Raw genomic sequence first — 72,089 nt, forward strand, 5'->3', positions numbered from 1 at the left:
TAGCAGAAGGAATGCAGGCAGATGAGCCTCTGTTTCACTGGGAGATCATAAAGTGCTCACTGAATTGAGCCACAAAAGCAGAGCAATTGGGGGGGATTGAGATATGGCGCTCTGATGAAGAAGAGTTTTGAGCCAATTAGCACCTCAGTGCTAATCTACAGTATCAGGATGCCTTTACACACCAGACATTCTGTGTCATAAAGAGAGGAGGAAAACATGTCTTCTAGCTCTCGTACAAAGATAACATTTGAATTGAATGACCAGATGATTACAGATGTACAATTAATGATTGTTTTTGTATTCCCAATGAACAGATATGTGTTAAATAGTGGTGATAAATATATTTTATCAGATTACACTTTCACACTAAACTAATTAATTAATTGATATTTTCAGATTTATAAGGTATTGAACAATAAGATATTTCTAATATTATAACAGACAATGTTACTATCCTTAATCATTACCAGGTAAAACAGATGTTTTGATATTGATTACAGTTGATGCTCTGAATAAAGAACAGATGTTTTGAGTTTTTCCTTTTCAGGTTGTTATACAATAAAATGTTTGATTCTTCAGATTGTTAAACATTTTGAGAATTGTTTAGCTTTCCCTTCAGATTTTGAAATGACATAATGATTGATAGTTGAAGTAATGTAATTAATTAAATATCATGCCTTACTCTTGAATAAAGCGTAATGAAGTAAACGTAAAGTAATGTTAAAGATTGAGGACACTGTAACTTTACAGATTACAGATTGATCGATTCATCACTGTGAATTTATACCTTAACTAGGAACCTTAGCTGGATCTCTCATGATTCTGATTTATACCTCAATTGGATTTATTATAAATCCTAATTGTGTTTTAATAAGTAATTGCCTTAAAGTAAATCTTTGAGATGTAAGATGATTTAGAATTTGTGTTTGATGAATGAGATTAACTGAGTGATAAATGATAAAATATCTTATTTTTGAAACATATATTTTGCCATAATATTGTTGTATTTCATGTGTTTATTATTGTACCTTTTGACAAAAGATGCCAAGCACTGAAGAGAGATGATTTTTATTATGATTGACTGTGTTCAATCATGGTGATTGAAATGTTTTTCAATCTTGTTCTATTTTTAATGTAATGAATGTATCTGAGCCCACCCAACTCTGAGGACGCCTATTGATTTTAAGTATTGACTGAAATATTCTTAGACTAATGTTAATTGGTTATCAATAGATTGATAAAAAGAGTGAATCTGTAAGAGAATAATTTCATCTGATCTGTTTATAGAGTTTCTTATTGTTTTATAGAATCTGTGATACTGCAAACATCTGCTTGTAGTCAGTCAAAGACCCCTGTGTAGGTTGAGGCTTGTCTGGATCTCTTTGAGACAAGTAGACTATTGTCTCACATCTGCTACTAATTCGGTATACGCGGGCTTTCTGGGAGCCCGCCTTTCCTCGTGTTGGTTAGATGTTTTGTGTCTTTTGGGGCAGAGATTACCTTGGTGGAGCACAAGGACAGTGTGAAACTAGGATGATCTCCCCGGCCGTATGTAATTGTCTGTCTCTCAATAAATATCAGTGGATTGACAGGTGAATCCAGTTTCCCTCATTTGATGATGCGCTCAACATTGCTGCAAAGAAGTTTTTACTTCACAATGTCAAGAGTTGGATGTCAACGCCACTCAACGCAAACAAGTGTGACAAGCAAACATTCACTCATCTTTTCAAATATTCAGTTACAAAGCTAGTAGCAAGCTAAGTTAACATTACATAGCTGATGCTGAGCTAAACATGTTTGCTAACCGTCCATATGCGTTAATGTGACTGACCTCTCCGGGTGAGTTTTCAAGTGCCTGATGACATTTGACGTTGTTGCACCAGCATCCTTGATTTTAATATTGCAGACTTTGCAGTGTGCGCTCCTTTTGTTGGTGCCGCCGGCGTTTTGTTCGAAGTTTTTATAGTTGAACCTAATTACAAGCGGTACAGCTGCAGGTGTCCCGCCGGTCGCCATGGTGTTACCATGATGTTACCATGATGTTAATGTTAAAGGTGGGGTAGGTAAGTTTGAGAAACCGGCTCGAGATACACTTTTTGTTATATTCCATGGAATGCTCATAACATCCCGATAGCCGGCCCGGCTAAAATAACTTTAATACGCCAAAAATAGAAAACACAATGATTGTTCACGAGTCCCAAAACACGAGTCCAAGTCGAGTCCGAAGTCTTTTGAGCAGGAGTCCAAGTCAAGTCTGAAGTCTCTGTGTGTGCGACTTAAGTGCGACTTGAGTCCGAGTCACAAACTCGAGTCCCCATCTCTGCTACATTCCAGTGCAATGGCATGTCCAGCACTTAGCTTTGAAATAAGTTTTCCATCACAAAGCTTTTTGGCACACTCATTCAACCTTTTGTTAAGAAACATTGTCATGACTTGTCTGAATTCAGATACTGGAGCTTCTTTTTCACAGAGAAAGCACTTAGGGTTTGTTCACACCGGATGCGATGCGATCTTGGGGCGCATCGCGATTAAATGTAAAGTCAATGCAAAGTCAATGCAAAGACACGGCGCAACGTAAATTTGCTCCAGATGGCGAGCATGACGGGGCGCACGCATGACGCGGCGTACGCATGACGCGGCGGCTGACGCATGGCGCGGTTGAGGCATGGCGTGGCTGACGCATGGCGCGGCTGGCACATGGCGCGGCTGACGCATGGCGCGGCTGACGCATGGCGCGGCTGACGCATGGCGCAGCGCACAAATGACGCGATTGAAGGGGTCTGTGGCAATTGCGAGAGTTCAATTTGTTCAACTTCAGCACCAAATTCGCGTGATGTGTTCCTGCGTAAGCCAATCAGCGGTAAGTATCTCAGCCTGCCGTCACCGATGTTGAATCAGAAAAAACATCAGCCGTTAGCACACAAAGCTCACAGTTCCTCATATCTATCAAGAAACTGGAGAAAAGTTTAACATGTCAAACAACAGACTGTCTATGGCAGGGGTGCCCAACCTTTTTTGAACCGGGAGCTACTTTTAAAGTTGCCAATCTGCCGAGATCTACCAGTCCAAATAGAGAGGCGTAGCCATTACTGACAGCCTACTACCAGGTAAATACACACTTCTACTTGTATAAAACTGACCTTTGTACGATGAATACTTCATAAAATACTGCAGATCCTTTATCTTACCTCTTTCTAATCTACACACATACAAGTATTTAACTGAAGTTACACAACAGTGTTGTTGATACAGAGTTGGTGTTTATTCACACGTCACACTACAGTGGGTAATGTTTTCAAGAAACATTGAACAGTGCTGCCACATATGACACAGGAAAAAAAGAAAAGACACTGAACCCTTTCTTTGCCATGATATAAAAACAGTGTTGCTACAAAAGTATAAATTAGGCTTACTAATAAGACAACTCAGATCTGAAGCTACACAGGAATCTGCTGCCAACGTGCAATAAAAAAGACAAAATTAATAGAATCAAACCCTTTTTTGTTGCATTTTAGTGGAGTATAAAAAGAAATGCCTTTAAAATAGGATGCAAGCAACACTAGTTTCTTAACCTGAATTGATAATAGACTATAATCAATTTAAGTTTGCATTCTTATACTATTGTGTACAATAATTATAAGTTCAAACAAACTAAAACTTACAGCTGATTAATAACGTTATTATATCAAAAACCTGTTGAAATGCTGTTATTTGTACTGTCCCCCAAAAGCGCGTCAGCAGCCTCCAGGAATGCTTCTTTCACAACTTCGCCGTCTTTGAAAGACTTCATGTGTTTCGCAAGAACGTGACTGACACGATAAGATGCTCTGGTAGCAGCCTTGCTCTTGTTGTTGGGCCTGGTGGAAATGGACTGCTGTGCATTTAGCTGTCCTTTCAGGCCCCTCCCCTTTTGGGAGCGTAGGGCAGAATTAGGAGGGAATTCCGTCTCGTAGCGTTTGTGCACTGTTTTGAAATGCCGCTCCTAAATGACCCTTCTTCGATAAAGCCACGCTCGCATTGCAGATGAGACAGATGGACTTTGAATTGGAATAGATACAAAAATAATCATCCTCCCACTCGGAGTGAAAATTATATATTTTGGGCTTTTTTTGCTTCTGCCATAATTGCGGTCTTGTGTGTGTGTGGACTGTCACTCCTGTTGACACCTGGTTGACACCATAGCCCAGGGGTACTCAAATACAAATGTTAAAGGTCCAAACCATTTTTTTCAAGAAGACAAAGGTCCGTTTATTACGGTCATTCAAACTTTTAAACAATTGCAACAAGATTCTTAACACGAGGTTGCAAAAACAAAAATAATCTGTATGCCGCAGTTTTCATTGTTATTGTGTCTGTGCTTGACCCCTCAGAGTCGCAGTGTAAGAGCTGCACAGTTATGAATAAAGGCAGCTGCACCCTCTTTCATTCAGCATTCCCCATTATTGCTTTATAAATGTCTTGCCCCCTTGTGTGTCCACTGAGGTTCGTCAGGCCCAACACATCTTCAACAAACTCCCCCTTTGCCTCATCATAAAAACTCACAAACACCAGCAACTGAGCATTGTCAGTGGTGTCAGTGGACTCACCCACAGCTAAGGAAATGCACTGTGCATTTTTTATTCCATCACAACGCTGATTAATCAAATCACCAGCCAGCATTTATGTTCTTCTGGTTGCTGTGGAATCTGAGAGGGGGATTTGCTTGATTTGACCTGTTATTTCCTCTTTTTGTTTGCCTTCAAACATGGTCTCCATCACTTCAGTCATGCATTATTTTATACTTCAGTTATTATCCAGTGGAAAGTCCTTACCTACTGGCCTAGTTAAATCAAAGTGGTTACTTTTTTTTGGCTGGGCAGTGGGCAGTGTAGTTTGTTTTACACACCGTCTTATTTGACTTTCTCAGGACCTAAAACTGAAGACAAAGAAAAACAAATATTTACACACGTAAGGTCATCATCTTAACAGTTTTGTATGTTCATCCGTGAGCAGAGCATCACGTTGACATGTCTATTACAGCTGAATGCGGCGATTACCATCTAGCAACACTGATTAAGATCAACAGCTTTAGTGCGTTTTGATTCAATGCTGAGTACAGCTAAACTTGACAGTCTCTTCTCTGTCAGTGTAGACCGCAAAATACCTCATTCCTTCAGTACTTGGGTCCGAATGCTTCTCGTTTTGCACCGTCCCGTTCAAATTAAATCGCCGTCAATCATATTTCCACGCTTGTGCCAGAGCCGGGGGAGGGGTTACAAGACGTGCGTCTTGTGCTGCATTCACTTGCACTCGGACATTAGAGACTTTCTCTCATAAATGTCCGATGAGCCACAACTTTTCTTTCAAAACAAAGCTGCCAACTGGGGTGGCAAGGCCTATTTTTAGGGTGGCAGTTGCCACCCCATACCACCCCGGTAGGTGAAACTATAGGCTAGTAGCTACAGTACATATGCAACTAGATGAGCTGTTAACTCTCGCTCTGACTTTTTTTTTTTTTTTAACTCTCGCTCTGACTCAGACAGGTTGAAAGAGACGACACACGCATTTTTCCCACCTGCATTCCGCGAAGACCTGTGACCTGTTAGACCTGTTACTGTGCCTCTGATTCGCAGACTGTTGGTGGGGGGGGAAAAACGCTGACGGGATGCTGAATGCGATTGGACCAATGACAGACACACACAGACAGTGCAACAGTCGGACCTATGAGTCGGACATGCAGGGCGCTGTTTGCAGTGGACATAGCGGAGAATTTTGACTCGTTGTGTTGTGGCGATGTCTCGCAGATAACACAGATAATACAGATACATATGAAAAGTATAATTTGCTCAGAGTCCAGAGACAGTTGTGGTTCGGTCCGGATCCGGACCAGAGTCCGGACTTTGAGGATGCCTGCCGTAGGTTGACACGGACAACGTCAGCGAACTAGTGCACAGCCCACTGCCCACCAGCCACGCCCGACACATGTTTTATCCTATGTATTACCTGCTGCTGTTTTATGCCTTTTATTCTACATTTTATAGTTGTAGGCTACTTTGAATTATGTCCTGTGTACTGTACTGTAAAGAACTTTGTACATCCGTGTTGAGAAGGGTGCTATATAAATAAAGTGTTACTTACTTACTTACTTACTTACATGGGGTCACGCCGGCCAATCACAAAGCTTGGATGCGTTCAAGTGCATTATTCTGGCAAAGGAAGGACATAATTAAACAGAATATTGTTGTTCTATTTTTAGACACATCTCGCGATCGACTGGTTGGGCACCCCTGGTCTATGGCATGGTGAATACAGTCGCTGCTTTATTTCTGTCATGACGTTGTTGTGAGTGTGGATGGAGCAGCTACATTGTTAGCTTCAGAAAACACACATTTTAAAAGTGTTTTGCCTGCCGTCTTGTCTGCACATTTGTCAAAGCATTAACTCATATATTTTACAAACCGGTATCATTATGTTGCTATTTCAGCATCATTTTGAAACGTTAAAACGTTAAAATATGTTCATCCGTGTTATCATTGGTATCTATCAACGACAACACGGATAGTAACGACATGGAGATAAGCCCAGCTCCCTTGCCAGCGCGTCTTGTTTGACGGACTTGAGTAAACACAGCTGACAGCCGCTGTGTGTACGCAGCATTAGACTCTTGACCTTCATGGCTGGTTCTTCGCAGCTTAGTTTGGCCTCCTGCTTTCTCAATACTCTGTGCATCAACTCTTCTCTTTCTCGCCCTTTCAAGTTTGGTGTTATTGAACTGAAGGCGACAGCTCTGGTATTACTTGGCCTTGTTCCTTCTCAGTGTTTCCTCTATTCCACCACCCTCATCCAGTCTTGCCAGATCCAGAACAATGGGTAGGTAGGTCAATCAGGGCTGTTAAAACAGAGGAACATTGGTTGCAATCATTTTGTAGGCATCATATTCATGAGTATGATTTGTGTTGATTTGAGATCTTCATTTTCTTTTTTTTGGCATAAACAACATTTCTTCCAGTCAGTTTAACATTGAGATGAAACTGGAACTGAATTTACGGTCTTGTCAGAGTGCCAATTAAAGGGATAGTGGAAATCCGCGAATTTTGGGTTTAACTTATGTATTTGTATTAAAAATAAGCATAATAAACAATTTTTTTTAATTTCATGCGCCTAGTTTCATTTTATTTTCAATTTTACTGCGCCCTCTCAATGAAACGAAATACTTCGGGAATCGTCGGGAATCTTCGGGTGATGACGAGAGCAGAGGAAGACAGGCACAGACAATGGCGGACATTCAATAGCATTTGCATGTGAATAGCCGACCTTTATTATGGTGAATAGATGTGTTTTGTATGGCTGTAGTGCGACAGCAAATGCAGAGAATGGCGTATCGACGCATGCGTTTCCAAGAAACCCAGCCATTCGCCGTCAGTGGGTGAAATTTGTTCAGAAATTTTCACTATAGGTAATACTATAAGACGGCAATACTTTATACCGAGTATATTGCCATAAATATGATGATTGATTATCAGTAAAAAATTATACGTGACACAACGACATTGGATTAACCTTGAGATGCGTTTTTATTCCGTTGAACACAACTTTTGATCACAAATCAAAAAAGGTAAGACGTAATTATTGTAATATTTTTGGAACCGGATGTTGTTTACTTTCTCTTTTCTGGCTGATAGCTCCAGGAATTCGAGGTCTTACAGTGATGACATTACACCTGTGGAGTCTCAGCTTTAAATCGTATATCTTGTTTGTGCAGTTAAGATAGTAATAAGGGCATTTCCACCGTGTGTTGTGTGTAAAAAAGCGTTAGCATTAGTTAGCATTGTTTCGCTCAATGCTAATTCAAAGGCTTGGTATTACTCTTGTGTTTTTTCTAGCTAACAATTGTTCTTATTGTCAGTTAGCGGAGTTTCTTACCTTTAAAAGGGTATGAAACATTAATAGTTTCATAAATGTTAAGAAGCCCTGAGACATGTGAGAGAAAAAAAACTGTGGGAGGGGTCCACTGGGGGACCTTCGGGCTTAACTGGTTAACAATGATTAATATTTGTAAAGGCTACAGGTGATCTTAAGATGCGTGAGCTATGCTTAGGGACCTACCAGTCAAGATTATTTGTGCGTAGGGGTGCATCATCTGGCGCCTGGTCTTGGTCATCCTCGCCATTGCCCATGCCGTGAACCATCACCTCGGGCTCGGGCTCGAACAAATAAGGACGTAATGGTCCATCGTCTGGCTCAATATTCTCACCATCGTCGCTTACTGAACCGGATTCAGATTCAGTTCCTAAAACGACATTTTCGTAGGAAAGCCGAGAGGATGTTTCTGACTCGCTATCATCACTGGATACCTCGTACAATCCTTCTTCTTTGTCTGGTATATTTGCCCTTCCACGTTCATTCTGCATAGACGCCATAGTTTGTTATCGTATCGTCTTCCTGAGTTTTCGTCACTTCCGGTTTGGCTGAGTCGAACATTTTGTTTCTAAAAAACTTCGGGGAAGCTGCAATAAAGTACTTCTAACATGCGTAAGGCAATTATTATATTTTTTTAATCAGGTGTGATTGTTTTGGTACGTAATTATGCTTTTATATAAGTTAAAACGAAACTATTTGAGGTTCCATTTCCACTATCCCTTTAAGTCCTGTGTGATTTTTGCAAGCCTCTGAGTCCGGCCTAGGGGAGCCTGGGCCAGCAGCAGACTCCTCTCTCTATTAGAAAAGAGGCAGAAAACGTTAGCTTTATATTGAGCACCACAAGTCACTCCAAAACAAAAGCAAAACTCAAAACTATGCTCATTACAGCATCAGGCAACAGCATTTTCAAATATGTAAAAGTGTTCTAAGATACAATACACATTTACATTGAGGAACCATTGAATTTAGGACTCATATTATTCATAGCTAACTCCATTGCCTAGTCAAAAGTACTGTGTGTGCGCCTTTTCCAAGATATTTAAATCAAATGTAACATATACCATATGCATAAACACTTCATATTTCTCACAGTCAATTAACATAACACAATAAGCACACATTTATCTAATTAGCATTTCCATTGTACTGTGTTACCTTAAAGGGGACCTATCATGCAAAATGCACTTTTTGATGTCTTTTATACATAAATATGTGTCCCCTGTGTGTCAGGGAACTCACGCATCGTCAGAAAACGGAGCTGATCCAGATTTGCGGCGATTTGACGTCATATTGGCAATGCGGACCCACAGCACTATCAGAAACTTTGCTATCAGAAACAATGCCTGACTGTTTTGGACGTAATATGGTCGATGTTTACATTAGCATCGCTAACACTCAGAGCTAACCTGTACTGGAGAGAGCATGTGTGTGAAGAAGCAGGAAATAAAAAGGAACTCACCTTGTGGTATAACCGGTGTCAGTACCAGATATGTTTGGGCTACCAGATATGTTCGGGTGTATTTCCGTCGCATCCGTCATCCGTCATATTCGTCATATTTTACGGCAACTCAAGAGGGCCATCACGGTCAAATTCCGAACATTTAAACATAGCCGACACTTCATTCTTTACTTTGTCCGTTATTATATGTAGAAGATTATACTTTTTCTCCGTCATGTTGTTTCCTTAGCAACAACTTCAAACAGGCATAGCCTACACTTCATTCTTTACTTTGTCCGTTATTATATGTAGAAGATATTAATATTTTCTCCGTCATGTTGTTTCCATAGCAACATCTTCAAACAATAACAACTAACCGCTAGCCGCAAAGCTAGCTTCACAGCCACTGCTCCGTTTTCGGAGACTTTGCACACGTTTTTCACAAACATTTTCACACGCTAGGAGTACTTCCATTCACTTCGTCTTGATCTATAGATGTGATTTGATGTGTCGTGTGTCCCCCAACTCCTCTCCAAAGTTCAGATATATAATAAAATACTCAGGGGAGTTTCCTGAATTTTCATGCCCAAAGCCAAGCACTAAGCCCTGGGTAAATTAAGAGGCTGATCTCGGACACTTTTGTCCACTTTCCCTGGTGGTCGAAACTCAAGCCAGACATCCCTGGAATCATCTCAGAGAGTAGATGATCAGTGGGGCCTTGTTTTTACTGAATGATGTGTTTTTTTATGATGAATTCAAATATGGGCTTATTTTTAGGATTTTCGGAGACTTTGCACACGTTTTCACAAACATTTTCACGCTAGGAGTATGGGAGTACTTCCATTCGCTTCGCCTTGATCTGTAGATGTGATTTGATGTGTCGTGTGTCTCCCAACTCCTCTCCAAAGTTCAGATACTATATACAAATACTAAAAGGTAAATAAAACATTAAACATAATGACAAAATAACAACCTGAAATATATGTATTCTATCTACATATTTCGTAATTATCTAATCTAGTGGCCTGATAAAAGTGTTGGCTAAAGTAACGCAGAATATATATATTTTTTAATTGTAAATAATTAGAAACATTATTTATGTGCACAAGTAAATGGGACCACACCATAGCGCCCCACACATAACAAGTTGTCCCGAGTTCCTCCGGCTGCAGTTCCGCAGACGGCCGGTGTGTGGCAGCAGAGCGCTGGGAGCAGAGGGAGGTGAGTATATGACAGATATGACGGAAGACGGATGCGACGGAAATACACCCGAACATATCTGGTAGCCCGAACATATCTGGTACTGACACCGGCAAGAGAGAAAGCCTTTGAGCTCCATACTGTTTCAGAAATAATCCTTGATAATCCATGATATGGCGTTTCATCACCGCAGTATCTGCCGGTAGAATCTCCCGCATGAGCAGGCATAAGCTCCGCCCCTTTTCTTTTTTTTAGCAGTTTGAAACAGGAAGTGAAATAGAGGGATATGAGGCATGGCTAGAATGGCTGATCTGTTTGGTATTTTGAGCAAAACACTTCATAGACATGTTTTTATATATATATATATATATATATATATATATATATATATATATATATATATTATATCTGAGACCTATGCTATTGCCTAAAAATAACATGATAGGTGACCTTTAACATAAGCATCCTATCCGCTAACCGCTGGCGGCTAGCTGCTAGAATGACATTGCAGTTTTCAATCTACAGTACATACATAACTGAAAATAACCGCCCATCCTAAACAATGCACTCTATCACAATATGTTCGTAACACTGTTATTCATTATACTGGGCTACAATTGTGAGATTTTAAGGACCTTAAACCTACCTGTTTAAGAACACGAAGAGGCAGTAGATGTTTCTTTGTGTTGAGCTTGTGTTTATTCTGCAGCGCCTGCCTTTATAGAGTTTTTGGTTCCACCCGAGCGCTATCGCCCTCTAGTGATCAGTCTGCATATCGCACAATATAGTTACAATGAAATTGGTATTTTAATTATTTGTTAAGACTCATATAAATTGGTCTGACATTTTATATTTTCAAAATGGCAAAAAAATAAAAATGAAACAGCAAGTCAGTTTCAACATTTTCTGAGAGAATTCAAATATGTATTTTTCATTTTTGCATGTGCCCACTGAAAAAGGTGCATTTCATTGTATACACCCCTTGAAAATGTCATTCGGCAAAACAAGGCTATTTTCCATATGATATTAAAATCAATGACAATGACACAGTCACAGATAGTGAAAAATGTAATTATTGATCTATAAGGAATCTATATCCAGGTATAACATTTTCGCACCAAAACTACAAATATTAAATATTTTGTCTTTTAAGGCAATAGCTTTTCATCCGTCAACATTTTTTTCCTACATTATTCCAGTACAGGTAAAAATGCTTTCAAATCATATGAAACCTCTTATTATAATTAAATTCCCTTAATTAATTTCATTGTTTATGTCAAGTAACACACTATTTTATATATTTGTTGTAAAATTCATTGTTTTACTGTATGACGTCTTTCGTTGTACTGAATGACATACTGCAACTGCAATATGCCATTGCACATAGATCAAATAACTGGATGTAGTCCTACATTTAAAAAAGGATACCAAATACTTTATAATTGAACTTTACATTTATTGACATCAAAAAAAAGACTCAGTCTCATAACATGTTTCAGATGTCCACACACTGCCCGTTCGTCATGTCGGAGGGAGTCGGAATTGGTGGCATAGGCTTGAGATGTACTTCACATTTTCTCTTAAAAGTTGCTTTCTTAACTCTTCTATTTCCTCCCTCAGTTTCCGTGGATGGTTTTCACAGTTTTTTTTCTTGCTTCCACGTGAAGCCTTATCAGGTGTTGAGGATGTGAGTGGTCCCTCCCAAGGTGAGGATGGCTGAGCAGAAACAGATGGCGGAAGTGAGGATGGCTGAGATGGTTCAGGAGGGGTAACTTGTGGAGGCTCCTCAAAAGGGTCCTCAGACAGAGGTGTGAGGTTCATCACAGCTTCCACCTGCCTCTTTCTTTCCCTTCGTCTTTCTGATTGAGCCTCCACTGTTCCCTCTTCTTTTCAGCAGCAGATGCTGTCAGTTCTGTGACGGACGGATGATCATGCTGTCCAGCTTGCGTCCTCTGTTTATACCTACAAAGTATTTATGAATTAATTAATTTAGTCATGTATTTATTTATTAGATATTCATTTGTTTATTCTTTTTAATGAAGATTTAAGCGAAGTTAACATGCCAAATGCACTTTGTAGTGGTACTGTACTGTAGATATGGAAAACAAATTCAGGCTTATAGATAGTGATGCTCCGATCGCCAATTTTGGGGCCGATCGGCAGAATCAGTATCGGCCGATCCGATCGAGTGGGCGGGGCCTATGGGATCTTCCATTTAAAGTGATGTTTAAAACTCAGTTAATGGGGCTCATTCACTGGCGCTTCCACAAACAACAACCAACATAATTATTACATTCAAATGAAGTACATTATTCAAATGTACATTAACTTTGAATAATAACCATAGACTGTATATATAAATATAATAATAACACGGGAGACCACGGGAGAAATTAGCAGAAGCGCTCTCTCTCCCTCTCTCTCTCTCCTGACAGCCTGTCAGTATCTCATGCAGCTCACTGATCCAGTAATGAGTGACCTGACAGTGAAGAATACATATATTTATAATTAGTTTAGGTTGTTCCAGAGGTAGATAAAATAGCTAAGTGTGTTAGGTTTAACTTGAAGTGTGTGTCACCGGTCAGTCACCGTGGGCGGAGATCCGGGAGAGCTGGTATTAAATTGTCGTTGTTGCGTTCCACCACGGGGGATTTCTGCTTCACACACGTTGCATACCGCTATTTTAATGTCTGTTTCGGACACCTTGAAATATTGCCAGACTGGTGAAGCCATTTTGTCTGCTTGTTTTGCCGCGCACAGAGAAAAGTGTCATGTATTTTATGTCATAATTTTACGTCATGCGATCGGCTCTCGCGATCGGCATGTTTAGAGAGCACGGATCGATCGGTAGAGAGTGAGTATCGGCCGATCTCGATCGGTGACCGATCGATTGGATCATCCCTACTTATAGACAATGCATCCTACACTGTTTACTGTCATTACTGCTCTCATACACCTTCACAGTTATAGCTGTCCCTTCTCTTTGCTAGTCTCTCCTCCCTAGCAGCAGGATCTGTCCTTATCCTTGCACGGAAGCGTGCACCCCTCTCCTTGTTGGACACAGGCATCTGTTAAAATGTTTTATTTTAATAATAATACAACATTTTAATTAAATATTAAATAAATGCAGTTATACAAACTCAATAGCATGTTAAAACAATCAATAAAGAAAGAAAGAAATCAGTTAAATCCACTGTGTTATTCGGGATAAGAGATGTCATCCAGACAAACGGTTTTACTGAATGACAAATTATGTTTTGCTGAATGACAAATTTCATAGAAATTCATTCCTAACAGGCAGTTACTTGGTCGCCTATTAGCAACAATGACCTTGACCTCAATTTGTTAACTTCAAATTTAATGTTTTTAAAAATTAAAAACGTTATAAACACTTTTTGACGTTTCACCGAATGACACTCTAATCTGTGACACATGGTACCACACATGGAAAGGTGTAATTATCTCAAACTTAGGTGCAAAATGTAAACTTACCTTCAACTTGGGCGGTCTTCAGGGGTCCTCTGAGTGATGTCATCACATGTGGCCTGAATAAAGTCATGTGACTATAGTTCAAAATGGCCTCTGATCTTTGTTTTACCGAATTACATTCAGGAAAATGTTTCTTTGCGGAACAAAGTTTTTTAGATATTTCTTTATGTTTTTAAAGGTGCATCTTATCAAAACTTTAACAAGTTTATCAAGAGACTTGAAAAAATATGCCGCATAGAATAGTTCATGATTTTTAATTATTTTAATTATTTTACAAACAATTATCTTCATTGACTTTAAGTGAGAACCGTTTTACCGAATGACATCTTACCACTTTAATACTAGAAAAATCACCCAATTTAGTATTATTTACACTATTTACGAATAGTGGTCAAGAAAGTGATGTGAGATTAATGCTTTCATACAATATTTAACCATTTTTATACAACAATATAAAATTAACTGCTTGTGGAAACAGATATCTAGGCGTCACGTCACTGACCCAATAAAATATGAGAGGGGGAAACTTTGTCGACTCGGTTGCTAAGCTTTAATAATAATGCCATTTTTGTTTTTAATCCAGTTTCTACATGGTCCAGAAAGTGTGATTTGACCCCAAAATCATTTATATAGGGCAAGTGAAAGAGATTTTATAGCAAATAAATGATAAGCCATCAGTGGCTGCCCTCTTGAAAAATTGTGGAAAACACAGGGGCAGCAAGTGGACATAGTAGGCTTGTTTGAGACGCGTTGCGGCTCGCCTCGAAAGTAGACGAGAATAGCCGTGAGAGGTCTCAAAAAGCTCGCCTGAAGTTGGACAGCTCGGAGTCGGCTTCGTCGTCTTCTTCTTCTTCTCTCGGATTTTTGGCGGATTGCAAACAACTTTAAGGTGCATACCGCCACCTCCGGAGTCGGCTTGACTCGGTTTGCATTTATAAAGAATGCACACGTGTTTAATCGTTAATGTCAGATATGTACTAAGTAAATGCATTTGTTCCTGCTCAAGATTAGATTCAACTTTATTGTTATTGCACAGATTACAGGTACTGAGACAACGAAATGCAGTTTAGCTAGTTCTAACTAACTCATTATGCTGCTGTCAAATCCGTGTTTCAGTGCTGTACGATACCAGTCACCTCTGTGGAAACATTGGTATAACTGCCTTTTTTAATTTATCTTTGAGTGTTGTATGTTTTTGTAATAATGGACCAAGAGTCTCTTTAAATAAAGATGATTAACCAGGTGCAACAAGCAGTAAAGTGAAAAGTAATGTACACAATAGACAGAATAAAATATAGAATTAATTGAATGATGAATAAACAGTGAGGGGTATGAATACACTAGATATCAGCCTGTGAGCAGTATGAACAGTGTGTATGAATATGCTAAGACATATCAAGTATGAAAACGGTAAGCAGTGCAAGTATAGTATAAAATATATGGATATTAATTTCATGATGATAAACATTGTGGAACAATGATGAAAAATGGGAATGCATGTGGCGACGTAAAACTGACACAAAACAACAACAAACTTTTGCCGAGCCAATTGGAGAGTTTCATCAGCAGCACGGGGTAAAAACCACCAATGAGCGCTCAGCTCGAGATACCAGCGAGTCGTTTCCCATCAAGCATTTCGCTTCCGCAGCCCGTGGAGAGGAACTGCGCCGCCTCGCCTCGCCTCGCTCTCAAGGCTGCGGGCGTCTTTGTCCCGCGAGATTTCAACGTCTCATGTAGGCGAGCCTCCAGAGCAAGTCGGACAAAATAACTAACCATCATGCAACGCACTAGCAAGACGTTGATCGCAACTGCGCAGGTCTCGCTTGTCTCAAACAAGCCTAGTGAGACAATCAGGCACAGGAAGTAAGGCACAGGAAGTAAATCACAGGAAGTAAGACATCAAGAGAAAATACATGTCAAAATAAAACAGGAAAACAGACAGACTGTGATACATTTTCCCTTTGGCATGATTTACAAGCATTTGCCTTGAAAACATCACTAGTTACTTTTAGAATATAGCAGATTTAGAATATCAGCATTTTATCAACAAATATAAACATTTTATGACCGAATCAAATATACTGATATTATTACTATCAGCAGTATATTAAGTAATCATCTCAATGGATTGATACAGCAATTTTAATCTTGGCTTTATTAAATGTTCAGATTTCAGTTATGGAAATATATGCTAATTAGCACACATTCAATGAGCTAATGCCTTATTTGAATATTCAAACATGACATTTTATAAAACGTATTATAATATAAATAAATAATTGTGTAATTGTAAATGATCCACTGGGTTAGCTTTTTGGTGAAATGTATTCTTTAAACCTTACTATATTCACCTGTAATGTCTTCCCTCAAACATGATTAGTTGCTTTTTAAACAGTTTTAACATTAAAGAAAAGGCTTGAAGGCTTACAATACCCTCCAAGCATTTCCTTTTGGCTGCATCCCAATGCCTATAAAAATGAGCCTTCTATGGTTGGTAGGCTTGGTGAAGGTGGCTTTCTGCCTCGACCATTGCAGCACCCACCACCTGCTGCCCAGACCTCGCTGCTTTCCGTAGCGAGCTGTCCTCAGTGCCAGTGGGCTGAGGCGGTGTACTCAAACCACCCGACCGTCTTTAAACATGGAGAGCCTCTCGTTAAGCATGCTTTGTAGGTGTCTACTTTATGATGTATTATGATCATTTCTACACCAAATCAATTTGGGATTGATTTGTTTACTGCACCATGTTGTCTTTCCTTTATTTGTCACTTTATTAAAACGCAGTATACAATCATTTTGGGTAACACTTTGGATAAAAAAACAGCATGGGTATACTGAGGGGTTATTGATTACATAGAAATCGATGGCAAAGTTAACATGGAGTTTCAATCAAGATCCATTTATTTGCACAACCAAAACCCGTATAGTTTAAAAGGAACAATTCAAGTAATAATATCCACCACCAAAAGTTATATAAGATGATAAGGTATTTTTACAATTGTAACTTTTTAACGCGGCTGTCCACAAAGTATCAATTTTAAGTCAAGGGTTGGACTTTTTAAAACAAGAACATTCAGACACCAAGGATGTAAAGATCTCCTGCGTTGAGTTTGTAACTGGCTGTAGACTCTTCTTTGGTGATGCATTCATCAGTTAATAAGGGATTAAAAACCCAATCAGTTTCTGTGAGGATGGAGATACAAAGCAATTGTTACTACACTGGTCAATTAATTTACTACATGTACTGGAATTTCAGTTTCAAGGTATTTAATAATCAGAACAAAATTATATAACACTGATCCCAGGGTAGGAACAAAATAATTCTGGTTTTCATTCACTAGCTCTATGCTTAAGCGTCAATAAATATATACTGTAAGACATAACATGGGCATGCAATATCATATGAAATTCGATCATCCTGTGTGGATCAAATCAAATTGCAGGATGGTTATTTTACTGTCCCAGTGTTCAAGTTTTGTTTAGATGAGTGTCAGCATAGTACATTTGAAGCGTAAGTGTACTAAGAAACAATGAAGGTCCTGAAACAGAAAAGCTGAAATGTTCAGTCTCCAGCACCATGGTGGTTTAATCTGAGAACATCAATCACTGTTGTCTCTGATTAAAAGGTAGCTTACCTTCAGTACTGCCATGTTTTCATTTTTAAGTTAAAGCATGCAGCTCTGTATCAGGAGTAGGAGTTTCAGGGTAAAGATTCTTCTTTGGTGGAGAAGATTGCAGATCGGATGCAGGAGTGCATAACGTTTTCAGTCTCTATGGAAAGAAAAACAATTGCCAGATAATTGCCTACAAAGCATAAACTACAACATAACAGTACCCCACTGAAATCCACCAAGTTAGCTTCTGTAATGATTCTAATTTCGTTCAGTCCATTCACATATAACATACTGTATATATCGACAGAGTATCGAAGTAGACCTAAATGAAATAAACCTAAGAATAGAACACATCACCCCAGTTCTTAGATCTCTGCACTGGCTACCAATAACTTACATAATCGATTTTAAAAATTGTATTACTAACTTATAAAGCACTAATTGGTTTGGGACCCTAATATAAATCGGACATGCTGCTCTGTTACGAGCCACCCAGAGCTCTCAGATCTTTGGGGACGGGCTTACTCATTGTTCCCTGGATCAGAACCAAACATGCCGAAGCTGCATGCATTTAGTATATAAAGCTATATAAATAAACTAACCTTAACCTTACCTGTTTCAGTGTTCCCGGGGTTACAGCCATACAATAGATAATCCACAGAGGAGTCAGGAGAACTGAAGATAAAGCAAGAACCATCCCAATGGCAAAGCCCCACCAGGGGTACTCGTAGGTGTTGTTGTATTTCAGCGGGGTGAACTTGACCAGAGAGAATATCAGTGTTCCCTATGACAAAACAAGTGGAATAAAAAGAAAATCAGAGGAGCAGCTTACATTTTCATCAATGGATATATAAATATATTTTTCTTATTGTCATTCTGATATTTTTCCGGTGAATGTCTTAAAGGTCCCATGACATGGCCATTTCTACTGATCATAATTCCATTGTTGAGGTCTACTAGAATAGATTTACATTGTTCATACAGCATCTCTGTATAGTATGTGTATTCACTCTCTGTCCTAAACGGCTTGTTGGAGCTCCTGCCCCCCCCTTCCTATGAGCCTACTGTGCTCCGATTGGTCAGCTCGTCCATTCTGTTCTGATGAGTCCACCACCGTTACAGCGGAACATCAGTGTTATGTGTTACAATGGCGTTTGTTAGCAACCAGAAATAGACACCAGTAATGACAAACAGATGAGAATGCTGCGTGGGGTCATGGGTGCCGTGTTGGTGGGACGTTGTGGGGCTCGCTGCTGCGCCCTTTGAGGCTCGAGGAGCGGACAGTGTGAGCTGGATTACTGGTGTAGTTTCCTGGTTGCTGCGTGGGGTCTGCGAGACAGCGAGACACCGCGGAACTCAGCCTGAGCACACACACACACTCACAGCCTGCGGAAATCCGCGGAGCTGCGTTACGTCACTATGACCGTTACGTCACTATACTTAGGAAGAAAAAAATGGAAAAAGACAAATCTCCAACGAGGCGTTCTGGGGCAGCATAGACAGGTCTTCTCTGTGTTAGAGTTGTACTCGCTACAGGGTGTACTTTGAGGGTTTGTGACTTTGCAGACCGTTTACATGCATAAAAAGCTTCATAACACAGAAGGGGACGGGTAATAACCGGAAAAGCATGACATGGGACCTTTGAAAAATAGATAGACCAATACTCAATAAATGTACTTACAACACAGAGACATGGTGTAATGAACTTCCAACAATATTTCATAAGCGATGAGGGGTAGTAGCCAATCATTTCCTTTATATTGTCATAATAACGATCAGCACCTTGTAGTCAGGGAGTCATTCAAGAATATGATCAAACACTGGGATTCATCTACATTACGATATAAAAGGGCAAGGTCTGATGCCTGGCCACGTGCTCATAAGGAAAAGGGGGCAGAATTTCAGCACTACTAGAGTCCATTACATTCCTGAGAACAGTCTCAAGTCTTTCTTCTTTTGGTCCAAGAGGAATGAAAGCTAAGTTAATGTAAAACTATGCCATTATGAATAACAGTGATAAAATATTACAAATCATGTTAACAAAACATTGTATTGATATTTGCTCATTTTACTCATTTATCAATTTGTTTTTCATCTGCACTGCATAAGTAACCAGAGGGCTAACCAGAGGGCACTGCTAAAGCCATTAAAACATTTGAACAACTGCCTGGAGGGCAGAACATTTCCCGCCTATCTGTGAGGCCAGTCTAACATTACTTAACATATATACTGTATGTCTGTTGGACTCCTAATTTTCCTTGCTTAAAATGATCTTGTTGCTTACCATATATCCATCCCACACAGACACACTCCAAAATGGCAAAAATCATGAATGGTATTCCACTGCAAGCATAGTAATCAAACAGCAGAAATACATAAAGTCCTCCCTACAGCACATGACAGAGAAGACAGAAACAGGAACACAAAAGAGATTGTTTTGTTAAATGCACAACATATTTGGCACGGAAAGAGAGACTTAATGGTGTTGTCTTTTACTCTTAATGTCATAGGTTAAAAAAGTAGACTCTCACCTCAGTCACCATAAACAGGCCAATAACAAAGGAAACACCACAGATGATCAGCAGAAGTAGTTTACGTCGATGACCAATGAGAAAGAAGGATGGAAACATGTCTGATATGGCTGTCACCAGGCCTTCCAGACACACAAACTGTGGGTAAAAGATAAATGTAACCTTTACATTTGTTACACTGATTATAACAATTAAGTTTCTAGCCATTCTCAGGTCTTAAAGGTCTCCTATTATGCTATTTTTAGGCATATATTATGGGTCTCAGATATATAAAAACATATTAAAAACATGTCTATGATGTGTTTTGCTCAAAATACCAAACAGATCATGCATTTTAGACATCCCTCATAACCCTCTTTTTCAGCCCTGTTAGAGAAGTGCTGATTATGGGTCAGTAGCTGCTGGTTGTTGTGCATTTTGCATGATAGGAAACCTTTAAGACTTTTGGAAATGTTTTAGTCTTCATGAATATTACCTTCAACCAAGTGCATATTCTGTCCAAGCATTTACTGTAACTTAAGCCTGATTGCTTATATCTTTTATGTATTTGGATACTTAATATCTAGATATCACAAGACACAACCATTGAAAATATCTTATGGAATATTTGCACATGAAAAGCAATACAAATCAATCAAAAGTAAAAGGAAATAGAGATATACTGATGTTGTCTTTTCATGCAGGGATTTGATTATAATTAAAGTATCAGGGGGGCTTATAACCAAATGTTATACATGTATTATGTACAGTATATGTTAAATACAGCTGAATGTGAAAACTTTACCTCACTGTCCAATCCAAGAAGGATAATCATGATGAAGAAGAAGGCAGCCCAGAGTTGAGGCAAAGGCATCATGGATAAAGCCAGAGGGTAAGCAATGAATGCCAGGCCAGGACCTGCAAGTAGATAGCCAAATGTCTTAGGAATTAGTACACATTTCTATATATAGCACCTGATTTTAAGGTTGGAATTAGACCAGAACCTGCTTAGTTTGTGTCCAGTGATGATGAGTTATTCAAACTAAATCTTTTATTTCTGGCCCCATGTACACAAGCTGGTATTCAGTAGGTTGCAATATGCAATCTAACCACGAGATGACACTATCCTACACACTGGTCATAAAAAAGGTGATAATATTTCTGTGTTGTGTTTACAGCAAGTTTCTGCTGCCGCCAATGGGTCAAAATATCAGGTGCTGCAGGATTTGATTGATTAATTGATTTTATCTTGGATTATGTTTAGGAAATAAGGAATACATTTAGAGAGTAGAGGGTCCTCATAAGTACTTTACAGGAAGAATGATGTTCTTGTGAATTATAATTGAAAGAACCCTGCAGCACACATTGATGTGAGGTCCCACATGATATATGGGGACCAAAATGTAAGTGTTTCTTCTCACATGTTATTGTGAGAATTGAATTTGTTAAGTTGTGAATTATATATTTTTTCTCTTCATCTTAAAAAAACAAAACAATTTATTCATCACTTAATATTTTTCATAGGAACACAACAAAGCTAATATACACCACAATGTTTTCCAAAAACCATCCCATACCTGATTCAGCTACTGTTGAGATGTCAACACCTAATTCATGCGACATGAAGCCAAGAACAGGGAAGACTGCAAAGCCAGCAACAAAGCTTGTTAAACTGTTCAGTGCGCACAAGGCGAAAGTGTCTCTGGAAATTAAAAAGGACGATTATCTATTTTATCCTGCATGACACAAACCGTTAAATGCATATAATGTACAAACATAGGATACAATGTTATCCTTACTTGTAGCAGTTGTTATTGTATTTGTTGTAGCTTCCCATCGCTTGCAAACTGCCTACGCAAATGCAATAGGAGAATAATATCTGGCTCCCAGCATCCATCCACACCTTAAATCAGTTAAATGTGCAATGCTTTTAAATATTGATACATATGATGTTTATACTTGTATAATATACAACTATACTTTGTTATACTGTGTACTTGGTTCAGGCATCTATAATTCTACCTTTATGTCCCTCTCTTAAGCCACATGTCCACTTCCATGCAAGTCACGCCCATCTACTTCCGGTCCATGGGACCTTATTTCGGAAAAATAATGTTTTGAAGTCAATGGAGAGAGAAAACTTGTCTTTCGATCCCGTTTAAATTGTGCCACGAATTACACATATGATGTTTGTCAATCTTAAAAAACAATTTCCATGTCAAAAAAGTCACAGTTTGTCGTAAAACTGTTGAAATATAAGACTATGAAAAATACGCAACTAGAAAGACTACAAATCCCAGAGTCGCGTAAGTGATGTCACAATTGTTTTCCTCCACTAAGAGATAGCTAAGATCAGGGCCATATAGATATAATCTATCTATATGGAGCTGGCTAAGATAAGATAACTTTAACAAGATGCATGTGTGCGTAGTACCAGGTTGTTATCATACCAGCAATGGGTCTTGCTCGTTCTTTCGCTTCCCGTCTGATGAAAGGACCAGGAGTGGCTGGATCAAGTTAGCTACCTAGCTAGTAGCTAGCACGTTAGTTAGCATTACAGCCTTGTCATTTTATTATTATTATTAGCCTTAATATGAAGTAACATTAAGTAACCCACAATGTTAAACAGTAAGAGTAGTAGTCATATTTCGTGAACCCTTTGAAGAGTACTGTCACCGGTGTGATCATTCTATAATAGGCTACACAATTTAAGCCCGGGGGAGAAATGCTAACGCTAGCATCGGCGATCGCCGATCTTTTCTACTTCATGCTATCTGCACAAATGGTTGACATTAAACATTAAAAAAGACCAGGCAGTTCAGAGAGAATCAAATGAAGGCAGGCAGCTTTGCATGACATTCTTCTGGACGCGTTTCATTGTGGTGATAGTGAGGGTAGTCAATCGTTTTGTTGACAAGACAGTAGTGACGGCCATCTTGGTGACGTGTGTTGTTCTGCGAGACCAGAGATGTAGTTCATTGAGCGTTTCACACAAACAAATGTGTTACTTCACAGTTTTACGACACATTTATTTTTTTGACTTGCAAAATTATCTTTTAAATTGACAAACATCATATTTGTAATTCGTGGCACAATTCAAACGGGATCGAAAGATAATCTTTCTCTCTCCATTGACTTCAATACATAATATTTTCGAAATAAGGTCCCATGGAGGTCCACCGAAAGGGGAGGGACTTCGCCACTCTATTCCTGTTAATGTGTGATTGCTCAATTCCCCGCCTCTGGGCCCTGCGGCAAATACCCTGTTCCCTTTCGTTTTCAGCCAAGCCTTTATAACAGACAAAAACACTTCTGGTCATTAATGTATGGGTACAGCACGTAATGGTGAATACTAAGACGTCAAAGATAAAAGCATCAGCAATATTCAAAAATATTTTCTTTAACATATTTGGAGCCATCAAAGACGGAAAAACAGGATTGATCCGAGTCCTGCAGTCAATAGATACATTTTTTGTCTGGGCAAGGAAAACATATTTTTCCCGTTGCAGATGTGACCAGATGAAGGCGTTTTAAATAGTCTCTGTGTCTTTAAAATCTAAGATACATATTCCTAAATTCCTAAAAACATGATTTAAAACTTAAAATGTTTGTCATGATCCAATGGGAAAACAGCATATTTCAGAAGATCTCTGTTTTGACAACACAAGGACAGTCATTCGTTGAATACAGCATTCCAGGGTTTGGGAATCTTAGGGCAGGTACATCGGCATAATCAGTATCAAATATAATTAAAAAAAACATATTTATACATAGTGTGCCAACGGGGGAAAACTAGTATAAAGAAAACATAATTGGTACCAAAAACAACCCCTGAGGTACACCAAACTTAACAAAAGAACCATAAAATACATTGTTTTTCCCAGAAACAACGAACCTCCTATTAAAAAGCTGTGTCAAATGCTGCGCTAATGTCCAGAATTACAATGACTTGGCCATGTGATTACACAGATTGGTTGAAAAATAAAAACAATTCATGGCTGCTCTGCCCACACCTTTGTACAGTGTCTTTAAGGGACCAAACGTTTGTTGAGCTCTGGAGGGCTTTGACGTGAATTCAACTTTGCAAAGTGAATTTAAAATAAATGGCACAACTTAGTACAAAAACGGCTTGCACACTTGTATGATGACCTTCCTTTTGAACTGATCACCTACTAGTATGATTAACCAATATTTAGTTTTGGTCTAAGTTAAAGTCCATACATTTTAGTATTGCAAGTGTTAGCCAAGTAGTGTTCTGTGCAGTGTGTCACGTACACATCACTCATTAGTCACACATAAACCTCACCTGAGGATCAGTCAGACGAGTCAGATCAGGATAAAGGTAATATCGAATTCCAGTTACAGCTCCTGGCAATGTCAGCCCACGGATCAGCATCACAATCAACATCACAACTGGAAAAGTGGCTGTGACGTACACAACCTGAAAGAGGAGCACCAATACATACTGTTATTAATCGTGGTCAATAAGCCCATTAATTTTTAGGTTTTAATTATAATTTTAGGTTTAAATTACCCATTTAATAATAAGCGTATACATCTCACCTTTCCTGTCGCCTTGACTCCTTTCCAGATACAGAAGTAACAGATGATCCAGCTTAGCAGAAGGCATCCAGCCAGGTCCCAGCGGATACTGCCCATCTCTTCAATTCCTCCAGACAAACCCAAGACTCTCCTCCTGAGTGCAAGAAGAAAGTTATGTCAAGAGACATTTTAGTGACTCTAAAAACTGTTTTGCTAATGTGAGTACTTACTGCCAGAATTCTTTCACTGATGATGTTGCATTTTCATTGATGTGGCGATAAACTGAATCATTCTGTCCACAATCAATGCAGTTATCTTGAAGCGAAAGAGTAAAATGAAATAAGTTGACATTTTCAGAATTTGTAACCATGTTGATATTAAGGGTTCTCCATACAAATTGAGCATGCCTATTGTAAGTGCAGCCTTTACATGTTCATAATTTAACTGTAATGTGTATTTTCTAAGTGTACTAATTATTATTGTTGTAATGTTTCATGCGTGCAATATTTCGTCTTTTATTTTGAAGTCCAAGCTCACGTCTCGTTATGCTGTTCTCGCGTGAGTTAGAGAGCGAGAACATGAGAAGCACCCTCAGAGTAAGATGCACGGATACTTAAAGCTCCGTTAGTTTTGTATTCTTATACATATAAGTTGTGAAGAGAACTGAAGAATACTTCCCTCTGTTTACAGAGCATGCAGCCCAACGAGGTATGTTGTTGTGTTTGTATTACTTTTATGTTTATTATCTCACATGCTGTGCATTTTATTGTGTGTCTAACACAAAACTATGTTTGTCATTTATACTGTTTGTTTGTATAGTTTTCACGGTGGATTCGAGAAAGCCACTTGTGTCTGCCTGTGCTTCGAGGGAATTATACCTATGATTAAGTGATTGCCTCCATATGGCCACTTACAGTAATTCTGTACCTACATAAGGCCTTTGCACTAACATCAGTGTGATGTTTACCTGTGTTCCAGGTGTTGTTGCAGCTGGCCCAGGGGAGAACGGTGTGGAAGGAGGAGAAGAGGTAGAGGAAGGCCCAAGCCAGGATGACAATGTAATACACCACACTGTATAACAATGTAACTTGACTGCCATAGCCTAAACCTTTGAAAAAAATAGAGCTGCCATTTTAACATTTGATACACAAAAGTAATGTAACAATATACACATATTTCAAATACTTTGGCACTCTATGGAATATGTAGTTATGTTAGTAGTACCTCCAAATATGGGACATATTTTCCTCCAACATGTGATCCCACCCTGAGCCGTTAACTGGCCCAGAGATACCTCTAGAAAGAAGATGGGGATTCCACACGTGGACAGGAACACCACATAGGGGATCAGGAAAGCCCCTGAAAAGACAAATTGAGAAAAGTAATGGATTCTAGTCAGAAAAATACTATGGACACAAAATGTTACTAATTTAATACCAGTTTTCTAGTATTTTCTTATCTTACATTCTTATACAATACAATACAATACAATACAATAGTTTTAACTGTTCTTACCGCCTCCATTTTTGAAGCACAGATATGGAAATCTCCAAACATTGCCCAGACCAATAATATGTCCGGAAACAGATAAAATGTACTCCCTCTTGTTGGCCCACTGGCCTCTCTTTTCTCTGTTGGAGGTAGCAGGATTTTGATTGTTTTCATCTTTCATCAGATTCATCTCTGGATAACTTGCTGGCTCCATCAGGACAGATCTGTGGTGAGAAATTATTCGGTTTTCAGCTGTTGCATTTAATACTTAACTGTGTCTGCGTATGTTAACAGTGCATTACGTATAGAGTGCATTACAAGAAAACTGGGGAGTTCCATTTGATCTTAGAACGGCAACCTCAATTGGAATTTTTAAAAGTAAATTAAAGACCCATCTTTTTAATTTGGCTTATCATTTTTAGTAGTATCACTGTACATGTTTTATTGTTTTAATGTTTTTACATATTTTAATTATGTTCCTCATTTGTTATTGTCATTATTTGTGTCATACTCAGTAAAGCACTTTGGGCTGTGTCAAGCATGAAAGGTGCTATATAAATAAAGTTTATTATTATTATTTAAAAAAAATTGTTTATTTATGTCCAACGACTTCCAAGCACTAAAAAAATCTAAAACTCTACCATAGTGCAAATGTCCTTTTTATCTGCTGCGCAAAAGTTTGGTGACCTGCAGGTCGAATCCTAAAACTGTTGATGTCCAAATATTTCAACCAATGTAGTCCGATGTTAACAAGCACATTCTTTTTATATACCAATATTTTTGAAATACTAACTCTCTCTGTGCGCACAGACAATTTCACATGATGTATATAAATATGATAGTGTGCTCAGTAGAGTGCAGATGTATAGCTTTTTTAATCTAAATAAGTGAAGGGCTGACCAATGTTTTCACATGATGGGTTCCTTCAAGTTGGAATACATAAATATTATAAGCATTACCAAGTTTGGTCCCAGCTTTCTCACGTAATCCCAGCACAGATTATTTTGCCATGAATTGCATGGCAGTAGAAAAGGCAAAGAAAGTCTAGGAACTGGTACAAGATACATGCATTGCACCTAACAATCATCACTACCTCAGTTTAGCGGTACATTTAATTGATGACAAATAGCAACTTCACTCATTTGCTTTAGGTGTGGTGAAAACGGAGGAAAGGCATTTTTGCTGAAGCGTGAGCCGCACAGTTCCACAAGAGTGGGACATAGCGGACAAGGTCACCACTGTAGGAACAGATAGTGCTCGTAATATGACATACAAGCATATGCCCTGTGTAGCACAGATTATACAGATGGGATTTAGATCTTTCTGTGACAATGTTTTAGCTAAGGGTCTGGAAATTGTCAGACTTCATGCCAATTCAGAAAACAAAAAAAACTGAAAAACTAAGCTTGAATGTCATAATAAAAGTAAAAAAAATGATTTGTTTAAACGGTTTGTTATGCTTTTATTTATTGCAACACCACACATGTGTTACCCCCAAAATACATGTTTACCAGTTTTTGGGTTATTTGAGATTAATCATGATAATTCACAAGTTACCACTAATTGTGGTGTCAAGGGTTACTGTGAAACTTTATTTTGTAGAATGTGCAAATTCCACAGCTAGTGCTGCCCACCCCACACATTTCTTCCTCAGCGCATTCTTGTAACCTCTTGGCTTTTTCATGCCTTTTTAAAATGCTCCACATGATAAAAAAAAGGTGTTATTTGGCGTCAATGATATTTCCACATTATGAAAAGGAAAAAAAACCTGTTAGTTTACTCAGCCAATTATGTGTTCACATTAGGCTGCAGATGACTGTTAACGTGTCCCCAACCAAAACTCTCAGTCGTTAGGTTGAGTTTGCTGTTAGCTCTCCTCCAATCAACATAAAACCCTCTCACAAAACATTCCCTAAATTGACCATTTTTTTCATACGTAAGAGGATTTCTCAGAATTCTGACTTTCATCTCAGAACAATAAGAAATCACTTAGTTATTTTCCTCTACATGTGGACCTAAACCTCTTATATGTATAATGGGTGTAAAACATCACAAACACACTAAACTGCTTCTTGTTGCAACAGAGATCTTTTTCTGCACAGTTTGAGGAAAAAGAAGACAATTAACGACGTCCAGATTTTTCCCACGTATAAAACATTAATGTAGCCTTAAAGTTATAAAGCATTGCTTCCCGACAAATCGACTTAAAATCCAGCACACAAAAACTGTAAAACTAGTTCAGCAGCAGATTTGTTAACTTAAAATGAAACGTTTGTCAGAATACTCACAACACCAAATCAATGAAAGCAAATATCCACCAGTTCTGGACCAGAAAGCCTTCAGTTTTGTTTGCACATGATTTCCGAAAATGTTTTGAGCCTAGGTTGAGAGGAGGAATGACATTATGTGGGGGTTGTGCTCAGTTTGACATTCAACCGACTGGTATATCTACATTGTTATAATTAACAATCAGCAAGGCAAGGCAATTTCATGTATATAGCACCTTTCAACACAAGGCAATTCAAAGTGATTTACAAAAATTACGAAAACACATTATAAAATGGCATTAAAAAGCAAAGATAATAAAATAAACATAAAACATGAATAACACAGGTATAAACTACACAAATACAAGTTACAGTGCAGTGTAAGACACATATAGTTCAAATAAAAGCAGCAACAAAAAAAAAAAGTATTCAGCCTTGATTTAAAAGTAGTCAGAGTTGCAGTGGACCTGCAGGTTTCTGGCAGTTTGTTCCAGATATTTGGAGCATAATAACTGAATGCTGCTTTTCCATGTTTAGTTCTGACTCTGGGGACAGAAAGCTGACCAGTCCCTGAAGACCTGAGAGATCTGGATGGTTCATAATTTAGCAGTAGGTCAGAAATGTATTTCGGCCATAAACCATTCAATGCTTTATAAACCACCAGCAGTATTTTGAAATCTATTCTTTGACACACAGGAAGCCAGTGTAATGACTTCAGAACAGGAGTGATGTGATCCACTTTCTTAGTGTTAGTGAGGACTCGTGCAGCAGCGTTCTGAATAAGCTGCAGCTTTCTAATAGACTTTTAGTGAGACCTGTAAAGACACCATTACAGGTTTTACTAAAAGAGACTCAGTTTCAGAACAGTAGTTGTGTATTGTTTTCGCAACTTACTTTTCCTGTTTTGGTCGCACAGGACATGACATATATGCATCTGTAACACCTACTGGGAACCCCTTATTCCTGTTGTAAATCAAACTGACATTGTGGCTGACGCTAACTTTCGTTGATTTTTGTTTTCTCAAAATGTGTTTTTGTATCCATACTGAGCCAAAATGTTGTTTGGGCGCTTGAGTTGAGTAGTACTCACATACACCTTTCCAGCTTCATTCATATCTGCATTCTAAAGGTTTTTATTGTTGATTCCTTATCAGTCAGATTTCATAATATTTTGTTTCTCTCCGTTGTCAGTTTTATCTATTTTCATTGATACAAATGGATACCCAAAAATCCCTTGAGAAGAACCCTGGCTTTAATGTGTCGACAAAAAAAGTAAGTTTGAACCTGTGATCCAATGAAAAGACTTCTGTTTTGGAATTGGAATGAATGCAAATAGAGTGGTGCAGTGACGAGTCCTAAAACCCGGAAGTGAGTTAGCATTTTACCACTACCGGTTCCCTCGTCTCAGAGTCAATGGGATTTCTCCATAGGATTTTGGAAAATAGCTCGAAATAAGGTCTGTGTTTGACACAGATTTAAGAGATAGATCACGTTTTGTTCTACGACATTAAATACATCAGCACTGACGCCACTGTTGATTTTTGAAGAGTTTACGTGTCTGAAAAACGATGGTTGTTAACAAGTGGCTGAATAGGACTACAGAAGTTGTCGAGGACGTTGTACGTCATTACGCCAAACACGTAAAACACTCCCGCTAAGTTTGTTTGCCCTGTTCTGCTTGAAAGCAAGTACCTGCGCTCTTGCAAACTGTTAAAACAAACGTTTTAACTTGTACAATTTTGAATCTGTATTTTTGAATATCGAACTTAAGTTGGCGTGACGTTGAAGTCGTGCGACCCTGCTGTGAACGGCTGTAGTTCGTTTATAGCATAACTTTAGCATGTTGCTTCTGGTGATTAGATTTATGATTCGAAAATGATAAAAGTAGGGAAGACATGTGGATATTATCCGGCTGAACAAAACATGCATTTATCAAACAGGTTCGTTTTCCACAGACCTTATTTCGAGCTATTTTCCAAAATCCTATGGAGAAATCCCATTGCTTTTATGTCGAGGGAACCCATGCGCAGCTTACTTCCGGGTAAATACGTCATCCCTGCGCCACTCTATTAGCAAACATCTACAGATGTTGCGCTTCATTTCAGACGCCTACCCGTGCGGGTCCGTGATCGGCACGGGGTGGGCCCCTGCTGAAAAGGAAAACCCCCCGCAGGACTTGAAACGCCCCCTTGATAAATACATTTAATTATAATGAAACCAGCTGCAATGGATCATGGATCCACCAGGGGGAGCCGTGATTAAAAAGCTGCCACTGGAACTCATGTGAAATAAACAGCTGATCTACAGGTATCTGAGCGGATATTTGTTAAGATCCATATGTCACGGATAGGATCATATTCTGTGCTAAATAAGAGACATGTAATCATTTACTAAACATCACCATATTTTTATTTAACAAAATAATGTTTAATTCACGTTGGCGTAAGTACAAAACCATCGCTATGTTTTTTCATCAGGAAATGCAGCCCGGCTCAAACAAACGATTTTCAATCATCATCCTCACGATCATTTAATTTATCATATGTTCGCGAGTTGAAATGAATGCACTAAATGTAATCCACATGAGTTTACAACAACAAAATAATCGCTTTGTTTTTATATCACATCCGACCGGAGGAAAATGCAGCACGGGTCTCACTACCGATCATCCTAATCCCACGGGCAAACAATAATATGTACAGTGTTAATAGTTTACTGTATTATTAGTGTCTAATATTACTGGGGATTTCGGAATGGTACTGGATTTAGATTTATTGTATCGGCTTCATATCGCAATATATTCCCGAAGTCTGAAATGCAAAAATTTCCCACATTAGGGCAATTCACCCTACATTTAATCATTCAAACAAAATCATATTTCGTTTCTTTTTAACAACATAAATGTGGTTTAATCCACATAATTTACTGTGTTAATTGTTTACTGTAGTATTGTGCACATTACTTTTCGCTGCTTGTTGCACCCCTGGTTAGAAGCCATGCATTTCGTTGTCTCAGTACCTGCAATATGTGCAAAAACAATAAAGTTGAATCTAATCTTGAGCAGGAACAAATGTATTTAGGCTACTTAGTACATATCTGACATAAACGATTAAACACATTTGTCCATTTTTAAACCGAGTCAAGCCGAGTCCGGAGGTGGCGGCACATTAAAGTGTGCACTTGATTGTTTAACTTGAAGGTGCCTGATGACATTTAATCATTCAAACAAAATCATATTTCGTTTATTTTTAACGAAATAAATGTGGTTTAATCCACATAATTTAGGCCTACTGTGTTAATTGTTTACTGTAGTATTGTTTAACTTGAAGGTGCCTGATGTGAACATTTCCAGAAGAACTAGCTTGAATGGCCTTTGTATGTATACAGTAGGCCTACAGTATAGCCCAATCATGTACACACCTTCCTTTTTCCCGTCCAAAGTTTGAATTGGATAAAGGTAATGGTTATCGATGGTGCTTTTATACAGGGACGGCTCTAGAACAAATCGAATGGGGGGGCAATCATTTACAAAGGGGGGGCACACACTGCCGTCAACAACCAACACACAAACACCAACGCAACTTCAAAAAACATGCTGTAAAGTATATTGTTTTTCACACACATTGCAGGGGTGTAGTGCTATTGTATAGCGCACAAGGCACGACCACCAAAACAGAAACATATGGACATAGACCACCATACAAAAAGTGTGCAAATGTATTTAGTATCCTATCCATGTGAACATGTTTTAGGTGGGGGTGGACCTAACGTCCTCTAGGATGGTCTGGGGGCATGCTCCCCCGGGAAGATTATTTAAAAAATATTGAAGTTAAAAGCATCAATCTGGTGCACTTTGAGAGCAAAATGAAGAGATCTATGGATAGTCTACATCTCTCAGCATCCATATGAAACAGAACTATACACAGATTTACTTTTTCTTTATGGATATTTTACTAATCACTCCCCTTTTAAACTGTATTCTTGTGTTACTGTCCTATAGTATTTCATACCCGTTTTTTATTTATTCTCTTATTCTTTAATAACTATAATGATCATATAAAGGTGTTCCTCGCAAATACTTGTTTACATAAATGGTGACCAAACCGTTTGAGACCCACTGAGATAACCTACACTAAAGTTAACTATCGAAACACTGAGAGAGTCCTTACCTCACTGAGCTGAGGTTATACGATCCTCTCAGTCTGACAGGAGAGGACTCTCCTCCACCTTGGTGTAGAAACAGCTCTTTATATCCGTTAGCATAGCTAGCTAACCAGATCATGCTAACATTAACATTCCACGTTATCACTTGCGCACTCACAAAATGCGCTCGTGCCACACACACACACACAGAGCTGAGCTTGAATGAAACACAGAGACCCAGAAGTAGGCTACTTGTACTGTACTGTATATCATATTATTTTCGATGGCTTTACTGTATAATCAGTGTAACAGATGAACAGATCGCCACCGGGCTTTCATCTAAACACACAGCCACATAATGATAACAAAACAAAGGTCGGGGGTCATTGGTCAAGCAACACACCAATCAGAGAGCAGCAGTGAGCACAGCTCAGGCTGTGTTTTAAATGTTGTATTCTTTATTTCTGACGTATTTCACACAAAAAACCTTTAGTGGAAACGCTTTCACTTATATGTTTTTTTTAAACGGCAAAGTGGCAAGGCTTGCCCACCCTGTGTTGGGGGGGCACAGTGACTCATTTGGGGGGGGGGTATGGCCCGCGAATGACCCCCCATGACGCCGACCCTGCTTTTATAGCCTATTGTATAATAACTGTGTGATTTATATTGCTTTTGAAATGCATGGCCACCCATTTACACTGCTCTTCCCGTCAAGAATATGAATAGAATTTACCCCCTAATCCCACCAGGAGCGTCTGCGCTGCGTTGCGCTGCGGTGTTTTTTGCGATCGCGGCCACTCTAGTCAATGGGTGCTATTCCACCAGACCCGCTGCGCCGCGGCTCGAAGCGTCCCAGAAGCTCCTCGCCGCAGGGAATTTCTAAAATATAGGATGAATCCTATTTTTGACGCGGCGCAGCGCGGCGCAGGCAGGAAGTGGAACGTTCATTCAACAACTGCGAGGCTGCACCATGGATGTATAATAAGAACTGGATACAGCGTGGGAGGCGGGGCCTCATTCTTTCCTATGAGAGCTGCTCATTAGCGCATGATGATAAAATGGCCCACCTTTTGAGAGAGTGAAACGTCACAGATTACCCAGCATGCCTGAGAAGTACCCGTATGTGCGCTCATAGAGCATGCGCAACTTTAACCAAAATGCTCGTTCACATCAAGCACGTCAATTTGCGTACACGTAACAGCACCGCGCGTTCATGACAGCATGGTAATGGATTGTTGTTATCATGGATTTGATATGAACGAGGCGGCAGTTAGCAGCTAGCGGCTAGCTAGTAATGATGCTAATGTACACATCAATCGTTATGTACTTATATTACGCTGTAACAGGATCTAGTGATATCCAACAGAGCTTCATTTAGCATGAAATAATTATTGCACTGTATATATATATATTTATATAGGCCTACAGTACAATAAGCTTCTTAGTGCAATACGAAGCTACAGGGACGTTAATAATGTCGGTAATATTAACTTTATTTAATACAACATTTACGGTACAAGATTTAATCATACAGCCCATGTAGTATGATAATGAATTACAGCAAACATGTGCAATATATCCATTATTACAGCTCCGTGGGATGGCAGTAAGACGATATGGATCCGTTCTTATTGTGAAAAGATGGGTAAAGATAAACACAACTCACATTGGTTCCTCATACAGCATCTCTGTAAACTACGTGTATTCACTGAATTTCACTCTCTGCCTTTAACGGCTCGTTGTAGCTCCAATAGCTTCAGCCCCCACCCTCCCTGTGAGCACAGTGTGCTCTGATTGGTCGGGACACGTAACATGAACGTGCCGGGCGGCGCGGTCCCGTGGGCTAGATGCGCGTTCATAATGCAGAGGGAAATAACTCAGAATAACGTTATTAGCACATTATTACAACTTGAGGAACGAATGTTTTTAATAAGGGCTATACAAGTGTTCATACTGGGTAGTTTATTTAGTTTAAAAAAAATTATCCAACGAGTTACAGACCACTCTTTCCCCATGTAAGTCAATGGGAAAAAGTGTTTCCGGGCCTGGCAACCAAACGGAAGTGTAGTACCACCGTTTGGCCAGCACGAATATTTTCATCTGAGTCCGGCGCACTTCCTGGGGGCTTGGGCTGCACACACGACGCTCCGCTTCCGCAACGTTTTGAAACGCGCCTGGTGGGTTATGACGCAGGAGGAGGTCGCAGCGCAGCGCAGCGCAGCGCAGCGCAGACGCTTCCGGTGGGATCAGGGGGTTAGTTAGATCACTTTACATTTCTGCAAATTAATTTTTAATCACACACGTCTCCCCGTCCCGAAAATGATAAATAAAATACAAAGAGGAAACAATTTTCAAGTTCAGTTTTCAACGTTTTATTTAAAATAACTGACATAACAGACTGTAGGAGCCAATTAACTGTGGGTATAAAGGTAGGAACCTATGTGTGTTGGGGAGAGGTTCCGCCGGAAGGCCCATACAGTTTTTGACCACACACGGAGAGCACACACGGAGAACACGCACACAAACACAGGATTAAAAACAAAGCAAAAGGTATTGTGTAAACCATAAATATCGTGTGGTGAATGAAACAAAGAAACCAGTAAAAAAGGGAAATAAATGGATAAACGGCATTCTGCAGCACTCATCCAGATAACATGTGACTGTTAACTCGTTTTGCAAAGATAGCAGCAGAAATGCCATTGCTGCATGTGCAGGGATATTAGACTTTAAAATGCTGATGGGTCATTAATGTTGGTGTCGGCAAACAATATTATGAATCCTCTATTCAAACCACATAATATTCAGTGTCCATCGACATGAAAATAACAAAAAAGTTCATGCTGGACTCAAACCCGAGTTCCAACAGCAAAAGTCACTCCAGCCCTGCGCGTTATGAGTGCGCCACGGATCAACACGACATATCGAACCACCACACTATAATATTTTAGATTAACCTTGTTAAAAAGTTCCAGAAAAATGCAACCCGACCATCATTTATAATGTGAGCGAATGTATGTACACTTTAAGCCATATAATATACATGTTGTGGAAATATTTTCCAAGGCCCATAACTTTGACCCAGTGTATCAGTTCAAACTGTCCTGACTGAGCACAGGCACCTGTAACCTTGGCTGCTGTGCTCTCAGTGTTTTGTCTCCCTGTTCCTGCCTGTTGGCGTCAGCTGATAGAGGTGTTATCATTCTATCTTGTTATGCAGCATGTTGATGATGCTCTCTGAACTAGCTAAATACATGGGTCTGGGGTAGAGTTTTTCAGAATTGACGTGGCAACTCTACCGTGAAGTCAGAACCTCTGACTCTTGGACTTGTGATGTGAATCCTCCGGCCGTTAACTCCAAATAAACCATCATGTGTTTGACATCAAAGCTACTGCTCTTCCCGTGTCTCCTTCCTGAGTCGGTGACTCCCACTGCATAGCTACACAGAAGTTTCCTCTACAATACATATCATAATATAGTAGGGGTGCACCGAATGGGAAATTCTTGGCCGAAACCGATACCGAAAATAGGAAACAGTTGGCCGAAAACCGAATGCCGAAAGTCCGAAAATGATTAATAGAAATATATATATATATAATGTATACATTTTTTACCAATGTTGTTCAGCTACCTGATTATGGAAATAGACATGATTATGGCAAAACTTAAATAATAATCACTATTATGGGTCCATAAAACATTTATTCAGCACTTTTGAATGCATACAGTACATTTATATATGTCATGTATTATTGCTAAAAAACATTATATCGCAGTCTTAGTGTCGCCAACTCGTTTCTAATATGCAAAGACAACAAATGCGTCTATGATGTATTTTCGATCAGGCGAGATCTCTCTCCCCCGTCTGTGTGCGAGGGGGCGGGGCAGTTTACACACACGCAGCTGCTACATGCAGCGGAGCACACTGCGGAGATGGCGGAGAGAACGCGCTCCGAGGTGTGGTTAAACTGTACCCGTCTCGATGTGGAGAATACTTGTTACCATAAGTGCAATAAGAGTTTAGCATGTAAGCACGAGCAATTTGTCTAAACATTTAGCAAAAGTGCACCGCATGCAGACGGAGGAATGTACCGGGTTCGACCGTCTTTCTAGCAGCTCTAGCCCCATCCACGAGTAACGTTTCCACGTCAGGTGTTATGTATGCTAGCAGCAACACACGGAGTTAACTACATTATACAAACATGGGTTAATGATTAGAGGTAACTGAGTTATTTAGTTTGTTAAAATGTCAGCTATTCTGTTTACAGTCTGTCATCAGATTATTTAATACGATTTGTTAAAGGCTCAGGGCAATCTCGATGACAAAGGTCAATGTCCCCCCCCCCCCCCTGTGAGCCAGCCGCGAGCATGGTCGCCGCGTCTTTATTACGTCATCACAACAACACGTTAGGTTACCAACGTAAGCCTGTTCTGACATTCGGTGATATTTTTTCGGAAAAAATAGGCCCTTTCCGAAAGCCGAAAGGGCCTTTTTAACCATTTTCGGCCGATAATTTTCGGTGGCCGAATATTCGGTGCATCCCTATAATATAGTATACTGACTGAGGTCTGTATCAAGCCTCATTAAGACCCACCGAGATCAGATATCCTAGTTTATCAGCCTGCGAGCCCATATTATGTTGTGATAAGTGTTAGTTTTACATATAAGTGTGTTAAGGTTAATCTAAAATATTATAGTGTGGTGGTTCGATACGTCGTGTTGATCTGTAGCGCACTCATAACGCACAGGGCTGGAGTGACTTTTGCTGTTGGAACTCGGGTTTGAGTCCAGCATGAACTTTTTTGTTATTTTCATGTCGATGGACACTGAATATTATGTGGTTTGAATAGAGGATTCCTAATATTGTTTGCCGAGACCAACATTAATGACCCATCAGCATTTTAAAGTCTAATATCCCTGCACATGTGTAACCAATGTATAACTTCACTTGTTTATATTTCAGTAAAATCATTGTCCATACTTTATTTGTAAAACTTGTCACTGTCACTTTATTTTTTAGATGCTTTTATTTTGAAAAGTACGTTTTATTTTGGTACTCAAGGCACCGGCACATTTCTGCAGACTCGCGCTACTTTCCTCAGTTAGCTTCAGGCCCCACTGAGGAGAAGTAAGTGGAACGAGTGGTGTCATAAATGTTGTATTTTATATGTTAATAGATTGTTTAATGTTACACTTCACACAAGCCAAACCTATTTGCAGTTAATATCTATATTTTGCCGTGTGTGACTGTAGTTTATATAATGTGCAGCGCTTCAAACAGTGTTTGGGAGCTTTCTAAAGTTTAGCTATATGCTAACCTAACATGTGCGTGTTTTCTTCCACTGAAGGTGTGAAGTTAGAAAGCTGATGAAGCCATTTCCTGCTTTAATTATTATATTCTGTTTTGCACAGGTATGTGGGTATTCTTTTTGTATTTTGTAACTGTAAATTGTATTGTTTGTTATGTAAGTGTAAATTAATGGTTATATTTGTGTATATTGGTTTACAAGGAAAAACTGGTTTGCCACCATGGATAGATGTATATCTGTTAATTGTATTATTTAGAACTCTGTATACTTTCCTGAGTTAGCTTCAGGCCCCACTGAGGAGAAGTGTGAAGTTAGAAAGCTGATGAAGCCATTTCCTGCTTTAATTATTATATTCTGTTTTGCACAGAGAATAAATCCTGGTTGGCAAGAAAGAAGTCGTTCTCATTTACACAACATAACACAACGCAGAGATCACATGTGGCGTCAAACCAGACCGGTTACACATGCAGCAATGACATTTCTGCTGCTATCTTTGCAAAACGAGTTAACAGTCACATGTTATCTGGATGAGTGCTGCAGAATGCCGTTTTTATAAGGGATGTAGATGTGTGTGTCTTTCATATTAAACATGATCGCTGGTAGATAGCCACAGAAGTCGTTAGACAGTTTAATCTGGGCGGATCCCATTTTCCCATGGGCGAATCACAGTTTACCTGAGAGGAACAGTTTAACACAGCTGAAGACTTCTCCACGCTGCTTTCAAACTCTGAGTAAACAACGTACGCTTCACTGAGAGGCTGTCTGAAGGTGTACACATGTCTCAGATGGACTTGGTATCACATTAGGAACGATATTCAGTGATAAATCGGGAAACAATAGCTGGTTTTAAGGATTTATTCGAGCGATCACAGCTTAACACAGCTGAAGACTTCTCCACGCTGCTTTCAAACTGTGAGTAAAGAACATGTGCTTCACTTGGAGGCTGTCTGAAGGTGTACACAGGTCTCAGATGGACTTGGTATCACATTAAGAACGATATTCAGAAATAAGTCTGGCAACAATAGCTGTGATTTATTGGAGCTCGCAATGTTTTGAACAGACATCCCCGATCAACTCGTTTTTCTTTTTGTAGTCCTCGCTGTTCGCGTCCGGATATTGCCATCGTAAGCACAACCTCACACACTGGTACTGAATGTGCATCAAAGTGTTCCTATCCAGCCAAATATACCAAAAGATTTATGTAAACGACAGAAGAAGCGATCGAAATGTGTATTTCAGTTGAGGCCACGCCTCCACATCTGTCAACCAGTTGATCGGGGAACCAGTCAATCCGGAACACCGGGAAGCTTTTCGCCGCTTGGCACGGAACTACGTTCATCTAAGGAGGTAGGCCTATGTGTAGCGCGCTACAACCGGTTTAAATGGCCATAGGAATTAAGTTGTGTGCACACATAAGGGGCGTAATTCCAATGCATTGGTTGTGAAAGGGATGAACAATAAGCGCTTGTATTGTACTGATTGATTTGTGACAATCCGTTTGACTTTAAGACATTCAAATATGGAGCAGCGCGCTGCGGACATACCAGCAGCTGACAGAGCGTCAGATTACGCGCTGCCAGCAGCTGGCAAACTGGATAGCGTGGCCAGCTGTAGTGATGCGGAAAGCACTAAGCGGGTAGTTAAACTCTCTGCCAAAGCACTTGCGGAAAAACTTGAGAGGTTGCAAAATGGCAGAAAGGCTAAGCTAAATAAAGCTAGCAAATTAAGAACAAATATAAAAGATTTGATGTTAAGTGGTGAACATGCTAAGGTTCAAAATGCTCTTGATGGTTATATTGAATTGTGTGTTGAAGCCAGGTCTATGCATGACACTTTAATGGGTTTATTGCCACATGATGAAAGGGAAAGACATGAAACATGGTTTAAAGCCAAAATGATGTTCAATGATGAATTTATTGTCCAAATCAAGGTGTGGGTTTGTCAAACTGAAGGTACTGGTGATAATAATGATGAAATCAATCCTGATGACAGTGTTTCTAATGTTGGTAAATGTTCAAACAAAAGTGACAGCAGTACAAAGTCAAGTACAACTTCATCTGCACAAATTATAGCAGCAGCAGAAAAGGCTGCAATTGTTGCTCGCATGGCAGGTTTAACTGAGAGGCATGCACTGGAGGAACAAGAGCTACAATTAAAGCGGAGAAAGGAACAGCTTGAGTTGGAAACTGAGCTAGCTGTATCTACTGCTAGGCTAGCAGTTTTACAGGGTTCACATTCACGACGTTCCTCTCTTGCACCAACAAATGGAATGAACTCATACCTGGAAAAGGAAAAAAGGAAACTTGCATCGTTAAACATACTTAACCCCCTGGCAAAGGAGTATGATTCCACATCATGGAAAATATCCTCCAGCAAACCAACAAAGATGGACATGGAACCAAAGCAAGCTGAAAGGCAGTTTGCATTTAAAGGAGACCTATCATGCTATATTTAAATGATATAGTGTATGACCATACCTATATAAGGTATATTTATACATTTTATTTTTCAAAATACCAAACAGATCATTTTTTAGCCATGCCTCGTTTCGCTCATTTTCGCTCTTTTCCAAGCCTGTCTTTGAAAATTCTGAGCGGCAGCTGACCACGCCCCCTGCAGAAGAGGGGGGCATGAGCCGGTGAGAGTCACGTTAACATGCTTGCTGTGATTACGAGTGTGGAATAAACATGTCATCTCAGAGCAATGCATGTGTTCAAGCGTATTATCAATTTGATCCAGAGACTGACCCTGAAGCAGCGGAGGTTTTGGTGGAGGTGGAAACATCTCGGTTGCAGCAGGACGTTTCTGAATGGTTAGTTGACAAGCTGTTGTTCCTATTTATTTTACTCTGTTACGATGCGTGCTACTTATTCCGTTCATATTTTGGCTAATTAGCAAGAATGCTATGTGTACAGTTTATAACTTAGAGCTTGTAACGCAAAAACAGCGATACATATATATATTTATAAAGGGAGACATTCATATTTTCAGCATATATACAATGGCCTCATTGCGTTTATTAATAGTTTAGTCCTTTTCTTCCAACATCGTGCAACAACCGTTGGAAAGTTCAATAACTTAGGGTGATAAAAAGTATAACTCCAACAACACCTCAGTTGTCAGCAGTGTGTGTAGTTTCATGTGTTTTTAAAAGCTCAGTTATTGACTTCTTTCTACAGGTGTACATGTGCAAATTGCGCCACGATGCCTTCTGAACGGAGAATGTGTGCTGCATGGAGATACCACAGGTAACATTTTTGATAGCTTCACTAAGTTGTCTGTTTAGAGAATACATTTTTAACATGTCATTCAATATATCTTTATCACACTAGGTGTCAAGACGGATGCAGGAACTTGAGGACTCTATAACCTGTGGTGGACCATCCTGGATTGGAGCCTGTGTGCCTGAATGTGTTCTTCCTGCAGAATGCATTTAATATTTACAGAGCTGAACATGGTGGACTACAGTTGAGGCAAATAGAGCAGTGAGTGGTTTGTTTGTTTTGACTGAAAGTGTAAAACGAATGCCAATATTGTTCATGGAAATAAATACTGGTGTATATGGCTTTATGCAATCTTTCATTGTACATGTACTATTATATATATATATATTATTACACAGCAATGGCATAACACACCCATGTGTACGACAAAAAAAGTCCACACACAACCTTATGCTTTTGAAATCAGAATATTCTTTACCCATCCAAACATGAATAATCACGACACATTTGATGTCAAAATGAACGGTTCTTTGAACCCATAAAAAAAAAACGAAATGTACTTGTATTTTGTATAAATTACACTAAATATTTTTTTTAATGATTTCAGGCGTCACAGGTATCTAGCCTACAGAAGCTTTGTGAGCTGGTGCTGGGGCTTCCTTGGACGCAGGATCAGAGTGGTGATTCCGGTCTGCGTTGTCCTCAAGGAGGCAGGAGTTTCCTGATCCGCAAAATGTCGATGTTGGGTTCAGACAGCAGCCAAATTGAACCGTGTAGCATACCCGGCGATGACCTCGTCCCTGTCAGGTCGCTCATAATGGTGCAGGGTCCACAAAGACTTGGTCGAAGATGAGGTCCATCAAGTTGGCCACGTAGCCTGTGCAATGTTAAAAAAAAAGCACAACAAAAAATGTGGTTTAGATTAGTATATGCATGTAAAAAACTGAAAGTTCTTTCTAATTTTATATTTGTAAATAGTTGTATAATAAATATTTTAAACACTTACGGAATGTGGGGTCAGTCTTTACTGGTTTTGCTCTGCATTCTCCCTTCCTGGCCTTTGGGAACTGCAGTTTATACAGAGGGTTTCCAGGGGATGTAGTGGCTTGTGCACGCTCAGCGTTTTCATTGTAGTGCAGGGCTGCCAGGTACAGTCTTTCATTTCCGCCATGAGAAAAAAAAATGTAAATAATAGCAAAGGATGTACAAATTGTCACTAATTAGTAAGTATGTGAGGTGCTGGCCTGTAAAGAAGAAAACATAGTTGGAACAAAATCATCTCAATTTAGTATTCAGGATGAGAAAATACTATTTGGATAAATATCGTCTGAAATCCCAAAAGATGGGGCTTAAAACTCTCTATTTAGCAAAGCTCTTTGCTTAGCCTTTTCCAATCTGAGTTAGTTTTGAACCGTAACGTGCATGCTGTGTTTCTGACTCAATACAGATGATGTGTTGGAGAGGGGCTGAGCTCAGTAGACTGACTGTAATGAGTGCTAGCCACTAATTAGCCTGTTGCTAGGTAAGGCCTTGTCAACAACAACATACCAACGGGGCTTTAGCTCCGTTTTACTCGTGGTGTGTGTCCCCCCTCGCATACATACACACAGTGTTGTATCCTCACACACCCCCATTTATATTCATGTGCGCAAACAAGTAAACACACAAAAGCTTTTACATATAACGCTGCAAAAAACGGCATGTCTCATTAGCGTAGCGTAGCTTAGCTTACAGATCGATGATATCTGATCGTTCTTACAGACTACAATCACAAAAGCTTTTACATATAACGCTGCAAAAAAACGGCACTTACCTACAGAAGATTACGTTTGTTATTATAACTTACTCAATATGATTTTAGAGGACACAAAATACTAATAAATAGGAGAATAAATACTTGTGTTATCGGCTAGGGTGTGGCTTTACAGCCTTCACACAGATGGCCATTACGGCAGTATGTCTGAACATGTTAGCAAATGCCTGATAATTAAAATAAAAGACAAAGCAAAGACTGCGGAGCGTACAATATAAAATGTTACAAAAACATATAAACACCTAACCGATTACTATTTGGGTTTGAGGCGACATTGATACGGCAAAGCTACATGCTACATACTACAAGCTAGAGATAGCTTTATCAGGAAAAACACCGCTAAATAAAAACTTACAGCTTCAAAATTGGATGTGTCCTCACTGGCCTGCTCCCGGATGGTTGGTATTGATCCCGGCAATGCACGTGGCCGTGGCTCATTCCCCTGATAGGTGGAGAGTTGACCAATAAGCAGAGCACGTCTCTTTGTGACGTAGGAAAGTGTTGAAATCTGGATCCGTTTTTTTCAGATCCGTTTCAGCCACTTTTTTAGAGATTTGGCGAAGGAGGAAAATAGAGAGGGTTGTGTTTTCTGACACTTGGTGAGTTCCCTGGAACACCGGGGACACATATTCATGTATAAAAGACGTCCAAAGGTGCATTTTGCATGATAGGTCCCCTTTAAGGAAGATGCTTATGTACAAAATCAACATTATCTGGGAACATCACATGGGTTGATAACTGGTGAATCAACTGCATGGGAAAGTCAACAGGAAAATCACCATCAGCAAATCAATCGAATTCCACCTGAAGGTTTATTCACGATAATGCAAAAGAAAAATGAAATAACAGCTGCACTGGTTCACCAGCAACGTTTACTGTCTCTACCAGCAAGAGACATTCCTATATTTGATGGAGACCTGTTTCAGTACAAGGCTTTCATTAAAGAATTTGAACAAGGAGTGGAAAACAAAGCCAGCAAAGCCGACTGCTTGTACTATTTAGAACAGTTCACAAAAGGACAGCCACAGGAACTGGTTCGTAGCTGCCAGCACATGGCTCCAGAACGTGGCTACATTGTGGCAAAGAGTCTTTTGCAAGAACATTTTGGGAATGAGTACAAGATCGCTGCTGCTTACATAGGAAAGGCTCTAGCTTGGCCAACAATAACAAAGGCAGAAGACATTAAAGCACTACAAGCCTATGCTTTATTTCTGCGTGGATGTGCTAATGTGATGGAAGAACTTCAGTACATGCAGGAGTTGGATATGCCCTCCAATATGAAAATGGTTGTCTTCAAGTTGCCATACAAACTAAGGGAACAATGGAGAAACAAAGCTCATAACATCATGGAAGCCTCAAACAACCAGTGGCGGCGGGTCATTAGGGGCAGGTGGGGCACAGCCCCACCTAGTGTCAGAAGAAAGTATTACAAATAATGATTACAAAAAAATACTAAAAAATAAATAAAAAAACATATAAAATATATTTTAAGGTCATGTTTAATAATCTGATTCGTCTGTACATTTCTGTTTTAGTCTGTGTTCTTCTAATTAGTGTCTAGAGTGCCGTTTTGAGCTGTTTAGAGCCATGTGGGACAAAACCCGATCCTGCCCCTCCCTCTCACAGTCTAAGTGAACGGTGATTGTAAAAACTACACTGCGCATGCTCAGAGTATTTTTCTATTTAATGTGTGTGGCAAAAAAATAATGACCGTAGGGGCATAGTGCTCCCATCCCCACCATACGTCATCTCACATAATTCAGAATTGATTGGCTGTAAGTACTCACGTGTGCAGTGCTGCGAAACGTCACGTGTAGTTTGAAGAGGAGACGAGAGAGCAGCATATAGCTAACATCACCAGCGATTAAAAGAAGTAAAAAACTGAAAGAAAATGAATGAAGTTGACCATTTACTGGAGCACACATTTGAGACACTTAGTCTCGGAGAGAAACTGGAGGTAAAGCGCCTCGGTGCCCACCATCCACCGGATTTCCAAATGGTCCAGACTGCGGGCAAAGTTAAACGTGGGTTTAACGCTGAGTGGTTTGCTAAAAAGAAATGGCTAACGGCGAGCATCCAGAAGAATTCCCTCTTTTGCTTTCCTTGCCTGCTTTTTGGTGAAGATCAAGGTACTTGGTCGAGGACAGGTTACAAGGACTTAAAGCATCTTTCGGAGAGGACAATGAAGCATGAGAGCAGCAACAGTCATTTGGAAAATGCCGTAAAATTGGGATTACTTGGAAGGGTGAATGTTGCAGCTCAGATTGACAGCGCCTACAGACGCGGCATTGATTCTCATAATAGGAAGGTGGAAGAAAACAGGTACGTGCTTGGTCGGATCATCACCTGTATTAAACTGTGTGGGAAATGTGAGACAGCACTGCGGGGGCCACAACGAGTCGGCGGACTCTCTGAATCCAGGGATATTCAGGTCAATTTTCGAGACAATGTGTGAGGGCGATTCCAGGCTTCAACGGCACTACGAAGCTCAGCTTGTTTTCAAAGGGACATCAAGCACCATACAGAATGAACTCTTGGACTGCATGTATGATGTGTACAGGGAGGAAATAGCCAAGCAAGTGGACAACACATCATTTGTTGCCGTTCAGGCCGACGAGACAACCGATGTCTCCTGTAAATCGCAAATGGTGATTGTGCTGCGATACATTATGCCTGACCTCACAGTTACAGAGCGTTTTTTGGAGTTTGTGGAAGTAAAGGACAAAACTGGTGTAGGTCTCTCTAACAGCATCAAGGCTGTTCTGGAACCCCTGAAGCTGAAAGAAAAGCTAATCGCTCAGACCTATGACGGGGCGGCCGTCATGAGCGGTAACGTGCGCGGGGTACAGACGGTGATGAAGGAGACGTACCCAAACGCTCAGTTTGTTCACTGCTACGCCCACCAACTGAACCTGACCCTGCAGCAACTGTGTTCAGCAAGGATGAGCATCCTGAAGGTGTTTTTTGCAGATCTAACTGCTTTTTCCACTTTTTTCTCCGGTGCTCCAAAACGTGTTGTAGCTCTTGCAGAGGCAACACAGAGACGCATCCCACGGCCACCGGCTGTGAGATGGAACTTTAAAAGCAGAACTGTGAACGCGGTTTGGGAGACCCGAGATGCACTACTTCAGTGTATGAAGCATATACGCGCACAACCAGGATGGGATGCGGTCACCATAAGTGAGGCATACGGCCTGTCAAAGAAACTGCGGGACCGAGCATTTATGCAGCTCCTGGAGTTTTTTTCGTTGCTTATGCCAGAAGTGGATGTTCTATACAACACTGCAAAAACGAAGCATCGATGCACCTGGGATCAACAGCGCGCTCTGCCGTTTCAAGGAAAATGTTCAGAAAATGAGGCAGAAAACTGATGCATTGGCCGCCACTGCTCATGATGGAACAGACGAGCCAGGCCGACGAGTCAGCAGCACAGCGCCGGTGATGAAGGAGGCTTGTGACACAGTCATCTCACAGGTGGAACAGAGGTTCTCACAGAGTGACCATTTGATCGCTGCAAAGCTTGTTGACAGCTCATTCTTCCCACAGCATGTCCTGTCATTTCCTACACCTGAGCTTGACTGCGCCGTGAAACTGTGGCCTGCGTTGGGAAACAAGGAGAAGTTGAAGTCTGAGCTGACCACGCTCTACCGCCACAGTGAGCTTCACACTGGAAACACTGCCCTGTCTCTGTTGAAATCCATTCACGAGAACAACTTGGAGGAAACGTTTGCTGAGACTGTTATTTTGGTCAAAATAATAGTGACAACTCCGATGACGACATCCGAGTCAGAGAGGAACTTTTCCACCCTCAAAAGGATAAAGACTTTCACTCGCAACACCATGGGACAGCCGCGACTTAACGCATTGGCCATGCTTTCAATTGAAAGCCAGTTGATCCAGCAACTACAGGACTTCATCCCCAAAGTGATAGACACATTCTGTCAGAGGAAGGACCGCCGTGCCGCTTTTCTTTTCAAGTGAGCCTTCAGCTTTGGTAAGTTCATTTATGTCATATATTTTGTTGATCTTCTGTGTTTTGCCTCTGCTGGATCGATTGATATTGTGACCTCGATGATGAGTGTCTGTGTTTTCCTTATATTTACAGTCTATGGTGTTTTAATGCTAAAGCATTACGGTTGTTGTTATTGTTAAGAATTACTTTGTGATGGTGACCTTTACTCCATGTATGAAGGTGCATTACTATGACATCCCCACGCTGTTGTCAACAGTTGTTGGTCCATACGCTATAAGAACAGTGTTGGGATGGGCCATCAATGGTCCTTTACATGGAAGCAGCAATGGCAGCGATGTTGACATGGAGCTTTCTTCTGTTGTGGTGAATAGGATTTATATTTCCAAATTGGAGCTCATGCTTAGCAGTCAGTATAATCATGATTTTAATGAAAAGCCCTCAGAGGAAAAAGAGATGTCAAGGGAAGACCAACAATTTATGGAAATCATGAATACGTCTGCAACACTACAGGACAACAGGTACAGCCTGAAGTTGCCCCTTAAGACACCTGACGTCCTTCTTCCAAACAACTTTGCAGTGGCAAAGCAAAGGCTACTTAGATTGAGGAAAAGATTTGTGAGTAACCCAATGTTGCATAAGGAATATGCCAGCTTTCTGAATGGAGTGATTGAAAAGGGTTATGCTGAACAGGTACCAACACAGCAGCACTGTGGCAGTGGAAAATTATGGTACATCCCACACCACAGTGTTTACCATCCACGAAAAGGTTCTCTCCGAGTGGTGTTTGATTGTGGTGCCACATTTAAAGGAACATCATTAAACGATGTACGTTATCAAGGTCCCAATCTCACCAGTTCACTGCTTGGAGTTCTCACTCGTTTCAGGCAGGAACCTGTGGCATTCATGGGCGACATACAGGCTATGTTTCACCAGGTCAAAGTCACAGAAGAAGACCGAGATTTCCTTTGTTTTCTCTGGTGGCCAGAGGGAGACTTCACCAGAGAGATCCAGGAATACAGAATGACGGTGCATCTGTTTGGAGCTGTCTCTTCTCCCAGTTGCGCTAGCTATGCGCTAAGGAAAACTGCTGACGACAACAAGTCTGACTTTTCTGCTGAGACTGTTGAAGCAGTTAAGCGACATTTCTATGTGGATGATTGTTTGATGGGTTTGGGCTCAGAGAAGGCAGCAATACAAATGGTTGAAGATCTTAATGCTCTCTGTAAAAGAGGAGGTTTTGTGCTGGAAAAATGGATCAGCAATAGTCGGGCAGTTTTGCAGACAATCTCGGAAGAGCAGAAGGCTAAAGAGCTAAAGGACCTGGATCTGGATAGAGACAATCTTCCTCTTGAGAGAGCTTTGGGACTACTCTGGTGCGTCGAGTCAGATTCCTTTAAATTCAAGATGGAAGTGAAACAGCAGGCTCTAACCAGACGTGGCATGCTAGCCACATGCCACTTTTGCAGACGTTACAATGGAAGAGCTATGGAGCAAAAAATGGCAGATCTTCCAAAGGAGAGAATTATTCCAGATCTACCTCCATTCACCAATGTTGGAGTGGATTATTTTGGACCTGTGGAAATCAGAAGGGGCAGATCTACTTGCAAGCGTTATGGAGTGATATTTACCTGCTTAACAAGTAGAGCAGTTCACTTAGAGGTTGCACCCTCTCTTGACACTGACGCATGCATAAATGCTATAAGACGTTTCATCAGTAGAAGAGGTCAAGTTGTTCATATGAGGTCAGACAATGGAACCAACTTCATTGGAGCAGAAAGAGAACTAAGAGAGGCCCTCGCTGCATTGAGTAATGAGAAGATTCAAGGAGCTCTAATTTCAGCTGGAGTTGAATGGAGTTTTAATCCACCAGCAGGATCTCATCATGGTGGTGTTTGGGAGCGCTTGATACGCATGGTAAAGCGCGTCCTCAATTCAGTTGTGCAGCAACAGATGTTGAATGATGATGGACTCCATACAGTCATGTGTGAAATTGAAGCCATTCTTAACGATCGGCCAATCACCAAGCTGTCTGACGATCCAAATGATTTGGAGCCTCTAACACCAAATCATCTTCTTCTTTTGAAAGGGAAACCAGCTCTGCCACCTGGATTGTTTGAACCATCTGACATGTATGTGAAACGTCGCTGGAGACAAGTTCAGTACATTTCTGATCTATTTTGGAAGCGTTGGGTGCGAGAATACCTGCCGTTGCTACAAGAGAGGCAAAAGTGGATCCAAAGGAAAAGGAATATAGTCGCTGGTGATATTGTAGTCATCATGGATTCCTCAGCTCCCCGCGGTTCCTGGCCTCTTGGCAAAGTATTGGAGGTTTTTCCTGACAAAGGAGGACTGGTGCGCTCTGTCAAGTTACAGACCAAGACCAACATTATTGTGCGACCTATTACTAAACTATGTTTAGTACAGGAAGTGTAGGATGTGCATTTCTATGTATTGAAATATGATTTTTACATTTGGCTCCTTAATTGTTTTCAATTGATACCTGTACTATCAATTAGGGGCTGGTGTGTAGGAGCCAATTAACTGTGGGTATAAAGGTAGGAACCTATGTGTGTTGGGGAGAGGTTCCGCCGGAAGGCCCATACAGTTTTTGACCACACACGGAGAGCACACACGGAGAGCACACACGGAGAACACACACGGAGAACACACACGGAGAACACGCACACAAACACAGGATTAAAAACAAAGCAAAAGGTATTGTGTAAACCATAAATATCGTGTGGTGAATGAAACAAAGAAACCAGTAAAAAAGGGAAATAAATGGACTATTTCGAACTGGAAACGTTGGTTCTGACTTTTATTCGGCAGCAAACAAGGTGTGCGTCAATTACACCCACCAAGCGGATCCTCAGAGGCTTAAAGCGTTGGCTTAGCCTCTACACAGACACCATACTGTAGGCCTATCTGCTGCGGAAACCAGGATGAGCTATTTCGGGATCTGTTTTTCGGGGGCTCCTCGGTCTCTCATTTACCCGGCTCCTGATCTTATGCCACTGATCAATGTTCAGATTTGGGAACCAATTGGAAACATAGGACTCAATCATTTTCAACCTCTTGACAGGAAAAAAGGAAGGTGTAAATGGTTGAATGATGAATAAACAGTGAGGAGGGGTACAGTATGAATACACTAGATATACACAGCAGCCCAGCCTGTGAGCAGTACGAACACCAATGAGCGCTCAGCTCGAGATACCAGCGAGTCGAGAGAGAGAATGATATCTGCATTTTCTCTTTTGGTTTGATTAGGACACATCCTGGGGATTGTGTTTACAAACATTGACCAGACCGTTCACCAGCCCCCACCCCCCATGTTGCCTATGCTGTCCATGTGTTGCGAACTCTTTGTTTAAAACGAATTGGCCATCGGAATGTGTGGAGGAATTCTCCCAAGGGTCACATTCCACAGCTCTCTCTCTCTAAAAGTGAAAAACAATGAACAAGACTTAACGTATTCATCATAATTAATTATATTTATTTCGTTTGGATGTAGGATTTTTGACTTTGTTTAGAGCAGTGATCTTCTACTAGGCTATATGAACATTTTGGACCCAAAATCACAAAAAAAACGTAAAAACAGATTTTGAAAATGATATTATTTTTCATATAGGTAACACAAACATACACAACGAAACCATTTAAAAGCTGGAAATATATACATGGGATGTCACTATGATAATGTGAAAGTTTGATTGAGGTGGGATGGGATTTCATTCTGATAAGGCAAAAGTGTTATTATAAATTTAATACAAATATATATATACACATTGTACAAAAATCAGTTTTTTCTGTCTTTATCTGTGCCACGCTTCAAAGCGGTTTCTGTCAACTACGACACAGAGGGCAACATCCCAGGTTCCTCCTCCTCCATGTAAAAAAACAAGCTTAAAGCTTGACTCACGTTCAGAGTTCTCTTCATCATAGTTGAATCTTCAAAACTCTAAATCTATCTAACTATATCTAAATTCTCAATGTTTGTCTGTCACTTTACTTCAATCGCAGTCTCCCGCCGTCTCTCTTCGTCTCCCGCCGCCTGTCTTCGTATATCTTCGTCTCTCTCCATTTCCCGCCGTCAACATCCTGTTGAGCAGAATCTAGTTTCCAGTATTTTCCGTTTCGTAAAATGATAAAGTACGGCGAAGATGTTAAAATATGTGCTTCCATTATTCATACTTCTGAAATATATCTGTATTAACTTTATATCATCGTATGTCCGTGTTTATTGGGTCTTTTTGCATGAAACAAAGACTGGCATATAGTTTCAAGCCAGTACTTTCGACAGAAATACACATATACATCCTGTTGAGCAGGATCTACAGTTTCCAGTATTTTCCGTTTCGTAAAATGATCAAATATGGCGAAGATATTCAAATATGTGCTTCCATTTTTCATACTTTTGAAATGTATTAACTTTATATCATCGTATCTCCGTGTTTACTGGGTCTTTTAGCATGAAACAAAGACTGGGATATAGTTTCAAGCCAGTACTTTCGACAGAAACACACGGCAATGTTGTCCGGACTGTTGTTTTTATGCGGCACCGGCTTGAACAGGTCATGTGATCTGATCACGCCGGCGTGACGGTCGACTCCAAAGGGTTAATATTAAATACATATAAGTATTTTTACAACTTGTAATTATTGATGCATAAATGTGTTCATCCATTCAATGTGGCATCTGCTATAATGGGGTTAATGTATGATATTACTTAATAATACAATACATTATAATATGTGATATGATAATTACATTTTAGTTTTATTCATTTCTTATTTCATAGTTTCTCATTATTATTATTTTTATCGCTCATCTTATTTTTGATTTTATTAATCTGTGTGAATCTGTGCCGTCCTGTTTTTCACTCTCACCCTGTTGCTGTTTGAACTACTGAATTCCCCACGGGATTAATAAAGGTCCATCTTATCTTATCTTAATGTATAAGTTGATTTACTTCAATCTACTGTACTGTGTAAAAACACCCCAACAATATTACAAGAAATATACTGCATAAAGCAAACTATATACTTTATTTGATCTAAAATATTGATGTTTTTTCATTATAGTAGATTGTGAAAACCATACAGTAACAAATAAGTGATTAAATGCTACAGTATTCAGTAAACACAACTGCAGAGCTGCAAACATTGCAAACAGACTAAGTTCTACAACACCCAGTTGTCTTTGTGTATTTTGTGAATGAAGCGCCATCTTCACAGCAAAAACCACAGTGTACATTGTACTCTATAAGAGTACATTTAACACCAGTCTCGGGGTGTATATAGGTCCAAGAGTTTGGTGTTCTCTGAACACTGTCAAAAGTGTAAAATATAAACTCTAAATAAAGAGTTAGATTTGAACACTTTGGGAGTCAAAATATACTCAACAATGCAAAAATCAGTGTACATTGTACTCTATAAGAGTACATTTAACACCAGTTTCGGGGTGTATATAGGTCCAAGAGTTTGGTGTTCTCTGAACACTGTCAAAAGAGTAAAATATAAACTCCAAATAAAGAGTTAGATTCGAACACTTTGGGAGTCAAAATATACACTATAACTATAACTTTTTTGACACTGTTTGAGTGCTTTCCAACACGGGCAGTGTAAACCTAGAACCCTCAGAGAGTTAAAATGTACTCTTAGTCAGTCATTTAGTGTCACTGTGCAGAGCTGATTATTCAACACTGAGAGAGAGAAAATGTACTCCATGGTCATTTTTCACACTGTTTCAGTGCTGTTTAGCTGATGTACACCAAACAAACAATTTTGGGGTGAATCATTAACACTTCAGGAAATAAAGTACACATCAGATTCTTGAAAACATGCGTTTATTTAAAAAAATGTGATTTTGATGTGTTTTAAATATAACATCTAATCAGTAGCAACATCAAACAACCCACAAAATACATTGGATAGGTGAAAATGTGTGTACATTTGCTCACTAGATCTCTTTAGGCTGGGGAAACACTTTAGAGGTCATCATTCCAAAATACTGTTACAACAAATGGACAACGTGGAATACCATACACTAGTGCTAATGTGCAAAGTAAACTGACAAAAAATATTGTTTTGAAAGACTAACAATCACAGAGCAGGATGACCAACATCTAAAAGTGTACATGGCAACCAGTTTACATCAACGTTGTAGATGGTGGTCTGCAAAAATGTGTACATGCCGTTTAAGGCCTGGTCATAGGAGATCCCAAACACATGTGCTTTAAAAAGTTCATCAAAACTGACAGGGAAGACTTGGCCTTGCAGGGAAGGAGCTCACCATCCAACGCAATGTAGTACTCATGGAGCTGTTTCTTGTGGTCCCAACTGCTAGGATGTAGGGTTGCCTCCACTGGACCAGAGTACTCCTGAAGGCTGGAGATGACTGTAAGATAACAATAAACACAAATCATATTTTGATGGATGGGTCAGACACGGACAAAAACCTTTGATAGCAAATCAGATCAGCTCGGCCATTACCATGAACCGAAGTCAAATGCAACATACACATTAATGCAGCAGTAATATAAAACCTAAAAGCATCCCAAAAATAGTAAAACACTGACAGGAACAATTTCACTGCGCAATTTCACTGCTTTTACTGATACTTAAAGTACATTTAGCTGATTATACTCGCATACTTTTACTTAAGTCAGGTTTTAAGTGCAGGCCTTTTACTTCACAGGGTGGTATTTGTACTTTTACTTAACTTAAATCATATGAAACTTCCTCCACAACTGGAATTGGTCTATTGCACATGTACAGTACCAAATGTAGTGCGAAGAGTTAGACTTAACTGTTAACAGCATTATATCAGGCGGGAGCATAGACTATATATACAAAGGGCGGGAGACGAGAGCTTCAAAATCATTCAATCTACATGAGTAACGTAAATTGGCGGTAGCTAAGCTAACAGCTGCTAACGTTAACGGTCTCATTATTTCAAACGGTGTCTGCAGACTAGAGTTGATTATCGATTAAAAAAACATTTATTCAAGGCCGCTGCGGCACTTCCGTAACGTTACCACCTGTCGAATGATTGGAAAGAGGAGCGGTTTTCCCCCTGAGTCAGTGTGAATGAAGCCTAACAATTAACACGGGAGCGGCAGCTAAAATAGCAAAGAAACACATATTTCGTTGTCAAAATAACGTTAATCTGATTGACTACGGCTAACGTTACTGCTGCAATAACGTCACAAATATTCTACTTGCTAACGTTATCGTTTTTAGTTGTTTAGTTATACAAATTAAAACAAGAAGACAAATGAATATTCAGAATTATTCACTTGGTGTCTACTTACCTAGCGTTACAGTCCTGCGGAGAAATTTTGCAGTGTTCGATCCATGGATGTATAACTCTTGCATCAATCTTTAACGGTCACGGTCGCGCTTTTCCTGGAGAATATTTTCAAAAAGCCGAGGGGTCACGAGGCTGCGTTAAACCAATGAGAAGGCGCGGCCTATCTGATGACGAATCGAAACCTAAGATCGATGCAGACCGGACAGACTCAATGCAAAGATATACTCTGAGGGAGTCCATCATCCCAGAATAAACACTAAACAAGTCAACACCAACACCACACAAAGAATCAACACCAAAGAGAGGTTCTGGTGCACTCTGAGAAGTGTACTTTATGTCCATTCTACTCCAAAGTGTAACAATTTCTACTCTGGTCATCAGTACTCTGGGATTTTAACACTTTGGTATTTGCTGTGTGGTTAAATCCTGTAATTGAACAAATGGGAAAATTGGGCAACGCCCTCTAGCAATTTGGCAACACCCCCAGCCACTGGGATCCGCTGGGCTTTTGACTGGGACACACCCATGTGAGTCTGATCTGGAGTGCTACATCTGTAATTAGATAATGCCTTATTCACATTGAAATCAAGACTAAAATGGAAACTTCTGGAGCATGTAGTCAAAACACAATGAGAGAAGGGAGAGCTAGAACTTAATGGCAAACACTGAAGATTTATTTGAAGTTATGGCTGGAGAATTGATAGAAACAAAGTGACACAGTGCATACCATAAACCAGGCATCCTCAAACTACGGACTCCGGTCCGGATCCGGACCGAACCACCACTGTCTCCGGACTCTGAGCAAATGATACTTTTCATATGTATTATCTCTCTGTATTATATGTGAGACATCACCACAACGCATTCACAACGAGTCAAAATTATCCGCTATGTCCACTGCAAACAGCGCTCTGCATGTCTGACTGTTCCACTGTGTTCCACCTGTGTGTGTCAACGCTTTGGTCCAATCACATTCAGCATCCAGTCAGCGTTTTTTCCCCCCAAACAATCTGCGAATCAGAGGCACAGTAGGGCGGGTCTTCGCGGAATGCGGGTGGGAAAAATGTGTGTGTCTCTTTCAACCTGTCTAAGTCAGAGCGAGAATTAAAAAAAAAAAAGATTCAGAGCGAGAGTTAACAGCTCATCTAGTTCCATCTGTACTGTAGCTAGTAGCCTAGTTTCACCTACCGGGGTGGCAACTGACACCCTAAAAATAGGCCTTGCCACCCCAGTTGGCAGCTTTGTTTTGAAAGAAAAGTTGTGGCTCATCGGACATTTATGAGAGAAAGTCTCTAATGTCCGAGTGCAAGTGAATGCAGCACAAGATGCACGTCATGTAACCCCGGTCCTGGCGCGAGCGTGGACATACGATTGGCGGCGATTTCATTTTGAACTGGACGGCGCAAAACGAGAAGCATTCGGACCCAAGCACTGAAGGAATGAGGTATTTGCGGTCTACACTGACAGAGAAGAGACTGTCAGTTTGGCTGTACTCAGCATTGAATCAAAACGCACTAAAGCTGTTGATCTTAATACGTTTGTGAGGCGTTTTGCTGAACAAAATGGTAATCGCCGCATTCAGCTGTAATAGACATGTCAACTTGATGCTCTGCTCACGGATGAGCATACAAAACTATTAAGATGATGACCTTACGTGTGTAAATATATTTTTTTCTTTGAGGGGGTCTGCCCCCAAAAAACTGTTTTAAGTCCTGAGAAAGTCAAATAAGACGGTGTGTAAAACTACACTGCCCAGCCAACAAAAAGTAACCACTTTGATTTAACTAGGCCAGTAGGTAAGGACTTTCCACTGGATAATAACTGAGTATAAAAGAATGCATGTCTGAAGTGATGCAGACCATGTTGAAGGCAAACAAAAAGAGGAAATAACAGGTCAAATCAAGCAAATCCCCCTCTCAGATTCCACAGCAACCAGAAGAACATAAATACTGGCTGGTGATTTGATTAATCAGCTTTGTGATGGAATAAAAAATGCACAGTGCATTTCCTTAGCTGTGGGTGAGTCCACTGACACCACTGACAATGCTCAGTTGCTGGTGTTTGTGAGTTTTTATGATGAGGCAAAGGGGGAGTTTGTTGAAGATGTGTTGGGCCTGACGAACCTCAGTGGACACACAAGGGGGCAAGACATTTATAAAGCAATAATGGGAATGCTGAATGAAAGAGGGTGCAGCTGCCTTTATTCATAACTGTGCAGCTCTTACACTGCAACTCTGAGGGGTCAAGCACAGACACAATAACAATGAAAACTGCTGCATACAGATTATTTTTGTTTTTGCAACCTCATGTTAAGAATCTTGTTGCAATTGTTTAAAAGTTTGAATGACCGTAATAAACGGACCTTTGTCTTATTGAAACATTTATTTTGGACCTTTAAGATTTGTATTTGAGTACCCCTGCCATAAACCCTCTAATCCACCTCTATCAGCTGACACCAACAGGCAGGAATAAGAAGACAAAACACAGAGAGCACAGCATCCCAAGGTCGCTTGACATTTTGCCCAAACATGTAAGAAACCCCCCAGGCATTTCCTGACTAGGGTGCAGCTCAATGTTTATAGCATGAACATAAAAAGCTAGTTTTAAAGTACAGTGTTGCACATTAAACACTTTAAGTACATCTGAGCACATATTTGGATAACAATGTGAAATCTGCTGAGTGATAATACCAAAAAACAACCCAATAACAGTATGTCAAGACATTTAATTCCCTTTGTTCATGTTTGGAACGCAGGATTGATTGACAAATGAAATAAAACGAATAGTGCAATGCAAGCAGCTCTTTGATGCATGTTGTACCATTTCGCTTAAGGCAGATGCAATTTGCCTGAACCAGTCCGAATTAAAATCGTTGGCCTCTAAACTATTTAATTTTTTCTGCATCACCCATCTATCTGTCTAACAAGAGGGCTAAAAGGGATCAACACAGGAGAAAGAGATAACTCAGTGTGGAAAAGAATACGCAGATTATCTAATGTAAACGTTGCTTATTTTGAATATTTGGCAGTTCAGTCGAGGTCATCCTCCAGAGTCCAGAGCATGACTCAGCATGTGACAGAGCTCCTGCACAATAAGCAGCAAACTCAGGACTTCATTAACTCCAAGGTTCTGATCCTTTCTAAGGTTGTGGTGACTGATGTTGCGCTCTCTGTGGGTTTGCTTTTCAGATCTCTATCTTTGTGCACGCAACAGAGGTATTAATATAAAGTTTCATCACTTGAAGGTCACCTATTATGCTAAATCCACTTTTTTATGTATTTTCTACATCAACATGTGTCCCCTCTGTGTAAAAAGACTCTGAACGTTTCAGGAACAAAGATTCTCTCTCTTTTTGTCCTGATCCATTTATATAAAAACCTGTCTGAAAATGAGCTGATCAGATTTTGGCCACTTTATGATGTCATAACAATGTGTTGGCTTGTGTAACCATTAGCCAATCAGCAACCAAGGTAACCTTGATTATTACCACATCAGTCTAATATTGAATCATGATAATGGTTTAAAAAAGGAAAACTTACCAAAACAAGATTTAAAAAATACAAACATAACTTTTCTGAATCAATTAAATATATCAAGTCAGTACTGTCACAAGCTGTCAACCCTGTCACGACAGGGTCAGTCCTGTCACACAGGAAATTATAATACAGAAATGTACTTTTCTTTTCAATTTTAAGTGCAATAACTTCTGCAATTGTGGGGGGTAATATCCACATTATTAAAAATAATTGGTGCAAAAGTATTTGTTTTACAACAATATGACTTTCCTTACTGTCTACTACAGTTAACTGATAGGTTGCTAAGAATTCTTAAAATGATTAAAAAAACATTGTAGATACAATCAGGGACATGTGATCAATGGGAAAATGCTATTTGTATTTAAAAAATATATTAGGAAACCATTCTACCGTACTCACATTTGTCTGTGACAGGGCCTGACATCTTAAGGGTGACACTCATTTAAAAATGGATTTTATTCAATAATAAAAACATGCTGGGATGGGACAAAATGTGTTCCTCACAGTTTAACATGTTCTCCCCTCTTCTAATTCAACAACGTTGGACGAAATGACATTAAGAGAACGGAATTTACAATTAAAAGGCTGTTCAACGTGTGTTGCTAACTTGATCCGGTATCCTAGCTTAATCTGTTATCTGTAAACGTTCCCTAAATCTAGTAATTTAGGGATAATCCACTGACATCCTTTAATACACATGTTAATTTGAATCAGATGTACTGATAATATCCGCAATATAAATCTTTAAACTTCTTCTTACCTTTAAAAGTCCGTCACGAACGGTCTATTATGATGCAACTCTACAGCTCTGCTAGCCTTGGCGCTAACTTCCGGGGAACGATTGAGAGGCTCCACGATCCGCCATTGCTGTAAAAAAGTGGTCCATTGGAGTGAACGGAGATGACGTAACTCTCAGTCTATATGGCGCTGTCATCTCCGTTCACTCCAATGGACCACTTTTTTCATAATAGACCGTTCGTGATGGTTTGTTGTACTCCACAGCATGACGGATGCCTGCTGGAGAGGGCCTGAGCTTCTTTCTCCAAGACACCCACTGCGTTGGGGAGCTGCATGAGGGAGGAACCAGTCTTGGTCCTAAATAGTTCCTCAATTTGGTGAATGAAGTCAAAGGCTTCTTGGGAGGGACGACAAAGAGCACCTGCCTTGAAGTCTTTCAAGTCCACTAACAAGCTGTTGTCACCAGAAGGACTCTCATCATGGTGCTCTGTTGCAATTTTGCATTTTTCACAGATGCTGGCAAACTTGATGATTTTGTGGACGATGTAGCATGCAAGATGGAAGAGAAAACATTTATCAGTTTTTGTGAGGTCAGGTGCAGCTGCTCTGTTCACCGCCATCAGCTGTTCCACTCTGACTGATGGAGTGATTTTTGGCTCCCCTGTGTCCAGGAAGTCTGCCAAAAAGCTACTGTAGTCTTCCTGGTAGCTCCCAGAGCTGATGGTGGTGAGGAACTGCCCCACAGATATGATTCTCAGTGCATGATGGAATTCCACTGGAGTTGGGACAGGATTTTTAGACCTCACACAGCTAAATGTATTTTCAAGGCAGTCTTGTGTGAACCTTGACGTTAACACAAACCTGTGTCCTTGTGTAAGCATCTCCTCTTGTATGGCCAAAATTGATGTTGTTGCCATTATCACCCCTGTTTGAACAGGCTTCCAACCTCCCTTTTGACCTATCTTTATCCCACGAAACAGATGGACGATGTTCTGGAGGACGGTGATGGCCTTTTGGTACTCCTCCATCTTGAGCCTGCTCAGGGCTGTAATTGGATGGCGAGATGACATCAGATCAAACCAATGATCAACCTGCTCCAGGAACCACGCTGTCGTCAGGTAGGACAGAGGGCGGTTTTCTTGCTGCACCATGTATTTCAGCCCAGCACTTGTAGCCTTACTGAACACATTTAGAGCAAGACCAACCTTCATCTTATCAAAGTGACTTGGCTCGATGGCTGCAGCTGAAAGATGAGGAGCTATTTTTAAGGCCATCCCTTCCTGAAAGGTCAATAAGTCCTTAATGGGGACCACAGAAACCTCGTTAGAGGGGAGGTTCTCTCTGTTAACAACATCCTCAGGAATTATGAAGACCTGCCCACGGACAAGGGCACTTTTTAAATGTTTTACCAGATGTGGGACATCGGGCATGAAATAAAGCTGCCTGTCGGGTTTTGCTGGATGTGGCACCGATGTTTTATTTTGGTCCACCCCAAAGGATTTCCTCATGGCTCGGTTAGGGCTACCCATGTCGGTGGTGACATCAAGCACATGTAGCCCTATGGATGCTGCCCTCTGTATTATATCAATAATGATTGGCCTGTACTCTGCTCCATTGGTAGAATTGCCAGTGTAATGATATGCCACTACTTGCTTCCACCGTGTTGTGTTTCCAGCCAACATAAACACACAAGCATGTGTTGCCACCCCTGTGTGACCTGGTAAAGTCACATCACCGTACAGTTTGCCTGTAATCATGTCTAACTCCACACTTGGTGTGATTGCCATTTCATCCAAGGTCAACACACACTCCCTTTCAAGGTCTGTCAATCTATCTGCCTTCAATTTTAGGAAATCAAAGACCTCTGTCAACACACCAGGCTCAAACTTAACACATTGCATCCTTCTTTGCAGTGTCCTTATTCCTGGAAGGGGAATCTGCAATTCCTGCAGAGTTTTGTAACCCGTTGGTCCGCTCGCAAAGCGAATTTTTAAAGCCTTCTTAATTGTCTCATTGCTCCATTTCATCCCCTTTGTGGTGAGTCTGCCTAATGCCTTCAGTTGGTCTTTTGAAAACGTTTTCTTATATTTCTTGTCCCTAATTTTCATTGTTTTCTTGAGAGCTGCATTTTCCTTCCTGATTTTTCTTAGTGCAGCCTTTGCTTTTTTGGTGATTCCTTCTTGGCTCTTTAATTTTCTCTTTAATTTTTTTAATAGATCTGTTTGACTGGTTGCTGGTTCCCTCGTATGCTGACTAGGGGTGTTGAAAATAATCGTTTCTACGATGCATTGCGATGCGGACGATTCGGTCTCGATGCAGTGACGGAAGATAATCGGTTATAGCGTAGTAACGTTGCTTCCTGAATTTCCGGCCGCGGCTTTACTATAACGTTTTTTTTTTCTGTCACTTTAATATCAAATCGGTCGGTGACGCAGAGATCAGGGAACAGACGTGACAGCGGCACAGCAACACCAAACACGGAGCAGTCTGCTTTATCCACCAACACAAGAACACCAGTCCAGAACCAACAGCAGAAGGACCCGCTCTGAATCACTCCGTGTCGCTGCGGCACAGGGATTTATGTTTTTCAAAAATAATCGCGTTACAATCATGTCAGGTTTTTGGTGGATTTAATTAAGTCTTGGATTGCAAAGTATGAATGTCCTCTAGCACTTTTCAGACGATATATACGTGTGTAAAGTTTGTGAAGGCAGGAGGAAAAAAGCTTCCGCGATCACCGTCTCCTCTCCGTTCCTCCAAACCCCGCCCCCTCCCTGAAAATAATGAGTGACAGGCTGATAGTGACCCGATAGAAACTTTATTATTCACTTAATCACTGAGATATAATGAAGCTAACTTAATCTCATACATTCATGGGTGTTACGTTCCCTTCTAGATCTAGGGGGTACAAAGGGAAGTAACAACACACCAGGATGACCAAGCACGACAAAAAGGGAGAGTAAACCGATCTCTGAGTAACGATCCAGTCGTTTAATGATCAATCAGGAACACGGCTCACCAGCCAACTTGCAAAACAACTCTTGCTACAAATATAAATGTATGTAACAGTAAGACAGAGAATGTAAGTGTGCACCCACATGCAGTATTTTTGTTTGTATGCTGTTGTAAATACTGCTGTTGTCTGCTGTGTTCAGACTCAAGTCCTGTGTCCACATTCAGGACCTTCAGTGTCCTTTTTTTAACAGAAGACTGTTGCTAGAAGCTGCAGCTAGACTGCAGAAGCATTATTTTTTTGTTTTTGAGGATGGAACAATTTCACACACAGATATAGGGAGGCTAGACCTATACAATTCATTTATTTTGGTTTATAAATGAATGTCAAGACATTTATGTTATTGATTTCTGAAGCACTTTCTAAATAATAAAAAGAGAGTTCATATATATTTACTGCATGTATGCATTGATGAAAAATAAGCCATGTGCAGTAATATAGAAAATTGAGGATGCAACGCATTGGTATGAATCGTGATGCATTGGGATGCATCGGGATATCGAATTGAATCGAATCGTTGACAGGATAATCGTAATCAAATCGTGAGACCAGTGAAGATGCACAGCCCTAATGCTGACTGGCTGCTGGTTCCCTTGTATGCTGACTGGCTGCTGGTTCCCTCGTATGCTGACTGGCTGCTGGTTCCCTCGTATGCTGACTGGCTGCTGGCTGAGTGGGTGGTGTCCGCCCTCCCTGTCTCTCCTCACTAGCCATGTCCTCTCTTTCTTCACCCTCACTTTCCTTTCTCTCAGTCTCCTCATCCCTTCTTCCCTCAATCTTTGAGACTAATGTAAGTAGAAGACATGGCACTGTACATTTTCGAACATTTAAAATATTATACCACTTAAAAATAAGAAATATTACTTTTGTTACTAAGAGTTCATACTTATTATACCTGTGTCACCTTTCACACTATAGCTGTGATCATGAGCTATGGGCTTTGTAGATACAGGTCCCGGGGTGAATCGTGGTGCAGGGGCCCTTCTCTTTTTGACCACAGGGCGATGCACGAAGATGGTGGGTATAGCCTCTGCTCTCAGCCTAGTCTTGCCCTTTTTTGTCTTGACAAACTGGTCTGCATCAAAATGTGCCTGCGGAGTGACTTGAGGTTACTTCACACACAGAACAACTCAGTTTTGTCTGCCCACATACATATTCCATAGTGGTTGAATACACAGTATTAGGAAACACTTTATACTTACTGGACATGTTATACTCATTAAATACTGTATATAAAATATGACCAAGAATGTGAGACAACTTTATAGAAACATCTGTTATGCCCCTGTCACACTGTCCCGAAATTGACACCCGATGGACACACGATAAAGGAAATGTTCAAATTCGGCTGTGATCGTAGCAACATCGGGCCATTCGTGAGGGCATCTAAGCCATCGTATGACCGCCGGTGGAGTTTCTCAGGCTCCGGCAGCAACTTCGTAAGGCACTCGTGAGGGCATCAGTAGTTATACACATACCACTTCAATCTCATTAGTATGCATAGAAAGTGACAGGTCACACCTCTAAGCCCCGCCCCCTTCCGCCGGAAGTCCCGCCCCCTTCCGCCGGAAGTCCCGCCTCCATAAGCCCCGCCCACTACCTCCAGAAGTCCCGCCCTTCCATAAGCCCCGCCCCTTCCGCCGGAAGTCCCGTCCCCACTTCCGGTTTTTCAAAATAAAATTAAAAAATATTTTAAAAATGATAAAAATAAAAATGCTGCCCCTACCGGTCGCCCCCACTTCCGGTTTTTCAAAATAAAATTAAAAAATATTTTTAAAATGGCAGTATTGACTGCAACTTACAAATACTTGCAAATAACATGAAATATACAACCATATATTTTAAAAGTAATGTCTCAGCTCTAAAGAGCAAGGTCCCGCCACCTAACCACTTCCTGTGCCCCTGTATACAGCAGTATTGACTGTAACTTACAAATACTTGCAAATAACAAGAAATATACAACCATATATTTGTAAAAGTACTGTCAATCTCACTAACTCTCTCTCTCTCGCTCTCTGCTATTCTCTGCCGTGAAAAGTTTGGTGAACAGTCAAGACAGGTGTGGGGACCATAAAACCCCCAGACATCCTCTGCGGGACAAATGGTGGGGCGATGGGGAGGGGGACACACACACACACACACACACCCACACACACACACACACACACACACACACCCCCCACCACTCACCCCTCATCCGTTAGGGTTAGATAAATAAGAGCCATTCGTCTTTCTCACTCTTCAATATTTTCTCAAGTCGAGAGAAATGGCCAAGAGACGTCTTGATATGGGTGTAATCTGCGAGACACCGCCACCTAGTCACTTCCTGTGCGCCTGTATACAGCAGTATTGACTGCAACTTACAAATACTTGCAAATAACATGAAATATACAACCATATATTTTAAAAGTAATGTCTCAGCTCTAAAGAGCAAGGTCCCGCCACCTAACCACTTCCTGTGCCCCTGTATACAGCAGTATTGACTGTAACTTACAAATACTTGCAAATAACAAGGAGAAAATAAAATGCTGCCCCCTACGGTTTTACAAAATAATAATTTTATAATGAATCACATATGCATAGGATCAATGTCCCTGCCACCTAGTCACTTCCTGTGCGCCTGTATACAGCAGTATTGACTGCAACTTACAAATACTTGCAAATAACATGAAATATACAACCATATATTTTAAAAAGTAATGTCTCAGCTCTAAAGAGCAAGGTCCCGCCACCTAACCACTTCCTGTGCCCCTGTATACAGCAGTATTGACTGTAACTTACAAATACTTGCAAATAACAAGAAATATACAACCATATATTTTTAAAAGTACTGTCAATCTCACTAACTCTCTCTCTCTCTCTCTGCTATTCTCTGCCGTGAAAAGTTTGGTGAAACAGTCTGAAGACAAGCTAGGACACGTCATAAAACCCCCCGACATCCTCTGCAGGCAAATGGTAGGGCGATGGGGAGGGGGGGAACACACACACACACACACACACATTTAAATTCAGAGGATGAAAAAGCAGAAAACATAACTTGTTTTGTAAAACGGTCAGCACGTCAGTTTCAAGAAAGACGTTTGCATACATAAAAAAGTGTATCTTACAGTTCCTTTTGTGAGAGAATTACACACAAATCTGCAGAGTGTCACTAAAAAGTTGTAACACAGGGACTGACATTCTGTATGGGGTTTCACACGGACACAAAGTCTACTTCATTATCTACTTTTCAGCTTTTATACACAAAAGTGTATCCTTCAGTAACTTTCTCAGAGAATTTAAGCACGTCAGTTTCAAGAAAGACGACAATAATTAGTAGTTAGACATTTTGGAGAAATGTTCTCTGTCGTTCTTAATGCAAAAACAAATCATCTCTACTCCCTTTGGGTGAAGTCCAGGAATGTTCTCGGGGGGAGTGGACACTTGCTGTTACATGGCATAAAGCTTCTGCAGTGTGCCAATAAATGTATAGTTTCCCTAAAGCTCCATACATTTACACATATTGACTAATGACTCAGCACATGAGGGGTAAATACAAAACAAATCTAAATATCACCAATTATTCCAGAATGTGACTAGAATAGAGTCTAGAGAATGGACCCAGGCTTTGTCTTCAGCCATCAACTAAATAGGGGCGTGCTTTTTTTTTTTAATCACCAGTATGTTACTCACCATTGAAGACAGTGTTGAGGGGGCAAGCAAAGTGTACTCAGCGGCAGATTGCATGGAAGCAGAAAGGCCTGGCTCAGACACCATGTCTCCAAAGGTTGACGGGGAACTTCCAACCAGTTCCATCACCTGTTTAGCTTGAGGGAATTTAAACACCATTAAAAATATGGATTACAGAAAAACAATATATGTAGTAAATCGGGTAATCATTAATAAGGGGAAAATGTGCAAGTCTAACCTGAGTCTGGCATGAGCACTTGATCAATAAGGTGGATGACAATGTCCTTCTTGAGCACCATCTTGATGCCATTGACTGTTAAACTCTCGCCATCACAGCCTTGAAATCAAAGTAACGCTTCTAAAAACATATATTTTAGAAAAGTAATGTTAGTCATGTCAAGTTATCAAGACTGCTGTGTTTCATCGAAACAGTGTACAGAGCAGAAAGGGGAACATTTGTCGCCACATTAACATACCGACTCCTCTATCAGTTTTTGCATACATAAAAAGTGTATCTTACAGTTCCTTTTGTGAGAAAATTACACACAAATCTGCAGAGTGTCACTAAAACGTTTTACACAGGGACTGACATTCTGTATGAGGGTTTCACACCTGAGCTGCTGGGGGAGGGCGTTGAAAAGGGGTGAGTATGTTTGGCTCTCTGGTGTGTTAAGAGTCACAGTCTTAAAGAAAAATCTGGTCAGAAAAAGTACTTAACTTTCTACCAGTTGTAAATTGTCTTACATATAAAAAAAGTAAGAGACTTACTGTTTCCTTTGTGAGAGAATTACACATAAATCTGCAGAGTGTCTGTAAAAAGTCTCAAAATCACAAACTGCAGACGCCTCAAGGAGAGACTTGAAAAGATCCATGCCGAGTGGGGGGAAAAGAAGAAGACTAATAACCAGCAGTTGACTGAAGCCAGGGACATTTTTCTTTAAAGTAAAATAAAAATGGAAAACTACTATGCAAAACGCTCTGTATATATTGATCAGAATGTAGTCAATACCCTTTTAATAAGTGTGGTGATGAGAACGATTGAAAACAGAACGAGTAGTGACCCCTGTGTAAACAGAATGGCTGAAGTTTGTAAACTAGAAGACATTTTGGCTATCGTGCGTTCTGGCAGTACTATCCCCGGTCATTGGGAAACGATTGTAAACGAAACATTTAAAGTGGTCCTGGAATCTTCATTTTCCGAAACATTCTGTAACATTATCTCAGAAATGAAACAAACATCAAAAGTGTATCATGTGCTCTCAGTGTATGCTCTGTTTGTAGATGTAATGCATCTCTGTGCAGAAAGCAGCATACACATGAATATTCTGACTGAAGTGAAAAAACTCCATCACGATATCTCCAGTCATATGGGGAATTCTAAGCTGGAGACGGTCCTGCGGATGTTGCAATCAGTATAACTATTTGATTTTGGGTGTGAAAAATAAAAAAGTGTTTTTTACATTTAAAAACTGTTGTCTTCATTATAGCAAGGGGGAGCGTGTCTCATACATGTGTATTACAGTCCTTCTTTTTGTGTTTTTCAGTGTTTTTCTGTGTGTCTGTGTGACAAAGCACAAATCATTTCAAACAAACCCTGAATCAAATTTAGAGAGGACCATTAAGAGTCAGATTCTTAACAAAATCTACGGACACAAAGTACTTCATTATCTACTTTTCAGCTTTTATACACAAAAGTGTATCCTTCAGTATATTTTTGAGAGAATTTAAGCATAAATCTGCCAAATGTTTCAAAAACAGCCTTGTTTCACTGAAATAGCCTCAAAATCACAAACTGCCATTAAGAGTCAGATGCTTTTACGGAATCTAATAAAACAGAGTATTTTCTACAGATGACTCCTCCCACTCAACGCAATAAGTACCATCCCATTCAGCAAATCATATAAAACTAAGGACCCCCACTAAGACGACCGTTGAAAGTAGCCATGAATCTGAGAAAAACCAAGTCTGATATAGCCTCCCCTTATTATCACCAGGATAACGGATATGGGCTTAATGACTGGATGTTACAAAGTAAGGGGGAGGATGTTCCCGAAGAAGAGCCCACCTCTATATCATATCCATGTAAGGTCTTTAGGACAAAAGAGGACCACGATAACATGACATATGAAGAATATCTTTCTTTAAAAGAGGGTATTATAGATAACCTTGATAGAAACAGTATATCTCATACCACTCGCCAAGATCGCAAACGACAATTAGCAGAAAAGAAAAGAAAAAGTAAAGAAAAACGAAGAAAAATGAAAAGGAGAAGAAAAATGAAAAGCAAACGCAGAATGCGAATGAAAAGAAAAGGACGGAAAACCAAAAAGACAAAACGAAGGAAGGTGAAAAGAAAAAGGAACAAAGTGAAGAAATGTAATGGTGTTGTTGAGTCATTACCGGATCATAATAATCTTATAGATCATCTACCGCTAACCGACTGCTGCGAATGTGTTGAACAAATACCAAAAGCAATGGCAGAGCTTTGCTTCAATATAATGAGAGAAAAAGCACGATACTGTGGAATTGCCCAAATTGGTGACAGTGCCAGAACATGCATTAAAAGAATGTTGGAGGATCTCTATTCTAGTATCGGTTGTCATTACATCGAAGGATATGCCAAAACGTGTGACGACATAGACAAAGCTTTTGAAGACAATTATATGGTACCTGTCCTTACAGCTAAACAAATCCTACGCCAGGTATTCAACAGACCACAAGAAGCACAAGAAGCCCCAGAAAGGATTACATTCAGAGCTAATAACGGTGAAACCGAAGAAGAAGCAAAGCAGATTATAATCGTTGCGGGTGAAAGGATAGAGAATTTGCATGTGATGTTAATGCATTTATCTGATATAAAAAATGCATTTGTTTACTTCCAAGAGACCCCTAAACATCTACTTGGGCAATGTGAATTGAACGATAAACCGATCACTGTCAATGAAACGCGGAGAGAAGCAGCAGTGCAAATCGTTAAGTCTATTACCTTGTATGCACTACGGCATTAACTTGGTAAAATGTAATGTGTTTTTATGAAAGTGTGTTGAATGTTGTGTTTCAATTAAACAACCATTACAAAATGAAAATTGTGTTTATTTTTTTGCTCTCATATATAGTAATAGTATTGTAAACGAAACATTTATAATAAATCTTCGACAGGCTGCCACACAGCCTGCAGTCCGTCACCCCGACCCTCAGTATGTGCACTAAAGAAGGGGCAAAGATTACGGCTTTTTCGGTTTTCTAACCACCATTAGGCGTCTAAAAAAGAGTTGGTTTTACTGAGGCACCATTTTTGCACGTAATGGATGTCCTGTGGTGCTGGTCAGTCAGAGTTGAATAGGCCTGCGTCAGGGGTTCACACCAAAGCCATAAAGGAGTCTTTTGTCATTGATGAGCGAGGTCATCTCTCTCCTCCACTGGCCAATAAACTTTCACATTCTCCACTTTTTTATGATTTTGTTTAGCTCACGGACCCCAAACAAAAGTGCAAAGAATTGAATTAATCACAGGGAAATGAATAAAGGATTAATTTGCATTGATTTTTGCTCCACCACAAATGGAGTCATTTTCTTGACCATAAGGACCTGAGATGTGCACCAACCTGGTGACCAAATACAAGAAGCATCTGACCTCTGTGCTGTCCAACAAGGGTTTCTCCACCAAGTACTAAGACATGTTTTGCAAGGGGATCAAATACTTATTTCCTCCACTATATTTGACTCTTCACTTGCTGTAACAAATATGCATTTCCTCTCTGTGGGACGAATAAAGGTATTCTGATAATTCCTCATACATACTCCTTTAAACCATTTTTTAAAAGTTAAGACATTCAATGGTAACCTTGTTAACAGAAGTGGCAATAACAGAGTGATATTGACTTTTAGTGATTTATTTATTATGCACTTTTTTCCTGCAGCTGTGGCTTGAGGAAGGAACACAGCGGCGGAGGAAAATGCCACAATGTCAATGGGGGTACATGAGCCAACCACCTTAGGTATAAAGGCAGGGTTGGGGCTTCAGCAACACTCTCGTTTGCCTCGGGGCAAACTGAGTGCACGAAGGATGTACAGGCAATAAGGCTGTAAAACTCCTGAGCTCTGTGAAGTGTTTTCACTTATCTTTTTTTTTATGTCTTGAGTATATTGTATGTTGCATTATTGGAGAAGCTTAGGACCCAGGGTTAGGGCTAGGATTTTCATTGCCTAAACAACGCTGTTGTGCATACAGTATGTCAATACAACTTGGTATGTTGAATTGAAACTTGTGTCCAACAGTATAATCAACCAGTGCTGCTATAAGCTGCCATCACGTCTCCCCCTGCCACGGATACTGCAGATACAGCACAGATTATATTGGTTTTGCTGCAGTGTCTTTTGCTTAGAGTTTTTATATATATTTTCTGTATTTCTATATTTCACAATCACAATCTGTTTGAATACTTTAATTGTTTTATTTATTTGTACAACTAAAAATAAAAAGCTCAATTCCACTACATTGAGTATATTTCAACATTAATGAGTATCGAATCAAATATTGTGTTTTAGAAAAATGTTTTTAAGGCAGACATATAAATCATCTCATGTATGCTGATTGCTACCAGCTCTTTTAAACCTGATAATCTGGTTTGTATTACAAAACTGAAAGAACAGAACATACAATATAAGGCCTTTTTAAAATGTATTGGTTGAATTGGTTAAGGCCCATTGTAAATTCAGCGTGATCTTTCCTCAGAGCAGCAGCTGCACACCTTTAGTAAATCTGCCAAAAATGCCACATTATTGACCCGAAAGTACACAAAAAGCAGACTCAGACGCTCGCCAGGGTCCTGACATGCTCCACACTTTGAAATATTACCGATAGCTGCTACGGTTTTCAACAAAAGTTAGAAATGTAAGAGGTTTATTTCTCATTCAGAACAATGGAAAGGCTCTCCTTTCACAGCACATCTCCATGGAAACCTTTGATCTCTGGGCTCACGTACACAGGTGTTTGATAACGTCGTCACCATGGTAACCTTTGATCTCTGGGCTTGCACACACACAGGTGTTTGATAATGTCGTCACCTCAAACACAAACACACAGACTGGAGTATAACAAACTCTCTCAGCCTATTATTTTCTCTCTGATGGAGACTTCATACTGACTTCAACATGTTCCACATATGTTATACATTATTGGTGACGTTTGGTTTTAGTTCAAACGTTTGCAGTTAAAATATTCTGCTGCTTTTCAAAGCGTTTTTACTTTCTTTTCTCTTCTTAATACACATTGATTCACTACTACTTACATTGAATATCTAACTCCTTCAGCCTACTTTCAGCCACAGAAACCATTCAACTATTACATTATTCAGCTATTTCAGGACATTGAGGCTATACATTTAGTTGTTTATACCTTTTATTCAACTTTTATTTTAAATATTAAGCTTCTTCAATATTTTTCCAGTTTAACATTTCCAGGGTATATGCAGGAATCCTGAAGTCAAATTGAATACCTTTTTAAGACCTTTTTTAAGACCCTTTCCATACCTTTTAAGACCTCATCGCCACTTTGAGTTTTAACCGGTTACCTTGGCGACACACTTTACCTCATATTGACTATATGCAGTATTGATTGTCCTTCCTCCTTATCTTCCAACCATTTGGACGCAAACTTGCATTTCCCCATAACGATGTTGTTTAACAAACGGCGTAAACGGACCTTCGCGCTATCAAGCAGTGAGCGTGCGATGTCCTGTTCAGATGACGTCAAATCGAACGGGATGCCATAAATAAACTACACAGAATCACACTACACACCTACGCAATGATTACGTTCAGGCAGACTGTAGAATACAACCTCTTTGGACCATTTATATACTTATTGAAAACAAGCTACAAAATGTGATACCTTGGAAAATGCCCTTTAATACTTTTTAATAGCCTTAATTTTCGCTAAATTGATTTATCAACTTTTAATACTTTTTAAGACCCCGCGGACACCCTGCATTTCACTCTCAAGTTTTCAACAAAGTCATTGCAATGCATTTGGGCTGTAACAATTTTGATTCAAATCATTTCACTGCATTTGTCCGCTAAGTTCAGCAACACACTTACTTGGTTTCTGTAGCTAAAAGCAGCTACAGAAACCATTCAACTAATAAAACATTCAGCTTTTTCAGCTAAATTCAGCAACAAATGTACACAGTTTACAGCATTCGCACGCATTTTCCGCTTAACATTACAAATTAAGCTAACTGCTAAGTAAAGTGATGTAAAATAGCACCAGAAGAACAGCTCCAGATGGGACGTGTCATGTCAAGCAATTTCAAGAATTTGCTTCCAGTATTTCTGAATAAAACCAAAACATGATCCTTAAAATAAATACAATATTAAGTGCATCTGTCTATTAAAGATCCATATAAACATATTTAGATTATTGGATATTAATTTTCTTTTGATCGACTTATTAATCAATCATATCAATATGCCTATAACTGATTTCAGTAGCAAAGACAAGGATGTATAGTATCAAGTCTCAAGGTGAGCAGCTATTCTTTAGAAGAACAATTATTTAACTGCAGTACTAGAAGCTGCATTCCTTTTATCTGAAGCTGCCTACAAAAAGCATTAGTGTGCATGACCAACAATTTGCCATTTTTTGATCCATGGCTAAATGATCTTCAACATGTAAATGAAAAGTTGTGTTGCTCCTTAGGCGTTGCATGTTGTCATTCTGTGTTGACTGCATGTGATGTGCCATAGAAACATTTTAATGGCCTTTTTGTTACATACTCTTTTGCAAGGCTTTCCAGGCAGGAGTAAAAGCCAAGCACTTTGAAGACAAAGATGGATGATGCAAATTGAAAATGTTTTTCTTCTTTCCTCGCTGCCCAACATGTTCTGTCACGGTTCTGGAGAGGGTTTCAACGT

At 40.0% G+C, this 72,089-nt stretch overlaps 1 protein-coding gene and 2 long non-coding RNA genes across 5 annotated transcripts; 2 read left to right on the top strand and 1 right to left on the bottom strand.

The window, feature by feature from the left end:
- Positions 1-16,756: 16,756 nt before the first annotated feature.
- LOC117532758 (sodium- and chloride-dependent GABA transporter 2-like) lies at positions 16,757-28,583 on the bottom strand. Of its 3 annotated transcripts, XM_034196245.1 has the most exons (16): positions 28,469-28,583; positions 26,205-26,404; positions 25,914-26,048; positions 25,657-25,797; positions 24,920-25,004; positions 24,711-24,843; positions 24,454-24,588; positions 21,947-22,050; positions 21,725-21,849; positions 20,953-21,065; positions 20,169-20,306; positions 19,922-20,024; positions 19,319-19,419; positions 18,251-18,421; positions 17,659-17,794; positions 16,757-17,206 (listed from the first exon to the last, which is right to left on the bottom strand). In XM_034196245.1, the coding sequence occupies exons 2-15, from the start codon at positions 26,392-26,394 to the stop codon at positions 17,684-17,686; spliced, it is 1,785 nt and encodes a 594-aa protein (XP_034052136.1). In that variant the 5' UTR covers positions 26,395-26,404; positions 28,469-28,583; the 3' UTR covers positions 16,757-17,206; positions 17,659-17,683. The 3 variants fall into 3 exon arrangements, 2 of the variants coding, with proteins under 2 accessions (XP_034052136.1, XP_034052137.1); XR_004566915.1 differs by lacking the exon at positions 19,319-19,419; XM_034196246.1 differs by lacking the exons at positions 19,319-19,419; positions 19,922-20,024.
- Positions 25,119-27,525, top strand: LOC117532772. The gene is made up of 3 exons (XR_004566919.1): positions 25,119-25,397; positions 25,668-25,747; positions 26,365-27,525. It is a non-coding gene; the product is annotated as an uncharacterized LOC117532772 (long non-coding RNA).
- A 9,098-nt stretch (positions 28,584-37,681) lies between the features above and the next one.
- Positions 37,682-38,293, top strand: LOC117532771. Its single transcript, XR_004566918.1, has 2 exons — positions 37,682-37,717; positions 37,938-38,293. It is a non-coding gene; the product is annotated as an uncharacterized LOC117532771 (long non-coding RNA).
- Positions 38,294-72,089: the final 33,796 nt, after the last annotated feature.

This window comes from Gymnodraco acuticeps, unplaced genomic scaffold (assembly GCF_902827175.1).
Source record: "Gymnodraco acuticeps unplaced genomic scaffold, fGymAcu1.1, whole genome shotgun sequence".
NCBI lineage: Eukaryota > Metazoa > Chordata > Actinopteri > Perciformes > Bathydraconidae > Gymnodraco > Gymnodraco acuticeps.

What these genes read in the sequence shown, in the direction of transcription:
- LOC117532758 (XM_034196245.1), bottom strand. Translation starts at nt 26,394, where the DNA reads ATGGAGCCAGCAAGTTATCCAGAGATGAATCTGATGAAAGATGAAAAC. An exon ending in AATATGTCCCATATTTGGAG is followed by an intron (nt 25,798 to 25,913) that starts GTACTACTAACA and finishes TTTTTTTCAAAG; the next exon opens with GTTTAGGCTATGGCAGTCAA. An exon ending in CCCCGGGAACACTGAAACAG is followed by an intron (nt 17,795 to 18,250) that starts GTAAGGTTAAGG and finishes TTCTTTCCATAG; the next exon opens with AGACTGAAAACGTTATGCAC.